Raw genomic sequence first — 70,275 nt, 5'->3', positions numbered from 1 at the left:
ATATACTTTGTATACTATATATACTTTGGACCAATCTCCCTTGCCCATGCTCATTACGGCTGACTGGCAAGAGGCCCAGCTGCAAGATATTGACATTCGTGATACACTACTTGCCAAAAGAGAGGGGCGAGGCCCAGCTGAGGTTGTCCCACCTATCCCAGAGGGCAAACTACTATTGAGAGAATGGACCAAACTAAAACTGATTCAGGGAGTGCTACACTGCACGACCACAGACCCTCTACAAAAGCAATGGAATCAACTAGTGCTGCCAAAAGATTACAGAGCCCTAGCCATGAGGGCCCTGCATGATGACTTTGGAAATTTAGGGATGGAGAGGACCTGGAACTTATCCGCAGTAGATTCTATTGGCCACGGATGGCTGAAGATGTTCGCAGGAAATGTGAGACCTGCGCACGATGTGTTCAAAGGAAAACTCTGCCCACGAGGGCTGCATATCTGAAGAACATCACCAGCAACAAATCTCTGGAGCTGGTTTGCATTGATTTCTTGTCTTTAGAAGTGGACAAGAGGAATATTGGGAACATCCTAGTAGTGACCGACCATTACACGCGATATGCGCAGGCATATCCCACACGTGATCAGAGGGCCACCACTGTCGCTCGAGTACTGTGGGAAAAATATTTCTCAGTTTATGGATTCCCAGCCCGGATACACTCGGATCAGGGATGAGATTTTGAGAGTCACCTTCTGAAGGAGGTGCTGAGGATAGCAGGTATTAAAAAGTCGAGGACAACGCCTTACCACCCACAAGGTGACCCTCAGCCAGAGAGGTTCAACCGAACCCTATTGGATATGTTAGGGACTTTGCGGCCAGAGCAGAAGGCAACCTGGAGCCAACATGTTGCATTTCTGGTGCATGCCTACAATGCCACAAAGAACGATGCTACGGGGGTCACCCCATATCTCTTGATGTTTGGGCGAGAACCAAGACTACCCATAGATTTGTGCTTTGGTGTATCAGAGGATGGCAATAGCTATGAAATCCATCAGCAATATGTATCCTGACTACGAGAAAAGCTACGGGATGCTTATCACTTAGCTACGTCTGCAGCTCGGAAGAACGCAGACCGCAACAAACAGCGATATGATGCTAGGGTGCGTCTGCAAGATCTCCAGCCAGGGGACAGAGTCCTGCTGCGAAATTTGGGTATTGCTGGCAAACACAAGATAGCTGACAGATGGAAGGCAATACCTTACTTAGTGATGGAAAAGCTAGGAGACCTGCCGGTCTACAAGATCAAACCTGAAGAGGGTCCAGGGCAGACCAAAACCGTGCATAGAAACCTTTTGTTCCCTGTGGGAGAATTGGTAGGCAGCCCTTATGAGATGGGCCACAACAGGGCAACTGGGCAGAACGAAGGTGCTGTACCAAAGCCGCCTTCCAACATGGACAGCCGGCCTCCTGCAGCTAACCTACCCCTACTCAGCACATCTGACAGTGAGTCTGAGGAGGAAGACACAACCATGGTGTATCCTGGGATGAAGACAAGATTTCAGTCTCGATCCGCTGAATCAGAAGAGAGCACATCCTCTTCCGCCCTAAACCCTATGGCAGAAGTATTTAGGCCCATTCCTGACATCCCTGAGCCACTGGTGGGACCCCCGTGTAATGACTTACACAGGCTATTGGACAGTGGTGACATACAGATGGCGGATGTCCAGAGCACCTGCGACCCTCCACTGTTAGAACTAGAAATGCAGGCGCCTATGCCAGTATCTGAGGGGAACTCACAGGAAACCTCCCCATCCGGCACTCAAGAGGATGTCCCCCCTACCATAGCAACAGAGATTCTCAATAGGCGAGACAGGGTAATAAGACCAGTGAAACGGTTAACTTACGATGCACCTGGGGTGATTAGTGAGGAGCCTATACATTTAGCACACAGGTTTGTGAAAGCTAAAGTAGGCTATCTAATGCCTTTTGGAGGGGACCAATAAGTTGGTATAGTAGGGAATGTGATTTGTCGGGACAACAAATTCTTGGCTGGCGGGAGGATGTAAGCAAAGTCAGGCTAAGCTCTACCCTGACATCTGGTGAAAAGAATGTCAGAGAGTGTATCTGCATAGGCACGCCTACCCTATCCCAGACTGCTGAGCTGTGGGACTGCTTGGTGACAAATGACTCACCCTCAGTTGGGTGGTACTTGCTAGACAAGGGACATGGGTTCCAAAAGCCAGTGAATTGAGAGAGAGAGAGAGAGGCTGGGGACAGGTATCTGTGCCTGGTGGTGCAGTCTCCTTGTGGAGCCAGAAGCACCAGTTCCACCTCCTCCTCTCTCCACTGTGGAATGTCAGAGTTGATTTTTTTTATTCCCTCAAGAATCTAAATACAGGTTACTGAGCTGAACTCACTTTGGGCTAATGGTGCACTAGCACAGGGGCTCCCCTACTATAAGCTGAGATCACTAAGAGTTGAAATCACTAAAGAGCTGGAATTACTGAGCTGAGAGCACTGAGTACTGTGCTAACTAGTGGGGGAGCCTGAAGTTATACTGTGGAACAGAACAGCTGGTGGAGTGGAGCAGTTGCGGGGATGGCTGGAGTGGAACACGGGACAGCTGGTGGCAGCAGAGTGGAGTAGCTGTGGGACGGGTGGAGTGGCCCACAGAGCGAGCGGAGCCGAGCAGTTTGCAGAGCAGCTTATGGAGCAGAGCAGCTGGTGGAGCGGAGCAGTTTCTGAGGACGGCTGGAGGAGCAGAGTGGAGCAGCTGGTAAAGTGGAGCAGTTCGTGGAGAAGGCAGAAGCAGAACCCACGGAGAGGCAGGGCAGTTGGCCCTGGACCACGTAAGGTGCCCCTTTCTACCCAGGCTGGGGGGAGGGACCTCTACAGATAAACTCTCGAACTCTGGGGTGGCATTGACCAGAGACTTTTGGGTTGTTGGACTTTGGGGTGATTGGACTTAAAACCCTAAGGGGAAAAAGGACAGTGCCAAACGTACTTGGAGGTGGGTTTTTGTTTATGGTTTGCGTTATAACCCTGTTTGTGGTGTTTCTCCAATGGGATGAAGCATTGATTCCTTCCTTTATTAAAAAGATTTTGCTACACTCAGACTCCGTGCTTGCGAGAGGGGAAGTATTGCCTCCTAGAGGCACCCAGGGGGGTGTGGTATGTGAGTGTCCCAGGTCACTGGGTGGGGGCTTGAGCCGGTTATGCATTGTGTTACTGAAACGGAACCCCTGGATACTGAACCCGGCCCTTGTTGCTGCCAACTCAGAGGGGCAGAAAGGTTACAACTGTATAACAGAGCAATGGGAGTGTTGTGGTTAAGACACTGGACTGGATTTTGGGAGATCTGGGTTCAATTCTCAGTTCTGCTACAGACTTGCTGTCTGGTCATGGGCAAGGCATTGAATCTCCTTGTGTCTCAGTTCCCCACCTGTAAAAAGTGGGGATAATAATAGTTGCTCTCTCCTATCCTAGATCTTTCTTGTCTATTTAGATTGTAGAGATTGTCTCATTGTATGTGTATATACATACATCACCCAGCACAATGGGGTCTGGATCTTGGTTACAATGCAATACAAAACTATTGTATCATTTGTAGTTTCACACTTCACTATCAGCTTGAATAGAGAAGTTTATGTCTGGTCAACAGGACTGTACTGAAGAGCTAATCTAAAATCCCCATAACAAATGGATGTTAGTCCTGGGGCCAGGGAGCACATATAGCCACACCGGAAAAGATAACTAAATCTGTTCAGCACTGGCAATGAAATTTTCAGCTTAGTCAGAGAAATGCAGACAATAAACAGCCACCTACACCTTGATCTAGCTGCTAAGGCTGTTATCAGCCTTTCACTGAACTGACTGATTTATTTCAATGTACACGTTTCCTTTATCTGAACTCTAAGCACATTGCAAATTTTTACAACTTTTGGGCCATCAAGAGAAAACTTCCAACTTCACTCAGTGTGGTCAGAATAAATGTACTCACTGTGAAGAGGAAATGCTGGACTGCTTTAAGAACATAGCTGTCTCTATGTGGAATCTCCGCTATTCCCCAGATATATATTACAGGATCAGGCTGAAGCTGTAAAATATGTCACCAATTCAGGGCCTAATCCTGCAGCCGTTACTCCCACAAGTGATGATTTATGTGAACAGCTGATTTCCAACTGCCACTGAATGTCACTGTGTGTTTATAAGACTTCAGAAGGACTCCTCACATGTGTCCAGCAATCCCAGAGTCAGAGGCTTACATCTTCAGTGGTATTTAAACTCCTAACTTCCACTGAAATCAAATACTTGAGAATAAGTAAACTATAGCCATAGTCACTCTGACCATACAGTTAATGCATGAAATGGAAACCTGACTCTCCAAATCCCCTTTCAGCTTCCTGATAGTGATTCTATTTCTCCTTCCTACTTCTATGGGACAGTTTATTTTTTCTCTGACAGATTTAAGACAATGATTCTTTGCCTTTACATCCTATTAGCAGGGTTAGGAGCCCAGGCGTAGTATTGCTCTTCTTTCTTAAATTTGTTTTTAAATGTATGGAGAGTTGAGGGTGGTGGTGGAAAGAGCCATTTTCCTACAGCGAGGATGACAACATAAGTACCTGGAAAGAAAGATACAATAACCAAGTCAGTAGCAATCACCTTGCTTAGAAATGTTTACACTCCAATTTAAATTCAAGGGCCGGGCACTCTGGCTCAGTACTTTGCATGCTCAACCTGATATGATTTAATAGCATATTAAATACTGACAATTTGCTCAACAGTGACCAAAACACAAATTAAAGATAAACTCCTCTAGGCAGGGACTATCAGCATCACTATGTTTGTGGTGGGAAGGAGTTTCCCCCCAGGCCAGTTTTCACCTTCCTCTGCAGCATGGGGCATGGGTCACTTGAACGTTGGCAAGTGCAGGGATTGGCAACCTTCGGCACGTGGGCCAATGGGGAGCCTCAGGACCAAGCCCTTACATATTAGATAAGAGCTTGTAAAACTTTGAACAAAATGGGTTGAATTGAGACAATATATGGTACACAACATCCAAATCTTTTACAAGGGCATCGTGTGTGATCCAGTGAATTGTCTTTAGTCTGGTAGGAGTTGTCAAAATTTTTGTCAGTTGTTCAGAATGACAGCCTCAGGAGATGCACATGTTTTCATAGATTTCATTCTGATCTGTTAAACATGCTCTTGATAGAACCAGCTAGGAGCTATTAGAGCTCTTAGTGCTGCTGTGAGTCGTCTTTGTAGTTGCTGCACGGTTCGTCTCTAAGTCTATAATAAACTCAGCTAGCCTGTTGAAACATGCACTGTCATATTCTGATCTCAGCCTTACAGATATTCTCACAGATGCTCTTTTCTCTCTCCACATTCAGCACAATCTGCCCAGCCCAAATATTTCACAGTGCACTCAGCGTGCTTCCTGCTTTGTGGCCACGAGAAGAGTAAAAGAGAGGTCTCAATTAAAAAGAACATATTTCGACCAGCACAACACTCATTTGAAAAATACACTTAGCTATTTCCTGTTGGTGGCACCATTAGTATTACCAAACCACTGGGATGAGGAGGTTTCATGCTGCTCTTCCCAAAGTAAACAATCCAAGAAATAAGAAGCAACATACAGAGAACTGCATGGACTTTTTCAAATATGCAAGGAAAAGAAAAAGTAGAATGATTTTGAAACCACCCTGTAGAATTCTATATATATATATATATATATAGCTGCAGTATAATCCTCTCAAACTGTATAGGTGGATTTTAAAATTCTAAGAAAAGGATATGATTGCTACTAGAGCTCAGTATTGCTGCCCTCAAGCATGCAAAAGTCATGAGTCAGACCCCATAAGACTGACTTAAAAATGAAGAGATTTTCAAAAGTAATAGATTTAGGGTTCTTTTATTTCCCTGCTGGTTTTTGAGCTTTTAAGGTGTCCATTTTCCAACCTTTCTGTATAACCATTAGGGCTAGAAACTTTGTTTTAAAATGAAAGCAGAGAAGCTTATGGAATCATAGAAACGTAGGGCCGGAAGGTTCACATGAGCTCGGGCTTTCAGAACAACACCAGATATTGTGAGATTTGCAATAAAATCATAGTCAGCAAACTGCAAATTCTAGCTGTGGTAGAGATATTCCTTAAACATATAATAGGAAACTGGAACTGATAGACCCAACAGAAACTGTCAAAATGGAAGAAACTTTTAAAGGATACTTACGATAAGGATCAAATCTGTTATATTTGTAGTGGTGTCATGAACCAATTTTGCATTGTGGAATAATTTGCTATAAGAAAAATAAACAGGATTAAATTTCAGTTTATATAGCATAAGAAAATTGCATATACTGTTGCATCTGTAAACTGGACAAGGAAGTTATAAAGCCAGCAAATTTGCCTTACTTTTGCTATTATCATGGTGGATAATCATCTGTTGTTATGAATAATACCTGGCAAGATATTCCTGTCTTTTCTTTTCCTATCAAGTATTCACTGAAGAGGCTGGCAGAACATGTTAACTAGATGCAGTTGCCCAAACATAGAGACACCCAGCAATAGTTTAATTTTGCCAACAACATTGTACACATTTTTAGTTAAAACACAAGCCTTTAAAATGCATTCACTAAATTTGCAATTGTATCAATTCTTTGTGTCTCAGGTGCCAACTTTCCAAAGTGCAGGTGGGGTGCTCCACCCCCAGCTCTGTCCCAGACCCTGCCCCCACTCCACCTGTTCCCCCAAGACCCCACCCCTGCCCCACCTCTTCTCACCCCTGCTCCACTCCTCCTCTTCCTGCCCCCGCTCAGTTCTGCCCCCTCATTGAAGCTCACTGCATCCTTGCTTCTCCCTCCAGCCTCCTGCGTGCCATGAAACAGCTGTTTGCAGTGAGCGGGAGGCTTAGGGAGGGAGGAGAAGGAGGGGCTGATCAGTGGGGCCTGCCAGTGGGAGACATTGGGTGGTGGGGAGCTTATAGGGGGGCTGCCGGTGGGTGCTCAGCACCCACACCCCTGGAGTCAGCACCTATGCTCTGTGTGTGTGTGTGTGTGTGTGAGAAAGAGAGAGAGAGAGAGAGAGAGAATCTGTACTTTGTGCAAAAATGTCATGGTGGCAATTACTGGTTTTGCATGTACAAATGTGCATTTTCACATGTACTATGATGAATACACACATTTTGCAGTTACATTTGTGCGGGCATATTGGAAATACATTCAGCTAAAAAAATCAAATCTTTATCTTTAATAATACATCATTATCTTTGCTGCCCGCGTCAGCCTACAACTGAGCAAGATCTCTCCATGAATGTGTGCAATGTCCTGTCCAGAATGGGAGAGTCAGTTAGGATTTTTTTTTTCAAAATAAAGGATATTTTGCTCAAAATAATGTGATCCTGTGACTTTCTGTATTTTTGTCTATATATTTGAGGCTCTCAATTTTTTCATAATTTCAGATGCCCTAATAATGATTAGCCCCATGCACCCCAGCCACCTTTTTGACAGCTTTCAGGCTCTACTACATGGATTTTTAGAGCATTGTATTTACTATTAATCACAGCCTTAACTGTTTCTCACTTTTAAATTCTCCATTGACCGTGAGTGAGCTCTTAAGCCTACAAGCCCTTTCCCACTAATGGTACTTGCCTCCATAGTGGAGTTTCCCAATGTCTCAGACTGTCATTTTTAATCTTTAATAAATATTAGATGACATTTTAAATATGCCTATTGCGACTTGCTCACCCATACACCCTCTTGATTAGATTTATTTTAGAAGTTCTTTGGTTTCAGAGCAGTCTTGAATAACTTCACCAGGTCTCTCACACTGTCTAAAACGAAATCTTTCATTCTGTAGATCTCATTGGTGGGGAGATGGGGGAAGCCCTAGATAAAATATTTGCAGGTTTTCAAATGTGGATCATTTTTATCCTCTAATCCTGGTCAGAAGTAAATCTGAGCCTTAGTGACTCTCATATGTGTGAGATATCTTCAGTTTCTTCAGTCTCAGTTGGTTCATACACTCATTATTTTAATCCTGCTCTACCCAGTACCATTTTCTTTCCTAAGTAATTGTTTAGGGAAAGGATTTAGTGAAAAGATTAGAGAAATGAAAAGGCACTGCAGACTGTGCCACAATAAATTATACGTTTTAGCCTGCATAACTGGCTAATAATATCGCCAGAGAGGTATAGAGCAGATAAGTTAAGCTTCAATGCACCCTAGATTCCCATGTCACCTCACAAAGAGTCACGGGGTGACAGTCCTGCAGCATGAAGTGTTAAACTGTTCAACTTGTTATAACAGTTCTTATTACATGCCAGAGATCCTCCACAAGCCAAACGCACAGGCATGAGAAATATGTTGACATTGCAGAGTAATTACTGAACAGACCACCCACCCGCAGCTCCCCAGTTACAAAATTAACACAAATTCCTAGAGCTCAGAGATGCCAGACCAAATTTGTCCTTGCTGTAACTCCACCAAACTCAAGATGTTACAGCAGGGTTGGCCTGATGTGGTCTATGTGTTAGAGTGAAACGTCAAGGTAATTCCCAAGAAAATAGCACTGTAACAACAGCCTCAGTTGTTATAAACAACCCTGCAGATTCAATATAGCATATAGGGAATGATAGAGCTTCAATGGTAGCAGAGAGCAAGGATGAATAAACAGCCTGATAGCAATAAAAAAAAAACAACCCTTCTGGATGTCTTTAGCATTCTACCCCTAGTCTGGAATGACCCCTTGAAAACATGGTTATCAATGTCAAACTTTAGGATGCAGCCATTCTAGCCCAGTGGTGTACTGTTACCACTGTGGCTGTCTCCGCTTTCCACACTGGCGTTGGTTAGATGTGTAGTACATCGGAGGTTGAGGGGTAGAGTTTCAGGTACTCTGATATTATATATTGCGTCAGCGGCCCTAGAGAGAGAGAAAACGGACTGAAGAGTCGCATGTGTCATGTGATGATGGTAAAGAATCACTGAGTCACTTTTTCCTAATGGTGAGCAATAATTTAGGCTAAAGAAAATAAAACAAAGGGTAGTGTAGGTAGCTGTATCTGGCAAATTTAATTTCCCTTCAGTCTGTTTTCATGAATCTCACTCACAAACCTGCTTCACTCGCCTACTCAGCAGCCAGACGAAAGGGTGAAGTTAAGAAGCATTGTGACTTGGTGTTCTCCAGCCAATCACTGCACTCTAACTGCTTGCCAATCCCATTGTACCACTGCCATGACTAAAGGCTCGTTGACAGTTGTCAGTGCCAACTGCCAGCTGCAGATGGAGGTGAGCCAGCACTCTCGCACCTACTGGTCAGTGGAGTTGTAGGCAGTTTCCCTGTGTCTTGCCCCTTGGATGCCTGCAGGGAAAGAGAAGCAGGCTCAGAACCCTATATCAAAACACATTAGCAAAAGGTAGGTCCTGCTGTGTTATTTTTTTTAAGCTTATTTTAAATATTTCAACCCTCAGCAGCAGCCTCTCCAGGAACTGTGCAAAGCTGTCTCTCAGACTGGCCTCTACTGGAATAAAAGGCCCATGGCATGGCTGACTTGAGCCCATGGGGTCCAGGCTGCAGGGCTAAAAATTACTGTGGACCCAATGTGAGGGTCACAAAGCTTGGACTCCAGACCAAGCCCAAATGTCTACACAGCAGTTTTATAGTCTCACAGCTCAAGCCTTGCAAGCCTGAGTCAACTGACCCAGACCAGCTGTGGGTATTTAAATACTATCTAGACATACCCTCAGACTCCTCATTCATTGTCACCCATGGTGGGTCCATATCCTTCCCCTCTTATGTTCTGCCAGTGATCCACAGCACTGTGACCTCCTTCCTCTTCCCTATCTACAGCATATCCATGAATTACCTCATCTGTTTTGGGGCCTTCAGGCTCAGATCCTTAAAGGATTTCAGGATCAATATCAATGGGAGTTAGGTATCTAAATAGCTTTGATTATGTGGGCCTCAGCTACCATCTCTACCACTCTCTTTCCTCTCCTCAGAGCTTTGATCCTCTGTTCACTCTCATCTGCCACTGTCTTTAAGACATTTCTTCCTGAATGTCATCAGCATGAAGTCAGTATTTCAAAAACATAACTTCTCCTTTCTACTCCTGCCCTTCTCCTCTGCATCACACCTCAAACTTTAAGACCTGATATACCACATCTAAACTCACAAATACATGGCACACCAGCATCACCTCCACTGTCCCTTCACTAAGGCCTTCTTATATTTTCCCCCTTTCCAGGGTCCTTTCCTCAAGGTCTCTCTTAATCCCCTCATTTCCCTGGGCCACCCAGGTCACTGATCCAGCCAGTGTAAATTAAAACAGTCCTGAGTCTACTCTAAATTACATTCAGCCCTATGACCTGAGGAGCACTTACCTCTGCTGAGAATCCAGCCCAATATATCCAACTCCCCAAAAGCAAATCACAATTAACCAATAAGACCAGACAAATGTGTGTTTCACTGTGAGATTTAATGCCCTTTGGAGTGAAGTGAGGAAGCAGATCCATTCCTGCTGCAGAATCTTTACTCCCTTTTGTTTTTGCAGCTGTGCTTCATTAGTGCTCAGGCAGGCTGCTTTTCCCTATTGCATTTGAAAAGTTCATTATATGATGATGATTGTCTTCACATGGAAATTCTGGGATAAATGTGAAGGGGTAGTAATGGGGATTTCTGAAGACACTGTTCTGCCCTAGTTAGCACATATTCAGGGCATATTAAAAACAAGATATTATTCCCTGTGCATTACACACCACATGCTTAGGGGCTAATCCAAAGCCCATTGAAGCTATTGTAAAGACTCCCATTGACTTCACTGGGCTTTGGATCAGGCCATTTTAAAACAGTTGGGTTTTTTTCCCCTTCAGACAGAGCAGACAAATCGGACAAAATGGTTGATCATCTCCTGGGAACCTGGAAATCAACCTCATGTGAAAACTTTGATGCATACATGAAAGAATTAGGTGAGAAATATTACAGGGTTTTTATGCTTTTTCTTTTAATTTTAAGTGTTCTTTCTCTCTTTAATATACACTGTTTTTAAGTAGAAATAATCCGGGGATCTATTGCTTTCTTGTCACTTGCAAGCACAAAGGGGTGACCTCTATGAGTCAGTAGAAGAGGCTATGGGCAGTGGTGGCACTCTTTTTTGCTTAAGATTTCACTGCTATAGTGGTCTCGAAATGACACTGCAGGTACTGATCCTCCTTTGCCTGGGAATTGCCCAGATAATCTGCTACACCTGAAAAAAGCCTATGATATGTATAAAGTAACTTAATTAGTAATTCATTTGTAAATATTCTAGCTAGAGGTGGTTGTGTTAAAGATGATGTCCACTCCCTGATACTTTTCTTGAGATAACATAAAAAGATGTGGGGGTTTTGCATTGATTTTGTTTCAATGACTAAATTTTTGCTTTTCTCCTGGAAAACTGAATTCAGGATACTGAGCAATGGAACCAAATGCTATACTTGTAAAATGTGGACATGATAGTACCATCAAAACCCCAAATCCTGTTAAAATACCAAGACCTCCTTCAACTAAGCCAAGAGTTGGAAGAAGCCACCACAAATAAGAGGCAAAGTGATGGTACATGTTGTTCGGTTGCCAAATAGAACCACTCAATTAAAATTAACATCATTTTTGCAATAACATAATCTTGGGTTCTCCTTAATAGTACAACCAAACACTTTTCATACCTCTAATATGACAGTATCGTGACAGTGACATCACTGATTCCCTAGTACCAATTGACAATTGCTGGCTTGCTTCTACAGTCTGCCTCCAAGGCTGCTGACACCATTCTGAGACATGGCTGTTAGCTCTAAATAAAACTTTATTAAAGGACTTGCAATTATAAGCCAAGCCCTCCCCAAAATGTGGTGATTTAGGCACAGTGTAACCCAGATTTGAACAAACCTGTACACTCCACCTCTGATTACCCTTTATATTTTTTCTAGGGATGTCTCAAAAGCTCACCAGATCGCTAATAAATTGTTTCAGCTTGTTTTGGTGCTGCAGTCTTTCTCAAACACAGGCTTTTTGAGGCTTTGAAGGGATCAGTTTAGCTCAGTTCTTTGTGGGAACAAAGGGCTTAACTAATAATGGTTCCCCCAAAAACACAAAGCCTCATTTGTGTTCAGTTTTCCATTAATTGATCAGTCACTGGCAGAGCTTTATCCAACATAGGTAAGACTGCATGCAATGAATAAATGAGCTCTTACCATGATCAGGTCACACAAAGGAGACTGTCTAAGCCATACTTTTAATCTTGCCTCATAAAGTGCATTCTGAAGTGCCAGGTGCCCATGTCCATTTAAAACTTTTTCTGGGCACCTTGTAGTAAACTTTATGAGGCAGGTATTAAAAGTAGTTTGTGGGGAATGAGGAAGATGTTTGTATTATTTCATATGAATATATGTGCCTGCGTTTACCAGCTGGGTATTATTCTGGCTCACTACACAGAGTTAAATCACAGATTCATAGAACCATAGATTCTAAGGCCAGAAGGAACCATTGTGATCATCTTATATGAGCTCCTATGTAACACAGGCCATAGCATGTCCTGAAAATAATTCCTTAGGCAAATCTTTTAGAAGAACATCCAATCTGGATTTTAAAATTGTCAGCGATGGAGAATCCACCTTGGTAAATTTTCTCTAATGGTTAATTACTTTCACTGTTAAAAATTTACACCTTATTTCCAGTCTGAATTTGTTAGCTTCAATTTGCAGCCATTGGACTAGGCTATACTTTGCTCTGCTAAATCAAATAGTCCATTATCAAATATTTATTCCCCATGGTGGTACTGGTAGACTGTAATCAAGTCACCCCTTAACCTTCTGTTTGTTAAGCTAAATAGTATCAGAGGAGTAGCCATGTTAGTCTGGATCTGTAAAAGCAGCGAAGAGTCCTGCGGCACCTTATAGACTAACACGTATTGGAGCATGAGCTTTCGTGGTGAACGACGAAGTGGGTATTCACCCACGAAAGCTCATGCTCCAATATGTCTGTTAGTTTATAAGGTGCCACAAGACTCTTTAATGCTTAAGCTAAATAGTTTGAGTTCCTTGAGTCTATCACTAGAAGGCAGGCTTTCTAATCCTTTAATCCAAGGGTGGGGAACCTATGGCATATGGGCTGGAGCCGTCCCATTGCTTCATTTAATCTGGCCATGACAAGTTTCTGCATCGCCAGCCAGAGGCCTCGAGCCTTGGTTCCCACCCCCCCATTGGGCTGGAGCCGTGAACGCTGCCTCACCCCGCTGTGGGGGGACATTAGAGTTGGCTCCAGCTCTCGGAAATGACTGGCATGTCCCTGTGGCCCCTAGAAGCAGGGGTAATTGGGAAGCTGTGTGTGCTTCCCATAGCACCAGCTCTGCAGCTCCTATTGGCAAAGACCTGTGTCCAGTGGGAGCTGCTGGCACGGACAGTATGCACCGCACAGAGACCCCTGGCCCTTTTACCTAGGAGTTGGACATGGCAGCTGCTTCCAGGATCAGCACGGAGCCAGGGCAGGTAGTGAGCCTGTTTTAGCCCTGCTGCACTGCTGACCGGGAGCCGCCTGAGATAGGCACCACCCAGCCGGAGCCCACACCCCTCATAGCCCCATGCCCCAGGTCGGAACCCCCTCCCGCACCCAACCCCCTGCTCCTTCTTTGAGCCTGCTCCTGCACTCCAAACCTCTTGGCCCTGCCTGGAGCCCACTCCTACACCCCAAACACTGGATTTCTGTCCCCACACCAGAACCTAGGAGAAGCCTGAGCCTCCCCTTCCTACACTCCCCCACAGGGCTGTCTGTGGCCTGTGACTGATTTTTTCTGTGGGTCAGTGGCCCCTGATGGAAAAAAGGTTCCTCACTCCTCCTTTAATCATTCTCATGGCTCTTCTCTGAACCCACTCCAATTGATCAACATCCTTCCTGAACTGTGGACACCAGCACTAGAAACAGTATTCCAGCAGCAGTTGCATCAGTGCCAAATTCAGAAGTAAAATAATTTCTCTGTTCCTACTTGAGGTGTCCTTGTTTATGCACTCCAAAGATTGCATTAGCCTTTTGGCCACATCATTACACTCGGAGCTTCTGATCAGCTGATTAACCACCATGACCCACAAATCTTTTTCAGAGTCACTGCTTCCAGACCTAAGTACTCTATCAGGTAGTATGGCCTTACATTCTTTGCTCCTAGATGTATAACTTTACATTCAGCCATATTAAAACACATATTTTCCGAGAGATACAAATCGCTGTGTAGCAGTGACATGTTCTCTTCGTTGCTTACCATTCCCTTAATCTTTGTGTCATTTGCAAGTTTTATCAGTGAGAATTTTATGTTTTTTTCTGAGTTCATTAATAAACAGGCCTGCCGATGGTGGGCGGCCAAGGGGCAATTGCCCCGGGGCTGGGCAATTTAAAAGGACCTGGGTGGCCCAGGCCCTTTTAAATTCGCTGGGCAGGCCTCAGGGCTCCTAGACATGCGTGACTCCTCCAAGACCCAAGCTTTTGGGCCCTGCGGGCCCACGCAGTTGGCCAGCACGGTCAGTCCTGGAAGTGACAGGACAATCCCGGAAGTCACTTTCACCCCGGGCCCTACACCCATGGGGCCCAGAATTGCTGTCTGCAGGCCTGTTGATAAAAATGTTAAACAGTGAAAGGCCAAGAACCAGTTTCTGTGGGACCCCCACTAGACAACATACCTGATGATTCCCTGTTTACAATTACATTTTGAGACCTATCAGTTAGCCAGGTTTTTAGTCCATTTAATGTGTGTCATGTTAATTTTTATATCATTCTGGCTTTTTAATCAACAGGTTGTGTGAAACCAAGTCAAATGCTTTACATAAGTCTAAATATATTATGCTAACACTATTACCTTATTAACCAAACTCGTAATCTCATAAAAAAGAAATAAGTCAGTCTGATGGGTTCTGTTGTCCATACCCATCTTGATTGACATTAATTATATTACCCTCCTTTAATTCTTCATTAATTGAGTCCTGTATCAGCCCCTCCATTATCTTACCCAGGATCAATGTCAGACTGGCAGTCCTGTAATTACGCAGATCATCCTGTTCACCCTTTTTAAATACTGGCACAACATTAGCTTTTCTTCAGTCTCCTGGAACTTTCCCAATTTTTTTTAAGTTGCTTTCACCTCCCCTCTAAGCCAGGGAATAAATCAAAGAAGGTTGATGGTGGGTGCAAGCAGGAAACAACACAATGACAGAGATAAGGTCTCTCCAGGGAGTATAACAGGGGTCCTTAAGAGAAACAATGGTTGAGCTAGTTGTTGGAAAACTCTTGCCTGCCAGATGCCAGAAGGCACGGATGCCAGAACAGGAGGGGTCAGAGGGCCATGGCCACTCACTTTTTATCAGTCGTAAGGATGAGTGATAGAGGGGAGGGGGCAGATAGGAGTGAGCAGCGGGCTAGGCTTTGAGGGAAGAGACAGCACAAGGACTGGGCCTCAGGGAGAAGGGGTGGTGTGAGGGCGGGCCCCCCAGTGGTAAGGGGGAGTGTGAACCTGGGGGTTTGGGAGGAAGGGGTGGTGTGGGGGAGCAGGGCCATGGTTCGGCCGCCAGTGGCCTCCCCACTTTTAGGGCACTTCCCTCACTCCTACCAGAAGAATGATGTCCTATTTTTCCAAGGCCAGAGAGTTAGATTAAAGGAACGTCATCATCAAACACGCATAGTCTACTGAGGACCGTTCTGCTAGCTAGGGTGGCCATAGTTGATGGCATTACACCAGGCATCATGTAGTGAAGTCCCCAGATCTGGTTAGGCAGAACATGCAGCAGACTAGGGACTTCCAGAAGCAGGGGCTCTGCAGGAAGTGCCTGAGATAGCTGAGCTCACCTAAGCATTGAAAGAAGTGATGGGCTGCAGGCAAGCCCCAGGTGTGTGGGCCTTTTGTGGGTTTAACCTTTACCTCTGCTTGCTGTGTACCTTTGGGTGAATGGGCAGTACATCTGTTTACAAGTAGCTGATTTGAGTTTCTTTAGTCAGGCACCTGAGAAAGAGCGAACCAATTGCACTTGAGCCTGTTGTGTTAACACAGTTGGGGACCAGAGGTGCTGCTGCCCTAGGATCCAGTGAAAGTGTGGTAGAACCATGGAGTTTCACCCAGAGAAAGGTGTAGGTAGCACAACCTGTCCCTTGAGGGGTTCATTCAAGAGGGATTGCAAGGGGGTATAAGACACCACTTATCCTGTAACTGTGGGAGGAAGGTAGGAATAGTGGGGGTAGCCTGCAGATTTCAGTCTAAATGGGTGGTGAACTGCAGAGTTCCACTCTTTCTAGAGTGCAGGGAAGTACAGGTAAAGGCCTGGCACTGGAAAGAGTGCTTACTGGGGAGAGATCATAGGTGCCAATTGCTCCTGAGCCATCACATATGCATTAAAGTTCTTCATTGTGATCATGGCAGTTTTTCTTGCCTAATGTCTATGGCCCTGATTTAAAGCCCATTGATTTCAGTGAGCAGTACATTGAGCCCAGTCCTCACTAGGAAATTGTTAATGACTTGAAATATAAAGACCTATGTAAGCATCTGAGGATGTTTGCCGTTCCCATCAATGCCACTGTTCTCCTTCCTGAGACACTGAAATCCATAATGTTTTTTTTTTCCTGGTAGTTTAAGAGATCTGAATTCTCTTGCTTACAGGAGTGGGCTTAGCCACAAGGAAACTGGGCAAGTTGGCCAAACCCAGCGTGACCATCAGTGCTGACGGTGATGTGGTAACCATCCAAACCAAAAGTGCCTTTAAAAATAATGAGATCTCTTTTAAGCTTGGTGAGGAGTTTGATGAAACCACACCAGATGACCGAAAAACCAAGGTGAGAATTAAAGCTGTTCTTCACAGTTCTCCCAATCTGCTGCAACAGGCACGGACAGTTCTTTTCCACACGGTAGTAACACATCTGCCAATTATCAGAGTGGATAATTAGATAAACACACCTGGAAAACTCAATGCAACTTAAGTAGAGCTTTTATATCCCCAGAAAAGGACAAGAGACAGATTCCATGAAGAACACTAGGAATTTTTTCCTTAGATTTATAGAGTTTAAGGACAGAAGGGATCATTAGATCATGTAGTCTAACCCAGTTACCTCTGTAACTTTGTACCCAGCTCAATAACTTATAGGTTAAAGCGCATCTAGAAGAAAGAATTAAATGTCGATAAATGCAAAGTAATGCACAGTGGAAAATATAATCCCAATTCTACATATAAAATGAAGAAGTCTATATTAGATGTTACCACTCAAGAGAGAGATCTTGGAATCAGTGTGGATAGTTCTCTGAAAACATCCAATCAATGTGCAGCAGCAGTCAAAAAAGCGAGTCATTAAGAAAGGGATAGATAATAAGACAGAAAATATCATATTGCTGCTATATAAATCCATGGTTTGCCCACATCTTGAATACTGCATGCAGATGTGGTCACCCCATCTCAAAAAAGATATTGGAATTGGAAAAGGTTCAGAAAAGGGCAACAAAAATGAATAGGAGTGTGGACCGGGTTCTGTATAAGGAGAGATTAATAAGACTGGAAGTTTTCAGCTTGGAAAAGAGACTACTGAGGGGGGATATGATAGAGGTATATAAGATCATGACTGGTGTAGAGAAAGTAAATAAGGAAGTGTTATTTACTCCTCCTCATAACACAAGAACTAGGAGTCACCAAATGAAATGAATAGGCAGCAGGTTTAAAACAAACAAAAGGAAGTATTTTTTCACACACCACACAGTAAACCTGTGGAACTCCTTGCTAGAGGATGTTGTGAAGGCCAAGACAATAACAGGGTTCAAAAAAGAACTAGATAAATTCATGGATAGGCCCATCAGTGGCAGGGATGGTGTCCCTAGCCTCTGTTTGCCAGAAGCTGGGTATGGGCAACAGGGGATGGATCGATCACGTGATGATTACCTTCTCTGTTCATTCCCTCTGTGGCACCTGGCATTTGCCACTGTCAGAAGACAGGAAAGATGGACCTTTGGTCTGACCCAATGTGGCCATTCTTATGTAAGGTATTCAATCTGAATTGAAGACATCAATAGATGGAAATTCACCATTCCCCTGATAGTCTGTTCCAATGGTTAATCACCCTCACTGTTAATATGTTCCTAATTTTTAATTTGAATTTGTCTGGCTTCAGTTTCCATCCATTGGTTCTTGTTACACCTTCCTCTGCTAGTTTAAAGATCCATTTACTATTCGGTGCTTTCTCCCTTGAACGAGCGTATACATCGTAATCAAGTCACTACTGGTTTTTTTTATTTATTATTTTATTTTATTTTAATAAACTAAACTGATTGAGCTCTTTAAGTGTTTAAATATAGAGAGGTGAAATCACCCTCTGACTCATACTCACTAATTCTCTGTTTATACGCCTGAGGATTGCTGTTACAATCCTAGTCGTTCGCCCTTCTGGAAACTCACCAGGCTGCTGCGTTTGGGTCTCAACATGATGGTGCCATGTGCTTTAAGCTTCCTCTGGCTCTGGATTTTGGGGCACACTCTCAGGATGCAGATCCTCTGTATAATACCTTTCTTGAGATCCCATGATCCAGCTGCCTAGGTCCTGAAATTAGTACTGGCTCCCTCCATCTTCCCATTATCTTAAGCACACCCTTTCCAAGGGCTCCTAGCTTGTGAGCACTCTGGTTTACAGTGTCCAAGGACACATGATAGGTGAAGCACACAACACAAAGACTTAGCTAAAGGTTCTTAAACCAATCATTCTTTACTTTAGACAGCACAAAAATTACACAGATCTAGACAATACAATAAAATATCGGTATGTCATTCTTGCCTCAATTTCCTCATTACTCTGGAGTATTCTTCAGGATTTGAGACAGTGTCCTTTCAGCATTCCAAGTCCCATCTCTTGGACCTCTCTCTTCCATTCAGCTTCCTTTGACCTTGGCTGGTCCTGCAGTAAAAAAAAAAAAAAAGAAAAATCCCCTCTTTCCTAAAGCCTGCTCCTTTGCTTTTTAACCCCCTGTTCTGACAACTCTGCACATTTGTTCTCCTGTTTGGGGATTTTCCACTCTCTACTTTCCCCTTTCTGCAGATAAACTTGGTTAAACTAGTTTTCTTTCAGCTCAAGCATCCTCCATAATATACCTATAGCCCTGTCAGAGCACAGTCATCAAGGTTAACAAGTTCAGCCCCGCATGGTGGGGTTCAGGCTTCAGACCCAGGCCCCAAAAAGTCTAAGCCAGCTCTGACGACCCCATTAAAACAGGGTTATGACCCACTTTGGGTCCTTACCCACAGTTTGAGAACCACTGATCTAGACCATCCATGACAGGCATTTGGAGATTTTTAAGAGCAGGCTAGACAATGATGGAGAGTCTACAACCTCCCTAGGCAATTTATTCCAGTGCTTAACCACCCTGGAAGTTAGGAAGTTTTTCCTAATGTCCAACCTAAACCAGTTGCTGCAATTTAAGCCCATTGTTGTCCTTAACCTCTGAGGATAGGACAAGAGGCAATTTTTCTCCCTTCTCCTTGTAACATCCTTTTATGCACTTTAAAACTGTTGCACCCCCTCTGTCTTCTGTTCTCCAGACTAAACAAACTCAGTTTTTCAATCTTCCCTCATCAGTCATGTTTTCCAGACCTTTAAGCATTTTTGTTGCACTTCTCTGGATTTACTCCAATTTGTCCACATCTTTCCTGAAATGTGGTACCCAGAACTGGACACAATACTCCAGTTGAGGCCTAATTAGCATGGAGTAGAGCGGAAGAATTTCTTTTCATATCTTTCTTACAACACTCCTACTAATACATCCCAGAATGATGTTTGCTTTTTTTGCATCAGTGTCACACTGTTGACTCATATTTAGTTTACGGTCCACTATGACCCCCAAATCCCTTTCTGCAGTACTCCTTCCTAGACAGTCATTTCCCATTCTGTATGTGTGCAACTGATTGTTCCATCCTAAACAGAGTACTTTGCATTTGTCCTTATTGAATTTCATCTTATTTACTGCAGACTATTTCTCCATTTAGTCCAGATCATTTTGAATTTTAATCTGATCCTCCAAAGCACTTGCAACCCCTCCCAGCTTGGTATCATCCGCAAACTTTATAAGTGTACTTTCAGTGCCATTATCTAAATCATTGATGAAGATATTGAATAGAACCAGAACCAGAACTGATCCCTGCAGGACACCACTCATTATATCCTTTCAGCATGACTGTGAACCCCTGATAACTACTCTCTGGGAACAATTTTCTAACCAGTTATGCATCCACCTTATGGTAGCTCCATCTAGGTTGCATTTCCCTAGTTTGTTTATGAGACGGTCATGTGAGACAGTATCAGAAATTTTCCTAAAGTCAAGATATACCACATCTTACCCCAATCTACCAGACTTGTTACCCTGTCAAAGAAAGCTATCAGGTTGGTTTGACATAACTTGTTCTTGACAAATCCATGCTTGCTGTTACTCATCACATTATTATGTCTAGATGTTTGCAAATTGATTGCTTAGTTATTTGCTCCATTTTCTTTTGTTTTATCTTTTTGTTTGTTCTGTAGCTTATTCCAAAAGGGGAGGGAAGGCATTGATGTGACAGGGACCTTGCCAGCCTCTAGCTGACTCATTACACATTGAGGCATTCAGTCACATGCAGTAATTTCACAAAATTTAAGCAGAATTCATAAACTGTACTTAGATTTCCACAATCACTTTAACTCTTTTTGCCATAGCATTGTACTGGGAGCTAATGCTGAGTTGCTTGCCCACTATGAGCCCTAAAATCCTTTTCAGAGTCACTGCTTTCCAGATGCAGTCCCCTATTCTGTAGTTAAGGCCTACATTTCTTCTTCTAGGTATATCATTTTGTATTTGGCTGTAATAAAATGCATTTCGTTTTAATAGGCCCAGTTGACTAATCAATCCAGATTGCTCTGCCCTCATTAATTACTACTCTAGCAGTCTGTTTCATCCATAAATGTTATCAGTAGTGATTTTATATGTATTGCCAAAATATGAATAAAAATGTTGAATTGGGGCTAGTACCTATCATTGCTCATCTATTTTACATGAAAGATCCCCAGATACCCAACATGATGAGCTGCAGGGATGGGTGACAGGGGATGGATCACTTGATGATTATCTATTCTGTTCATTCCCCCTGAAGCACTTGGCACTGGCCACTATTGGAAGACAGGGTATTCAGGTAGATGGACCTTTGGTCTCACCCAGTGTGGCGGTTCTTATGTTCAGTGTAAAACCCCAAGATAGAAAGTGGGACTTTCTGAGTGTTGAGTGAATCACTTCTTTAACCAGCATGACAATCAGCTCTTCTGGACCGGGGATATCTTTTAATATATGTTTGTACAGAAACTAGCATAACTGAGCCCCCTGCACACTAGGGTATTGTGTGTACCTCTGCTCTATAAATAATAATAATCTGGGCAGGATACTCATGTTTTGCTTCTTTGTTTCTTCAGAGCATTGTGACCTTAGAAAATGGGTCATTAAATCAGGTCCAGAACTGGGATGGCAAAGAGACCACAATAAAGAGACAAGTGGTAGATGGGAAAATGGTGGTGGTGAGTGAATTCATTCTAGTTATCTGATCACTGAGTAATGCAAAGCTGTAGAAACCATCTAAACCGTTATAGTTTAATTATACATTCCATTTTCTCCTTAAATAAATGTGGCTTATGTTAGAAATGTGATTGGTTGAATACGGCAGGAAGAGAACATTAGAAAATAGGTTGAATCAAGTTATTTATTGTAGAATATGGGAGAAGAGGAAAGATGGCCTGGTAGTTAGCATAGAACCCAGAAGACGTGTTCAAGTCCCTACTCCACCACACATTTCCTCTACAACTTTGGGCAAGTTACTTAGACCCAGACCCTCAAAGGTATTTAGGCACCTAACTCCTGTTGATTTCAATGCGATTTAGGCACCTAAATACTTTTAAGGCTGTGGGCCTTAGATTCTCTGTGCTTCAGTTCCCTCAGCTGTAAAGTGGGGATAAAAGTACTTCCATATCTTAGAGGGAGGTTGTAAGGATAAATTCATTCAAGATTGTGAGGTGTTCACATACTGTAGTTGTGAGGGCCATATAAGTAAGACAGAAATGAAGAAGCTCAAAAGATGGCTGAATTCATATTAATATTAGTCTTTAACACAGGGATTGGCAAGCGTTGGCACGCAGCCCACCAAGGTAAGCCCTCTGGTGGGCCAAGCCAGTTTGTTTACCTGCTGCGTCCGCAGGTTCAGCCGATCGCAGCTCCCACTGGCTGCGGTTTGCTGTCCCAGGCCATTGGGGGCTGCTGGAAGTGGTGCGGGCCGAGGGATGTGCTTGGAGTGGTGATCCGTGGCCAGTGGGAGCCGAGATTGGCCAAACCTGCAGACGCGGCAGGTAAACAAACCGACCCAGCCCACCAGGGTGCTTACCGTGGTAGGCCGCATGCCAAAGGTTGCTGATCCCTGCTTTAACATATATTTTGAATTTTTTTGTAAGTTGGAAGAAAATGTGAAAAGGGGAAATACTAATACCAATAACCTTATAATATAGTTCAGTGCACATTTTTCTTTGCACAAACAAAATGGGTGAGAGGATTTTTCTTCTCCCTCTTCGTATTTAAAGTGGGATTGTCTTTACAGTTTTGCTGTGAGAAAGTACAACTGTTTCAGTGAACTCCTCTTTTGTCTTCTAGGAATGCACCATGAATGACATCACCTGCACTAGGATCTATGAGAAAGCCTGAAGAAACTCTGTTAGTACCCTGCTTTACTGAAAATTGGAGAACTAAAAACTTAACTGTTGTAGGTATTTAATAAAAAGCTTACACATGCAGTAAATACTTATTGCCTATATACTGGCATTTATAGGCTATTGAGTGGTTGGGTTTTCTTAAAAAAGGTTGACAGTTCCTGATGCTAAATTTGCCTCACTAGAAGAATCTGCCCCATGACACCACTGATCCTAACAGCATTATGTACTTGTCACCAGCCACTTTTTTTAAAAATTCCATTTTGAAGAGAATTGTATGTAAGCCCTAAAAAAGTTTTCTAATTACTGGATAATGCACACTCATTTCAGTATTTATAGAAGATGCATAGTACCTTAGACACTACCATTACAACTGGACCAGCTGAGGGAACAACATAAGAACGGCCATACTGGGTCAGACCAATAGACCATCTAGCCCAATAGCCTGTCTTCCGACAGAGGTTGGGGTCAGATTCTTCAGGTAAAATGAACAGAAGAGGGCAATTTATCCAGTGATCCATTCTGTCATTCAGTCCCAGTTTCTGGCAGTCACAGTTTGGGGATACCCAGAGTATGTGGTTACATCACTGACCATCTTGGCTAATAGATGAACTTATCTAATACTTTTTGAACCCATTTATACTTTTGGCCTTCATAACATCCCCTGGCAGCAAGTTCCACATGTTGACTGTACATTTTGTGAAGAAGTACTTCCTTATGTTTGTTTTAAATCTCCTGCCTATTAATTTCAGTGAGTGATCTCTGTTTCTTATGTTATGTGAAGGGGTAAATAACATTTCCTTATTCACTTTCTCCACACCATTCCTGATTTTATAGACCTCTGTCAGAACCCCCTCTTAATCATCTCTTTTCTAAGCTGAACAGTCAAACTCTTTTTAATTTCTCTTCCTATGGAACCTGTTCCATACCCCTAATATTTTTTACTTTTCTCTGCACTTTTTCCAATTCTAATGTCTTTTTTGAGATGGGGAAACCAGAACTGCATACAGTATTCAAGATGTGGGCATACCATGAACTTATGTACTGGCATTGTGATATTTTCTGTCTTATCTCCACCTCTTCTAATGGTTCCTAACATTCTATTACCTTTTTTGACTGCTGCTGCACACTGAGCATATGTTTTTAAAGAACTGTTTATAATGACTACAAGATCTTTCTTGAGCAGTAACAGCTAATTTAGACCTCATTGTGTATGTATAGTTGGGATTATGTTTTCTAATGTGCATTACTTTGCATTTATCAACACTGAATTTCATCAGCAATTTTGTTGCCCAGTCACCCAGTTTTGTGAGATTCCTTTTTAATTCTTTGCAGACAGCTTTGGACTTAACTATCTTGAGTAATTTTGTATCCTGTTCACCTGTGGCTCTGATAACTCTATTCTTTGCTGTAGTTTCAAGCAATTTACCCACTACTGAAGTTAGGCTTACTGGCCTGTAATTGTCAGAATCACCTCTGGAGCCTTTTTAAAAAATCTGCATCACATTAGCTATCCTCCAGTCATCTAGTACAGAGGCTGATTTAAGTGATAGGTTACATACCACAGCAAGTAGTTCTGCAGTTTCATATTTGAGTTTGTAGAACTGGTGACAGCAGCCTCCCATGTTGTGTCAACACCCAAGGCAAAGCTGGAGTACCTCTCCAGGGCGCAAGCCTGGGCAGATGATATGGAGGCCCTGAGTTGCCCATGAACCAGGATACCCCCTTCTCGGCATCACCAGTAAAATCCAGAGGAGAGGAAAAAACTATACGTCTGGTACCTGATCCGCTGCAGCAGTTGCTAGAAAGATACTAAAATATTCATACCTGACCACCTTCGGTACTCCACTCCAGATTTTCTGTCTGAGTTTACTCTCATAGCCTTACATTCTCCTGAATTCACCCACAAGGCAGTGGGGCTTTTCTGTAATAGTTTGCTCCCTTAGCCTTACAGCTTCCTGGACTACCCAGAAGGCAGTGGGTTTGATGAGCTGAGGGTAGTAATGTCTACTCTCATTAGGGTACCAGGCATAGCCTGACTTGAGTAGGGTTACCATGTTTCACGTTCCCAAAAAGAGACACTGCCGGAGAAGGGGAAGTTGTGGGGGAGCATTTGGGAAGTGGTGGAAAGGTGTGTGTTTGTGTATACTGTGAGGAAATATTTGAGGGGTGAGTGTACTGGGAGGGGGTATTTGGGGTGCTAGAGGTGCATGTGAACTGGGAGGGGTATTCAGGGAGTTTTGTGGGGGTACTGTAGGAGTGTTCATACTGGGATAGGGTTTTGGCCAGCACCTCCCTGCAGGCTCCCTCCCCAGGGCTGGGAACTGGGGCCTGGGTTGGCAAGGTCTTGCAGGAAGGGACCAATTGAGGTACGAAGACAGCTCTTTCTGAGCTGCAACATTTGCTCACAAAAATCCCAGCCATTGCCTCTTATTTGCAAAATCCATCCATCCAGAGGATCAAAAATGAGGTCATGTCTGGGGAAACCTGGACATATGGTCACCCTATATTTGAGTTTTAGAACTTGTGTGAATGCCATCTGGTCCTGGTGATTTTGATTAATGTATCAATCTGTTCCAAAAGCTCTTCTGCCAACATCTCAATCTGGGGCAGTTCCTCAGATTTGTCACCTACAAAGAATGGTTCAAGTGTGGGAATCTCCCTCACACAATTTGACTTCCACTTATAAGTCATTTTGTCTTTTAATCTACTAAGAAGAAAGATTTTCAATGGCGGGTAGCCTTATAGCAACACCCAGTCATTGCTTTGTAATATTCTACAGTTCAAGTAGAAAGAATTTTAATAGGTTACTGCAGACCTTAAATACACTTCAGTCTACTTGACTTGTTTACACAGTTCACTATTAAGTACAGTAGGGCTAAGAGGTTTGGCTTGCTTAAACATTATATATTAGATCCCTCATGTATTCTAACCCCCTCTTGAAGTCTGTGGGCACAGTAGTCTCCCCACAACAATCACAGAAATGAGAGATTTGATAATTGTTCAAAGATGCCCTCTTTTCTCATGATCCAGAGTTATACTGAGTTAATGGCTAAGCAGAACTGAGAGATTAGTTACTAGTTGAGATCACTAGCTCAAAGTTCATAGAATCAGAGTTAAGGCCAGAAGGAAACATCTAATCATTTGACCTATATACCACCCCCTCCAACACCAATTAGACAAAAAGTATTATAGCCCACAGCAGGCTAAAGATCTGTTTAGAGCAGCATTTTTCAGAGTGGGAGGTTAAGGTGGACAGTTATGATACAATGACAAATATTTCCAAAAACCGGCAGCTTCTAGGCTCTCAGAAACATGAAACTCTGTTCACTCCTTTCATGATTGTACTTTGGCCTTTCCTTCCTGACTACACTGCTACAGGGTAACACAGCATAAGAGGAGGGGAGGAACCAGATACTATAACCCCTTGGCTCCCTACTACAGCATGCACTCAATTGCCTCCTCACCATCTTTATTCTTTGGTTTAAAGAAAGTTCCAGTTCATCGATGCCTTGGGGATTAGAAATAGGCCTTACATCATGCATAAAAGGTGGACTCTGCCAAAAACTGGAGGATTGAAGAGATGAGTCAAGCTTGCTTTGACTAAGAGACCTTCACAGAGAAAGGACCTACTCCAAAGCCCTCATGTAAAGGAGGAGAAGCTCCAGTTTAGTGCCTCTACTGACCACAGCTGTGACAGTATAGTCTAAAGAGCTAGTCCTTTCTCTTATGACCTAAATTCCAAACCATTCTGGGATTGGATAAGTTGGAGCCCAGTAGTAAGAGAGAAGGTGGAAATCTAGTCTCTCCTCCCACTTTTCCCGAAAAACTGACAAACTTTTTTGCAGTAACACTGATCTCACTGCAAAGGATTGGGAACATAAGAAACAACAGCTGGTTTTGGAAGTCCTCTTTGGAGAAAGTTTGAAGGCTTTCTGGGTTAGAGCTCCAGTACTGAATACTGGTTCAGGTTTCGGAAGGAGATCTTATCCTCACACTCTGAATATATAAGACTAGCACACCTCAATTAAGGCAGAAATAAAAACATCAAAGTTTTTTTTATAAGATTATGTCCCTTCTGTGAGCTATCTAGCTTTCCAGTAGATCCCCTATGAAGTGATTGACTCCATAAACAGACAAGGAGTCTTATGAAACTTGGAAGTTAATGCACCCCAGCTACTCCTGTTGACAGACTAAGTCCTTTCAGCATTGAGTTTTTATGTTGGCCTGGTCTACACTACGCGTTTAAGCCGAATGTATCAGCGTTAAACTGATTTAATGCTGCACCTGTCCACACAATGAGGCCCTTTAACCGGTTTTGTACTCCTCCTCGATGAGAGGAGTAGCGCTGAAATTGGTATTACCATATCAGATTAGGGTTAGTGTGGCCACAAATCGATGGTATTGGCCTCCAGGCGGTATCCCACAGTGCACCATTGTGACCACTCTGAAAAGCAATCTGAACTCGGATGCACTGGCCAGGTAGACAGGAAAAGCCCTGGGAAATTTTGAATTTCACTTCCTGTTTGCCCATTGTGGAGCTCTGATCAGCATGGGTGGCGAGCAGTCCCAAATCCAAGAAGAGCTCCAGCATGGACCATATGGGAGATACTGGATCAGATCGCTGTATGGGGAGACAAATCTGTTCTATCAGAGCTCCATTCCAGAAGACAAAATGCCAAAACATTTGAAAAAAATTTCCAGACAGAGGCCACAGCAGGGACTCAGCCCAGTGCTGTGCGACAAGCGTAACAGAAAGCCAAAGAATCAAATGGGCACTCATGGAGGGAGGGGGTACTGAGGACTCCAGCTATCCCACAGTCCCCAAAAAGCATTTGCAGTCTTGGCTGAGCTCCCAATGCCTGTAGGATCAAACACATTGTCCAGAGTGATTCAGGGTATAGCTCGTCAATTTACCACCACCACCGCCCCCCCCCCCCGTGAAAGAAATGGGAAAAAAATTGTTTCTTGACTTTTTTCAATGTCACCGTATGTCTACTGGATGCTGCTGGTAAACACGATGCTGCGGCACTGAACAGCAGCATCCTCTCCTCTCCCCGGTGGCAGATGATACAATATGATTGCTATCCATTGTCATCATCAGCCCGTGAGTGCTCCTGGCTGGCCTCAGGTGAGGTCGGCCGGGGGCGCCTGAGTAAAAATAGGAATGACTCTCTGTCATTCCCAGTAGATGGTACAGAATGGCTGGTAACCATCTTCATCATAGCAACCAGGGGCTGAGCTCCATCAGCCCCCATCCTTTCATGTCTAAAGAGAAGATTCTGTACTGGCTAGACTATCATAGCAGCAGAATGCCGGGCTTCTCTTTCCCCCCTCCCCACCGTTTAATGTCCTGCCTGGGCTATCATAGCAGCTGGAGGCTGGCTCCCCCTCATTTTATCTCACTAACAAGTCAGCGTTTCTTTATTCCTGCATTCTTTATTACTTATCACACAAATGGGGGAAGGGGACACTGCAACGGTAGCCTAGGAGGGTTGGGGAAGCAGGGAAGCAACGGGTGGGGTTGTTGCAGGGGCCAACACCTAGAATGGCATGCAGCTCATCATTTCTGCAGGATCTGACATGGAGTGGCTGTGCTCTCTGGTACACTGGTTCTCTAGCACACTTGCCCCATATTCTAGGGGGGGACTGACTATTTTTAGATATAACATAAGGAGGGAATGACCCAGGGAGTCATTCCCATTTTTGTCTTTGCGCCCCTGGCTGACCTCAGCAAAGGTCAGCCAGGAGCACCCATGACAGCAGCAGATGGTACAGAACGACTGATAACTGTCATCTCATCGCCAATTTACAATAGCACGGCAGACGGTACAGAACTGATAACCATTTCTGGTATCTTGCAAAGGCAAATGAATGCTGCAGTACTGCCTCTGCCAGCAGCGTCCAGCACACATACAGTCACAGTGACAAAAGGCAAAATGGGCTCCCCGGTTGCCATGCTATGGCATCTGCCAGGGCAATCCAGGGGAAAAGGGCATGAAATGATTATGTGTGTTGCTTTCATGGAGGAAGGAATGAGTGACGACATTTACCCAGAATCACTCGCGACACTGTTTTTGCACCATCATGCATTGGGATCTCAACCCAGAATTCCAATGGGCGGGGGAGAGTGCAGGAACTATGGGATAGCTACCCACAGTGCAATGTGCCAGAAATCGCCGCTAGCCTCAGTACATGGATGGACACCACCAAATTAATGTGCTAAGTGTGGCCGCGTGCACTCGACTTTATACAATCTGTTTTACAAAACTGGTTTATGTAAAATTGGAATAATCCCATAGTGTAGACATACCCATAGAATGGTATTGCTATATCTGTTACACCTCCAAGAAAATAAACCACATCGTTTATAGTTTAAGTGCAGATTGGCTGTGCCCAAAAGTGACCGTGCATATGTAGAATTATATTACCATTGTAATCTACAACACATTAACATTTGGTCAGAGAATTATTTTGGAAGATTTTATTGAGCAACCACATTAACACTTCTGCTTACATTACTGTTTGGAATTAGAATTTTGCACCCATTAGGCTTTTTCTTCAGGAAACAAAACTAAGAAGCAGGAGAAGTGTAATAGTTTCCTTGACCTGAACTCATTCTCAGACCAAGTTAGATGCACTTCTGGACATGGAGTTCACTCATGCTCTCTCATAGACTCTAGTGCAAGTGATATTGTTCATAGTGTATTCCTGTAATATAAAGGAGTTTATTGAAACTCATGAACTATCAGTGAGATTCAGACTGCTGTTGATATAAGAGCCAATCTTTTCTCCCTCCTCAGAACTATAGTAATAGTACTTAAGTAATTCCCCTAGATACATATTGGGGTTTTGCCTCTCTTCCCCACCCCAATTTATGCAGAAGAGGGAAGGACAGTTTGTCCATTATTGCAATAAGACAATGGAGCTCACCACTTCCTCTCAGCCTTGGCCATCCCAAAAAGCATGTCATGTTTAAGTAGTTCTCATTTGCTTCCATTTTGTTTATTTTACCCCACTTCCATTGGAGCATAGGTGCTTTTGACTATGCAATTCAAACAGGTTTTTTTTTCTGGTTACAACAGCAGTGTGGACAGTGCTGCCACCCATTCACCAGCTAATTCTTCCACACATGGGACTGAGCTTTGCTTCCCACCCGAGCTGGTATAGAGATTTGAAGCAGGTGGGAAATAGTTCCACACTAAGTCAGTCTAGGCAGTGAGAAGGAATGCAATTAAGTGGCTTTTTAGAAAGCCCTGGCTTTACTTGAATCAGCCCTGATGCAATTCCATTAAGATCTAGATAATACCACTAGCCAGTAGTCAAGTGATCTCACTCACCACATCATCTTCCCGTCTGCTAGTTTTCCTCTTTATTGTGGTCTCTTTACCATCCCACTTCTGCACCTGAGTTAATGAGCCTTCTTCCAAGGTGACAATGCTCTGCAAAGAGAGTAATTGACCAGAATCTGAGAGTTGGGGGAAGGGGACAGTCTGAAGTTTAGAACTAGAGAAATCCCCCAGATGTTTCCAACTCAGCTATTTGTTTATGTTAATACAAGAACACATGCTAGCAAAGTTGACTGCTCCCATTCTTGTTATCCAACATCAGGGACTGATGGTTAAAAATGTGTTTAAGAGATTTTAATGGTATTTAACCCAGAACCAAGTTTCACATTTCCTGAACCCTTTGTTTAAGTAGGGCACTTTCTCCCCCAGTGGAGTAATGGGAAAGAAGAATGAATGCTGCTTTAGTACTCACCTTGGTTTTCCGGTCATCTGCTGTGGTTTCCTCAAACTCCTCCCCCAACTTGAAGGAGACCTCAGTATTTTTGAAAGTACTCTTTGTTTTGATGGTTATCACATCACCATCCATGCTGATGATCACAGTGGGTTTGGCAAGGCTACCCAGTGTCCTGGTGGCTAAACCCACACCTGCAGAGGCACAAGACACTTATGTTCACCATCAAGAACCAAGACATTTCTTGAAGTGTCCTATCCTCTCTGTGTGGACATTCAAGACACACGTTGGGAGTTGAGGTTCAGTGCCTCAACTCATCTGAATGTTTCTAGCCACCTGACAACCAGGCTACATAGACCTCTTATTTAATACAGATGACAGGCCTGGAAAAAATTTTACACTTACACACACACAATTAGCACAGTTCCATCAGCAGCCAACAACCCCTGTCCCACATGGAATCTAGAATGAGCTGGTGTAGGGAGGTCAGCTTTATGAGCTTTGCATTTTCAGTTTAAAAGCTGCTACTTTTTAAAAAACTGCTGCTACTACAGTTCTCTCAGCAAAGCAATAATCATAGGATAGACATCTTTAACCCAATAAGTGAACCCCAAAGTTATACAGGTTTCAGACTGGAATCCTAAAAGAGGGTAAAGTATAGCTCAGCTGTTACCCATCCACTGCTTCTCCTAAGCAGTGCACTCTGGTGCCAGGAATAGTAAGTTATTGGTGATATTTCTGTCTCCTATACCAACATCCACATTTTGGTCTGTTACAAGAGAGAATCTGAGACAATCCCATTGACTCCCTCCAGATGTACACTAGCATAGATCAAAACAAGATTTAGCCTTCAGTTTTTTAGTTTACATTGCTTTAAAGTGGTAGAGGCTAGGAGCCTGAGTCTGCCCTTTTATGTCCCCATTATCAAGACGGAAAGTGGCCATCCATATAATTAAGACTTTCTCTACACATACTACTGAACAATAAATAACACCTACAGGTCATAGCAGCAGCTTCTTCCTTTCAATCCTAATCCCCTGCCTAAAATGATGCAAGGTACAGAATCTCAAAAGTCTAGGAAAACAGTACGTATTTCTAGTTAACTGAAGCAACATTTCCTTTTTTTAAAGGATTTAAACTCTGATACAGCTTCATTTTTCCTTATTGAGTACTATAATGAAAGAATCCCAAGACATAGTATGTAGCTAGTTATGCTTTCCTTGCTGAACAGTGGGACATCCCTCAATATCACAGTATCAGTTTTCTCACCCAGTTCTTTCATATAATCTTCAAATTTTTCACATTGAAACAAACTCCAGATTCCCATAAACAGGTCACACATGCTGTAGAGCTTGTTAAGTAATACTCCACAGGGAAAGTCAGCAACTCTCATGAAAGAGCAAAAGAAAATGGAAAAAAACACCTTAGATAGCTTCCTTATAAAGCTGACCTGACATGTGATTATCTGCAGCTGACCAATGGGAACTGAGCATTTTTGGAGACTCCATTCCAGGACCAGATTACACTGGAGGCTCCATTTCTTTTAGCACAAAACCCCAATCAAAACTGTAGCAACACCCTAAAGTTGAATGAATTATCCTAACAGGATCCTGACATTTCGATACATCTAAGTCCAAACACAGCATGTTTCAAAGCTTCAAAAAAAAGTTTCCCAACAGAAGACGTATACCTGCGTTGCTAAATGAAGCACAGTAGTTTAAGGAAGCCAAAATAACAAAGAAGGCTACGTATGCCAATAACAGAAAAATGGGTGTTAGCGGGTCTTTCCTGTATCAACATAATACAAAGAGAACATGAGTATTTGAAAAAACACCACAGATATTAATTTTAAAACTACATTGTCTGAGATTATTTTACCTACTACAAAGACAATTACTCCTAAGATTCTTATAATGAAGAGGTTAAACTAATATTTTCTCTGTTTATTGTTTGATTGTTTTGTTCATTGGACAATACTTTATGCATAGTCTGTTCCATTTGTTTGTTTGTGTGCATCTCTCACAAAGCACCAGGGGAGAGCAAGATATTTAAAAAACTAGGGACATGTGGCTTTAAAAGTACAAACGTGGCTGGGTGACCTGGGAATACATTATAGCTGTGACAAATTTAATTTATTGTCAAGTAGACATTGTCCTTCCAACAGGTGACAAAGTCTACAGCAGGAGGCATATAAGGCAAGGCAGAGCGATGGGATCAGACAAACCCATTGACTGCTTCAAATGGAGACTGAGGTCCCAGGGTGCCCAAAAAGAATACAGGTATTCATGTCTTTGGGACTGGAGACAGGGACCATAAAGATGCTACTTGCTCTTGCAGCCATATTAAGGGAGCTAGTGACTTCAGAGTTCGGCCCCCAAAAGCCCTATGGAGGAGGCAGATAGTACTTGGGGCTGAATTATGGTGTTACTTCTGAGATATGGAGCAACATCACTGGCAAAACTCCCATTGACTTCAATGAGGCTAGGATTTCATGCTTGGTGTCAACGAGCTGCCTGTATTTCTGGCCCTGGTGGAGGGAGTTGGTGGGCATGAAGATGTTTGATTCTACTATATTTTAAAAACAGTTTTCATTTTTATGGGTGTCTTAGTGCAGGATTGATGGCTTTCTTGTGATATACACATGAGGAATAGCAGATGAGATGCTGTAAAAAGTAAAAGGAGTAAGCAGTGGGATTGGCACACATCTTGCTAGATCTGTGCTTTCTTTCCTTATCTCTAAATCTTTTTTCATTAAAATATATTCTATCACCAGTTTTGTGATCACTTTCCCAAGAAATGGAGTGATCTTTGCAGTTGCAGATGGACAATTTTTCAAATCACATCTAGGTGTTGTATGTCTCATGGCCACTCCTCTACAGATTCACATATGAGGAGATTCTTGCTGTGTCATCTCCTGGTAAAATCCAGCATCAGGGTGAGCTGAGATAAACACTATTTGGTTGCTTTTGGTGTTGGAAGCACCTTTCCTACCTTGTACAAAAGGCAGAAAAATCATAAGAGGAAAAGGCGAGGGAGGCCACTTGCTATCAAACAGCTACTAGATGAGTGCGTATTTTCTTAAAACAAAATAAAAGCATTAATGTGTAAGGGTGGAAGTAGAATCCAAGAAGTGGACTATAAAGGGAACAAGGAAACTAGAGAAGCAGGGAACTGAAGCCTAGAGTTTGTGTTCTGCATTACCTCAGGAAGTTTACTTCTGGCCACTCTTTTATAAGACAGCTAGGAAAGTAAGTCATAGCCTACAAGTTATCCTATTACCATAGTGGAATGCTCTGCTGGTAAGGGGTGGGGGGATGAACACCAAGAAACACCCCTAAACAAACTTCTCCTATGATCCAAGTATTTTACATTTAGTTGAAGTGTGATAGCTAAGAATCTTACAGTCCCTTGACCTTTTCAGGGTATTGAGTAACTCAAGATGTAAGAACAAGAGAAAGAATCACACCTGATTCAGATATAAATGCCAGTATTCAAAGAATGGGAGGTATGGAATTAGTCAATGTACATTTCACTTTCTACAGCATTTTGGAAACTGATTTTGTTAGCTTTAGGGGATCTTGCTGCTCTAGTTCAGTTTTGGTTTGATCTAAGCTGAGCTGCAAACTGTTGGAATTTTTACATAGAATCATAGAAGATTAGGGTTGGAAGAGACCTCAGGAGGTCATCTAGTCCAACCCCCTGCTCAAAGCAGGAACAACCCCAACTAAATCATCCTAGCCAGGGCTTTGTCAAGCTGGGCCTTAACAAGCTCTAAGGAAGGAGATTCTACCACCTACCTAGGTAACATTCCAGTGCTTCACCACCTTCCTAGTGAAAAAGTTGTTCCTAATATCCAACCGAGACCTCCCCCACTGCAACTTGAGACCATTGCTCCTTGTTCTGTCATCTGCCACCACTGGGAACAGCTTAGCTCCATCCTCTTTGGAACCCCCCTTCAGGTAGTTGAAGGCTGTTATCAAATCCCCTCTCACCCTTCTCTTCTGCAGAACAAATAAGCCCAGTTCCCTCAACCTCTCCTCAGAAGTAATGTGCCCCAGTTCCCTAATAATTTCTGTTGCCCTCCACTGGACTCTTTTCAATTTGTCCACATCCTTTTTGTAGTGAGGGGCCCAAAACTGGACACAATACTCCATCTGTGGCCTCACCATTGCCAAAAGGAGGGGAATACACTTTCCTCGATCTGCTGGCAATGCTCCTACTAATGCAGCCTAATATGCTATAAGAAGGGCTTTGGGATGTTGATCACCATAATTTTGTCACACCTTTGTTGCCCTTCTCTAGAAACAGGCAGAATCCCACTGAAGATCACCTGAACCTCTATTTCCTTAAGCATCTTCCCCAGTCTGGCATAGTCTCCCTTGATACGTTCCAGCGAGAATCTAGCCGTATCATTCGTTCCCACATGAAAGACATCAACGGATTCTTTCCTGCTCCTGTTAGGATCCTTTTCAGCCTCAGGTCCACATCCCGTATCTTAGCACCCAGCAGACCCTTCTGTTCTCCGGATCAGCTCTAGTTACAGGCCTGTCTATTCTTCTCAGTAGAGATTCCCCAATCACGTAGACCTGCCTTTCCCTGGTGACAGTGCAATTATCCAGTCTATCCCCTGTTCCCTCTGGCTTCAAGTCCTCTCGATTTGTATTGTCCCTTGCAATCCTCCGCAACCCATCCTGTATCCTCTTGGGACTCATATTTGGTGTTATCTCCATTGACTCTTCACCTCTTCCTATAGGACTAGCTGCTCTTCTCTTCTTCTTTGCCCTCTCACCTTCAGCGACCACCTGCTGTGCCCGGTCTTCATTTTCCAACTCTGCAAACCTGTTCCTGAGTTCTATTTCTCCTTCATTGACCCGTCTTGTCCTCTGCCTGGTTCTCTTAATTACATGCTTCCACCGTCCACTTTCCTCACCCAGCAGTCTCCCCTCAGAATTCTCTGGTTCTGCTTCCATCTGCAAGTCTGAGTTTTTCCCTTCAGCCTCCTCATGTCTTTGCTCCATAGACAGGAGTTGTAGACCAAGCTGGATGAGCAAGCATCTCAGAGAGGTGATTAAGAAAAAGGAGAAAGCCTACAAGGAGTAGAAGATGGGAGGGATTAGCAAGGAAAGATACCTTATTGAGGTCAGAACACGTAGGGATAAAGTGAGAAAGGCCAAAAGCCATGTAGAGTTGGACCTTGCAAAGGGAATTAAAACCAATAATAAAAGGTTCTATAGTCATATAAATAAGAAGAAAACAAAAAAGAAGAAGTGGGACTGCTAAACACTGCGGATGGAGTGGAAGTTAAGGATAATCTAGGCATGGCTCAATATCTAAACAAATACTTTGCCTCGGTCTTTAATGAGGAGCTTAGGGATAATGGTAGGATAAAAAATAGGAATGAGGATATGGAGGTAGATATTACCACATCTGAGGTAGATGCTAAACTTGAACAGCTTAAAGGGATGAAATCGGAGGGCCCAGATAATCTTCATCCAAGAATATTAAAGGAACTGGCACATGAAATTGCAAGCCCATTAACAAGAATGAATCAGTAAACTCAGGGGTTGCACCGTACGACTGGAGAATTGCTCACATAGTTCCTATTTTTAAGAAAGGGAAAAAAAAGTGATCTGAGCAACTGTTAGTTTAACATCTGCAGTATGCAAGGTCTTGGAAAAATTTTTGAAGGAGAAAGTAGTTAAGGACATTGAGGTCAATGGTAATTGGGACAAAGTACAACATGGTTTTAAAAAGGTAGATCATGCCAAACCAACCTGATCTCCTTCTTTGAGAAGGTAACAGATTTTTTAGGCAAAGGAAAAGCAGTGGATCTAATTCATCTTGATTTCAGTAAGGCATTTGATATGCTTCCACATGGGGAATTATCAGTTACTTTGGAAAAGACGGGGATCAATATGAAAATTGAAAGGTGGATAAGGAACTTGTTAAAGGGGAGACCACAATGGGTCATACTGAAAGGTGAACTGTCAGACTGGAAGGAGGTTACTAGTGGAGTTCCTCAGGAATCGGTTTTGGGACCAATCTTATTTAATTTTTTTATTACTGACCTTGGCACAAAATATGGGAATGTGCTAATAAAGTTTGTGGATGACACAAAGCTGGGAGGTATTGCTAACACAGAGGAGGACCAGAATATCATACAGGAAGATCTGGATGACCTTGTAAACTGGAGTAATAGTAATAGGATGAAATTTAATAGTGAAAAGTGCAAGGTCATCCATTTAGGGATTAATAACAAGAATTTTGTTATTTGGTTATAAATTGGGGACACATCAGCTGAAAGTAACAGAGGAGGAGAAGGACCTTGGAGTATTGGTTGATCACAGGATGGCTATGAGCCGCCAATGTGATATGGCCCTTAAAAAAGCTAATGCGGTTTTACGATGCATTAGGCGAGGTATTTCCAGTAAAGATAAGGAGGTGTTAGTACCGTTATACAAGGCACTGGTGAGACTTCATCTGGAATACTGTGTGCAGTTTTGGTCTCCCATATACAAGGAGGATGAATTCAAACTGGAACAGGTACAGAGAAGGGCTACTAGGATGATCTGAGGAATGGAAAACCTGTCTTATGAAAGGAAACTGAAAGAGCTTGGCTTGTTTAACCTAACCAAAAGAAGGCTGAGGGGAGATATGATTGCTCTTTATAAATATATCAGAGGGATAAATATCAGGGAGGGAGAGGAATTATTTAAGCTTAGTACCAATGTGGACACAAGAACAAATGGATATAAACTGGACACTAGGAAGTTTAGACTTGAAATTAGACAAAGGTTTCTAACCATTAGAGGAGTGAAGTTCTGGAACAGCCTTCCAAGGCGAGTAGTGGGGGGTAAAAGACATATCTGGCTTCAAGACCAAGCTTGATAAGTTTATGGAGGGGATGGTATAATGGGAAAGCCTGGCAATTAATTGATCTTTGATTATTAGCAGGTAAATAGGCCCAGTGGTCTGTGATGGGATGTTAGATGGAGTAGGATCTGAGTTACTACAGAGAATTCTTTCCTGTGTGCTGGCTGGTGAGTCTTGCCCACATGCTCAGGGTTTAACTGATTGCCATATTTGGGGTCAGGAAGGAATTTTCCTCCAGGGAAGATTGGCAGAGGCCCTGGAGGTTTTTCACCTTCCTCTGCAGCATGGGGCACAGGTCACTTGCTGGAGGATTCTCTGCACCTTGAGGTCTTTAAACCACTATTTGAGGACTTCAAATACTCAGACATAGGTTAGGGGTTTGTTACAGGAGTGGGAGGTCAGACAAGATGATGATAACGGTCCCTTCTGACCTTAAGTCTATGAATATGCCATTAGCCTTTTTGGCAACAAGGGCATAGTGTTGACTCATATACAACTTCTTGTCCACTGTAATCCCCACATCCTTTTCTGCAGAACTGCTGCTTAGCCTGTTCGTCTCCAGCCTGCAGCAGTGCATGGGATTCTTCTATCCTAAGTGCAGGACTCTGCACTTGTCCTTGTTGAACCTCATCAGATTTCTTTTGGCCCAATCCTTCAGTTTGTCTAGGTCCCTCTCTCTACCATCCAGCGTATCTACCTCTCCCCCAAGCTTAGCATCATCTACAAACTTGATGAGGGTACAATCCATATCACCACCCAGATCATTAATGAACAAAACTGGCCCCAAGCCTGACCCCTGGGGCACTCTGCTTGATACCAGCTGCCAACTAGAAAAATCAAGCTGTTGATCACTATCTGTTGAGCCCGATGATCTAGCCAGTTTTCTATCCACTGTATAGTCCATTCATCCAATCCATACTTCTTTAACTTGCTGGCCAGAATATGGTAGGAGACTGTATCAAAGGATACATCATGTCCACCACTTTCCCCATATCCACAGAAGGCAATCAGGTTGGTCAGGCATAACTTGCCCTTGTGAATCCATGTTAACTGTTCCTTATCACCTTCCTCTCCAAGTTCTTCAAAATGTATTTGCTTATTGCAGCAGAGTTATACTTGCTTTCCAGTTAGCACCTTACATGTGTAACTGTGCTGGACTATTTGCATGATTACACTATTAAACTTCTGTGACTAGATACTGTTTGGAGTAAAACAGATGTCTGATCCCACAGCTCAGATACTATGGAACTTAACTTGGAGGAGCTTCCCCACTTGTAGTTTGGGGAAATGATCTATTTGACAACTGCCATCAGATAGCTCTTTGATAAAGAAGACAGTTGCTGAAGAAGCAAGTGTTATTGCTTTAGCTAGAACAGCAGTGTCAGTCATTGCAATATTGTCTGCCATTACTAGAATCACAGGGTTTAAGGCTAGAGGATCCAACAAATCATCTGGTCTGAGCTCTGCTCTATCACAGAGCACCACTCAGCACCTGCATACTTAACCCCAAAACTGAATAGTTTGGTCTGGTTTACAGCCCTGGGGAGACTAGATTTATGTGCCACAGGCAGAGAACAGGAGGGACAGAGGCACACCAATGCCCAACCCAGGAAAATGATTAAGTGAGATATACCCAAATAATCCTGGCAAGTGACCTGCTGCAGAGGAAGGCAACCTTCTCCTGCCTGCCCCCCAGGTCCGTGCCATTCTAACCTCACAGTTATCAGCTAGACCCTGTGAATGTGAGCAAGAACCAGCCAGCCAAGCAGAGAGGCTGCTCATCAGTGCTTCCTCAGAGCCCTGGCCCTCCCCATCAAGCATCCCATCCCTAGTGTCCCCTGGCCATCCCTGAGGCTTCAGAGAAAGTCAATTAAAACAAAACCCTCTCCAGAATACTTTGGGGGAGTTGTGGGGGTGGGGAAGAAATCCCCTTGGACTCCTGCAGGCAGCCAGCCAGCTAAAACCCTGCAGCATGAGTTTAGGAACATAAAACAAACTGGAAGTGAGCCTGGACTGATTATTCCCCACCTCTCTGCCATCACTAGCAATAACTGTGATGGGTTTCTGGTCTGTATATACAATAAAGAATCCCCCCACACAGCTAAAAAACCACCCCTACACCAAACCTAAATCTCTCCTACTGCTGGATAACGGTGGTTTGTATTTCAGTGCTATTTTAGGCTGGCAGGGAATCAGCTAAGAGTAGATGATTCCACCATGTGTTTGAAAGTGATTTATTTAGTAGCCATAGTCACCAATAGCTCAAGTTAGTTACAGAACTGCTTTGAATGCTTTTGTTTCTCAAGGTGAAGCAAGAGGCTTGCACAAGCAGACAGAGTAGTGCAGCTACAGTCCTTGAACTGATTCTCAGCAGCAAGTTCTGACCCAGTATGGAGATGGGAATGCCTCAGGCCCTCTCATAGACTCTAGTGCAGGTGACATTGTTCATGGTGCATTCCTAGAGGGGGGAAATAAAATTGATTGAAACTTCTGAAATATCACACCAGAATTTTATGAGTCTAAGTAGGGCAAGGATGTTTGTCATTTCTCAGAGTCAAAGGTGTTTATTTAGTGCCCATCACTATGATATTCATGTCATCAGAAAAGAAACCAGACATTTCTTGCCTCCAAGACCTCTTTAGTGTTAGCTGATCCCTAAATATACTCTACTTCTCTGCCTAGTGCAATTGAATGGCAGGGCTCTCATCTTCCCCTATCTTTCTGTTCATCACTTAGCACAGAGGTGGGCAAACTACAGGACCCACAGGACCCTCCTGCCCAGCCCCTGAGCTCCTGTTGTGGGAGGCTAGCCCCCCAACCCCTTCCCCGCTGTCGTCCCCCCCCCCCACACACACACACAGCCTCAGCTTGCTCTGCTGTCAGTGCAATGCTCTGGGCAGTGGGGCTGCAAGCTCCTGGGGCAGTGCAGCTGCAGAGCCAGGGCCTGACCCGGTCTCTGTGCTGTGGCATGGCTGGCTCCAGCCAGCAGTGTGGCTATAGTGCTGCAAGCCATTGGTGCTCCAGGCAGTGCAGAAAGGGAACAGGGGAGAGGTTGGATAGAGGGCAGGGGAATTTGGGGTGGTGGTCAGCAAACAGGGGAGTTGAATGGGACTGAGTCCCTGGGGGGAGGCAGCAGTCAGGGCCAGGGGCTCCATGAAGGCAGCCAGGAATGAGACCAGGGGTTGGATGAGGTGGCGGGGCAGTCAGAGGCAGGGGTTCCGGGGGCTGTCAGGGACAGGGAATGGGGAGGGGTGTTTGGATGAGATTGGAGTCCCAGGAGGCCATCAGGGGGTGAGAAGCAGGAGGGGGTCGGATGGGGGCAGGGGCTGGGCCACACCTGACTGTTTGGGGAGGCCCCTAACCAGCCCCCCCTACAAATTTTGGAAACCCAATGCAGCCCTCAGTCAAAAAAAAAAAAAAAAAAAAAAAAAAAAGTTTGCCTTCCCCTGACTTAGCAGCTAATACAATGACAGGTGCTGGAAGTAGGGGTACTGCTGCATCCCCTGGCTTTAAGTGGTTTCCATTATATTTGGGGTTACAGTTTGGTTCAATGGTCTCAGCACCCGCACTACACAAATTGTTCCAGAACCCTGATATAGACCTTGATTTTTGGTCTCTTTAGGGCTTCTCCACCAGTTTTAATTTCAAGTGAAACTTCCCTACATTGTATATTTTATATTCCTTACTTGTTCACCATCATGTGTCAAGCATCATTTAGGTCTTTGCTTCTCTATTTCAAAAGCATTTAGTGCTCAGATGAGGGGGTTAAAGAAAAAAAATTGAACCAACCACAACCATCTTCCCATCCACCAGCGCTCTCTTTATTGTGGTCTGTTTGCCATCCCACTTCTGCACCTGAGTCAGAGAGCCATCATCCAAGGTTACAGTGCTCTGCCAAGAGAAGAGAAGCAAATGGATCCTGGGATATTCTGATGGGACACTCTCTCATTACAGCTATTCCACTTCAAACAAATATTAATTGGACCAAATGAGACTCACTCTGTTTGCCTTAAGTACTTAGGGCACTCACCTGAGTGGTGGGAGACACCTGTACAAAGCCCTTCTTCTCAGGCCAGGTGGGGAGGGGATTTAAACTCAAGTCTCCCGCATCCATAACTCCTGGGCTACAGAAGGCTGTCACTTCCTCCCCCACCCCCAAAACCATTCTGGCAATAGATGGCTTAGGCACCTAAGCTCCCTGACTTTGGGAGAGGGGTTCCAGCTGTGGGCTGCAAGCAGGAGATAAGCACCTCCCTAACCCAGACATAGGCACCCAATTCGGTGAGAGGGAGGGACCTTACAACACACTCCTCTCCATCATCATCTCCCATTGACTAGCTTAGGAGTTCGCTGCCTAGCATGCCAGTTTCTGTAGATCCCATTCTGAGGTGCCTGTCTCTGCTCATGCATTGTATAGGGAGCCTGGGTACTTAACTCAGGTTCTGTGAATCCCAGGAATTTTCTGCTTGCCTAGACATTAGACCGGGCTCCTCAGAGACTTAGATGTTGCAATGCCTTAGAAGAGGGGTGGGATTTAGTTTGTGGGTTCACAGTGGGCACATGATTGCCCTAGAGTCAGCCAAAAGAGCCAGCCATGGGATCCTCCATACTTATGGGGATTGGGGAAAAGGAAGAAAACTGTATCAAGATAAAAATAAATCATGAGGCAAGAAAGGGCACAAACCCAGGTGTCCTTTGCAGGACATCCAGAAGGATTAGCCCTCACCATGGTTTTCCTGTTGTCTGCTGTGGTTTCCTCAAACTCTTCCCCCAGCTTGAAGGAGATCTCTGTGTTTTTAAAGGTGCTCTCTGTCTTGATGGTTATTATATCCCCATTGATGCTGATGACCACACTGGGCTTGGCCAGGCTGCCAAGTTTCCTAGTAGCAAAACCCACCCCTTGAAAAGAAAAGCAAAGGAGTTAACAATTTGGATTTTACATGCACATCTAGAAGGGAGACATAGCTTCTAGTACATCCACAGACCTCTTTAGCAAGTTCCAGGGAGCTCTCACTAACACCTGAATGGGATCTAACTGAAGTACAAAGATGATCACGGAGATTAGCAGAAATACAGAAAGAGGGGAAACCTGTGTGGTAAAAAACTGCCATTGTTATGGTCAGTTTGGAAATTAACCCAGTCACTAGATTAAAGTGTGCTCGTCACTGCTAGAGCCAAACCCCAGCTATTGAATTTAAATTCTTACCCTCAAACTTTCTAAGTCATCAGGGATGACTATTTAGGGCAACATACCTGGGTATCAGCCATTCACATAGTTACATTAGGGCCCTCATAACTTTTATTGAGTATTAATGAGCATTAGCCCACAGGTTCCACCAGCAACTCATTCAAAACACTGATAGTCAAGAAGGCATTATCAGTAGATAACAGCCCCAGGCAGATCCAAACAGTATCTTCCCCTTATTAGGGAAAGGGAGAGAACATCAGCACCTGAATCATTAGTTAGAAAGAAATATTTGTAAAATATAAAGAAAAGCAAGGAACTATATTCTGTTATCCCAAATCCAAATAAGTATCAGCAATCTAAAGTGAAGCTACCATAAGTAGAAAACTAAGTTGAGTAAATAAATGGAATTAAATACATTCTCAGAATCATCTTTTAGGAGAGAGATTTCCTACTTGAATTATAGTATATTCCTTACCCAGTTCTTCCATATAGCTGTCAAAGTTTTCACTAGAAATGAGTTTCCAGGTTCCTAAAAATAACTCACACATGATATAGACTGTATTTGATACTATTACTAGCCAAAGAAGAAATTATTCTCACTAGAAGACCTGAAACTATTATGAGCTACATAAGTGCAGTAGCTTCCTTTTAAAGATGCCCTGAACATGTGATACTCAACAACATCCAATCAGGAGAGGCAATGCAAAGACACCAATCATTTCCCTTTTATTTATTTGAGCATAAACTAAAATCTTACAGCTGGCAGAGTACACAAGGGAAGTTGTTCAGTAAAGGATGTTAGTCCCAAAGGTAGCTTCTAAATCAAATTGAGTTTTTTCAATAGTGGGATGAAGTTGAAAAAGAAGAATCAGCTTTCCCCAATTAGAGAGGGTTCAGCCGTAAAGAGACCTGTCAGTTTGTGTAGATTTAGGAAGCTTGATTACTGCTGTGGTGATGCTTCCTGACGTACTTCCCTCTAAACTGATTAAGTTCTGATTGCTCTCAAACCTGGCTTCACTGATATCTTATATTCTCCCCGCTATGAGTACAGTGCTCAAACGAAGATGGGGAGTGGTGACTGACTTCAACTTTTTGTCCACTTTTCCCCCACCTAGCTGCAGTGAAGAGGACTGCTCTGCCATTACCACATATGACCCTCAATACCCGCATCTATTAAGAATTCTCCCAATCTCTCTAATTCATTCAAGAATTCTCTCCAATCCATCCCATCTGCAAGTCCTAGCCACTACTAATGTCCTCCATAGCCCCTGGCAGTCCTGATTCGTCTTTAGCTGGTGTGTCACAGGAGAAGTGGGGGTGGTTGCTCATTATTCAAAGATTGTTTGGGTTCCTTAAAACTCAGATGATGAAGACTGAGGTAGGAGGTATACTAGGTAAGGTAGAGAGGTCAGAGCAGAGTGAAATTTTTAGGACAAATAATTTATTTGTCAAAAATGCACTTTTGGTCAACCCAAAACTCTTGGTATTTGCCATGATTTCACTGAACAGTTCTGACCAAAATAAAGTTTTGTGAGGAAGTGAGTTGCCATTCACAAAGCAGTGAAGGCAAGGAGGGAGGTGGAAGCAACAGCAGCAGGAAACACCCAAGTTGGAGCTTTTAGGCCAGTGATTAGAGCCCCCACCTGAGATGTAGGAGACCCAGCTTCAGTTCCCTGCTCTGCCTGATATGGAGCAGCGATTTGTACGTGGGTCTCTTCCATTGCAGGAAAGTGCCCTAACCTTTAGGTTATAGCATAGTCTGGGATAGGTCTCTCTCAGTACCTCCTGTTGAAGCTGTTCCACTTTACAGAAAATACTTGACTAACCAGTGGACCAGAGAGAGAGAGAATCTCTCTTTACCTAGCAGCTGGGGCACTGGGGGCGGGGGATTTTTTGGTTCACCAATTTTTTTGGAATTTACAGTTTAGGTTGAACCAGATTGGTTTTTTGGAGGTGGGGAGGGGAAATGGACAAATCCTTTGGCTGTTGCAAATGGTGACTGGAGTCCTAGTGCATCCAGAAAGATGACAGGTACTGACGTCTGTGAGGGTGGAGACAGAAACCATGAAAAGACTGGTGCTACTGTGGTCACATTAGGGGAGGTAGTGACAGATAGTACTGGGAGCTTAATTATGAGTGTTTGCTCCTGAAACTTGGAGCAACATCAGTGGCAAAAGTCCCATTGACTTCAACAGGGACAGGATTTCATCCCTGCTGTCTTGTCAGTGGGTTGGTAGCCTCTCTGGCCAGGATGGAGAGAGAATGTGTGTGTGTGTGTGTGAGAGAGAGACAGAAGAGGCTCTTGGTTCTATTATCTTTTAAAAACAGTTGTAATGTTTATGGGTGTCCTAGTGAGGGATCAAAGGCTGTTCTGGCAACATACAAATGAAAGATGAAGAATGAGAAGCAACAAAAAGCAAAGGGAATGAGGAGTGGGGTTGGGAACACAACTTGCTAGTTCTGGTGTTCTTTCCTTTTTTCTTAGTCTTTTAGCAATATTCTGTCATCAGGTCTGTGAACTCTTTCCCAAGAGCTGGGCAGATTTTTTGCAGCAGCTGATTAAAATCACTTCCAGGTATTTTATGACTCCTGGATATCCCTGTCTAGATTCGTATGTAGGAAGATACATATGGTCATCTGGTAAATTTCAGCATCAGAATGATCTAAGTTGAGCTAACTGGGCTGCTTTGAGAGGATCTGCAGCAATGGGCTTCTCTGTAGCAAGGCTTATCCCCAAGGGTCCTGAGACCCCCAGACACACTGCTCCAGAGCATCCAGCCCACGAGGCTCTTCTCCCACTGCATACCCTAAATAACCTGCAGTTTGTAGACAAGAAATACCGGCACTTTCACATAAGGAACCTGCATGGTGGTGCAGCTTCACTAGTCTGGGACCTGAGCTAACTGTCACGATTGCAGTTTAAGTAATGTACCTGGGATTTCAGTACAGACAGGCCCCGAATTTCACCCTAATTAAATTTTGCTTCTAGATTGATCAACATAGGAATGACCCAGAGCTTATTATCCATTAATTTTTGGAGTGTTGATTTGAGGTGTGTGATAGGGCCTCACTCCTACCAATTTCATAGCCATGAAAAATGTGTCACAGACCATGAAATAAGCCCCTCCTTATTAAATCTGATCTCCCCAGTGCTGATAGGAGTGCCCCAGCTGGAGGTGGGTCTGAGCTGCTCTTGGGGAGAGGGATATGCAGGGGAAAGAGCAAGTCCTGTCCCTCCCTAGCCTGGCCAGGACTAGCAGCTAGGAGGCCCAGACTAGGTGCTCCTAGCAGCATGGGGAGATCAGATCCACCTCCAGGATCCTAGTAGATGCAGCTGTTCTCAGGGGGATCAGCACAGAAGTGAGGGTGGTAATCCTGTAACACCCCCTCCCCTCCACAGCTCCTTTTTAGGTCAGGACTCTCATGGTTACAATACCCTGAAATTTCAGATTTAAACATCTGAAAATGGTAAATTTACCAATTTTCAAATCATATGGCTGTGAAAATTACCAGAATAGGTCACAAATTTGGTAGGGCCCTAATAATAAGCTTCCACTCACATACCATTTCAAATCCTGTGTTAGTAGGAAACTGAAGATCTAAACAAGAGGCAATGATATACAGTAACTCCTAACTTAATGTTGTAGTTATGTTTGTAAAAAATGTGACTTTAAGCAAAATGGTGTTAGGCAAATCCAATTTCCCCATAACAATTAATGTAAATGAGGGGGTTAGGTTCCAGGGAATTGATTTTTCCTCTGGACAAAATACTATATTGTATGCATACTAAGTTTTAAACCAATAATTTAATACTGGTACACAGTGCCGACAATTGTGAAGCTTGGTTGCAGTGGAGGAGTCAGAGGGTGGGATCTTTCCCAGGGAATGCCTTACTGCTAAATGATGAATTAGCACTTAGCTGAGCCCTCAAGGGTTAACTCTCAATCTACAAGGCAGTAGGAATGGAGGGAGGGGAGACAGCATGGCAGACAGAGACACACCGTGTGTGAAAGAGACAGAGATGCACATTTCCCCTTTAAGTATACTGCCTTGTCAGTTAGATCAGCTTGCTGAGACTGCAGCTACTGCTAGCAAGCTCCCTCCAGCCTGAGCCCCCTGTGTGTGTCCCCACTGCTCTATGAAAGATGAGGTGAGCAGGAGGACACCCTGACATTAGCTCCCTGTCTTTCTCCCCCACCACAGCAAGTAGGAGTCTCAGGGAGCAGCTCCAAGGCAGAGGGCAGGAGCAGCACATGGTAGTGGGGCAGGGGGGAAGGGACAGCTGCAATTGCTAGCCTGCTGGGTAGCTGTTGCACAGGGAACTGACAGGGGGGCTGCCTTGCCATGCTGGTTCCAAGCCCCCACCAGCTAGCTGCAACAGGCTGCTCTTCCTGTAAGCAGTAGACAAAACAGGCAGCTGCCAAAGGACATTAGAAGGGAGCATTGCACCACTTTAAATGAGCATGTTCCTTCATTGATCAACAATGTTAATGGGGATGACTTTAAGCAAGGAGTTACTGTACCTGAATCAGGTGTATATATGCCACTGTTCAAAGAATGGGAGGTATGGAAGTGGGGGTTAGTGTGCAATGCTATTTACACTGATGTGTAAAAAACCAGTTGTGTTAGCTTTAGAGGGTCTTGCTGCTTTAGTTGAGTTTTGTTCTGATCAAAGTTAAGCTGCAAGCTGTTGGAATTTTTACATGTACTTGCATAAGCCAGCAGCATGGCAATACTTGCTGCCTAGTAAAACTAGAACATGGACTATGGTCAGTTATTTTCACAAGGCTCTATTAGATTTCAGGGACTAGATACAGTATTAAGCAGGGTTCTGGGAACATCTAGCTCTTAAGTACTGTGGAACTTAATAGAGAGACTTCCCTACTTGAGTTTAAAACTTGATCCATATCCTCAAACAATCACTCTGTAAAAGCAGCTGTAGTCAGACAATTGCTCTCAAAGCCTATGTTATTCCACCACCACAGAGGTAAGTATTAGAAAGTTGCCCTTCCTTTGGCAAAGAATAAACCAAGATTAGACAATCCCACTATGTGCTCAGAAATGTTTTATTTAATAGCCACAGTTAGTGACTGCAGATTAGTTACAGCTTTACTAGAAATATGCCTGTATCTCAAAATGATTGAGGAAGCTTGCAGAATTGGACAGTAGTGTTGTGCAGCAATGGTCATTGAACGGATTCTTAACAGCAAGTTCTGATCCAACATGGAGATGGGCATTCCTCAGACTCTCTCATAGACTCGAGTGCTTGTGACCTTGTTCATGGTGCATTCCTAGAAGGCAAGATGATTAATTCAATTTCCAAACTATTACAGCAGAGTTCTAGGAGCCTAACTGAACAAGCTGTCATATTAGAGTCCAAAGTGTTTAACATTAAATATCAGAGTGACAAATACTAAATAGAGTAAGAGAGTCAAGCATTTCTTGCCTCCTGGAACACATTACAGAGTGATTATGATATCAGCTTATCAGCCAGCACTAGTACACTGCAACAGCAGGCTGTGTGTCTGCCTCTAACTTTCTGTCCAGCACTCAGATTGGTCATTAGTACAAGAATACAAACTCTTGGGTTTTGGTCTCTTTAGTGGTTCTCCACCATTTTGTTTCAAGTGGAACTTTCCTATTTTGTATGTTATGGGTTGGGCTGAACCTTGTTTAAAATGGTGGGTGTAACAGTCCCCCTTCATTTGTGATAAAGAAATAATTAAGTGCCTTTTGGGAACCAGATAGCTGAAATACTAAGAGCCTCCACCCAAACACAGCTTTATCACCACTTAGGAACAGAGGTACATGTTGCACAGTCCAGGCTCTTGTTTGGTGGAGGTTTGCATCTCTGTGCATGGGGAGATGCAGAAGTGGCAGAGAAGCAGAGAGCTAAGGATACAGCTGGAACCTCAGAACCTAGCCTTGAGAACCTCAAGAGACTGCATACTTTTGGGCAAAGTACTGGCAGGAGAGGGGCTTGGAACTGTGAGCAAAGGTGCTGCCTGTTCAGGGAAACAGGACTTTGTGCACTGTAAATACTGGATGTCAAATCAACTCTTCCTCCTAAGAAGAGGCAAAACTAGACCAAGTTTTGCCTATCTGCCCAGGCAAGAGAAGGGTAACCATATTTCTGTACTTCACTTTCTTCTTACATGCACCCGCAGCTTTCTTAATGAGCATTTCTGTTTCAGCTAGAGCCTTTAGTGCTCAGATGAGGATTTGGAAAAAAAAATTGAACTCACCACCACAAGCTTACTATCCACCAGTTCTCTCTTTATTGTGGTCTCTTTGCCATCCCACTTCTGCACATGAATCAAAGCACCATTGTCCAAGGTGATAATGCTCTGCCAAGACAAAAGAAGCAGAAGGCTCTGGGTCAGACAGTCACAGCACACAGTCTCTTCATTCATTTAAGAAATCCCATGTTCACAGCAGATATTCAAGCTGGCTTTCAGGAAGCTTCCTGGGAAGACCCAGGTTTCAGATGCTTCTTTACACTGCTTGCATAGCTCCTGAGAAGGCCCAGATCCCAGTGTACTGTGGCTGTGAGCCTTGACTAGCATGGGATACATGTGCCACCACAATACATCCATTTTGTCAGCCCTCCTTCCCCCACTGCTGGAAGAAAAGGGGTCAGGAGACACAGGTGGGGCTTGGAGTTGGGCAGGGGTGAAAGTAACTTAAAGGACTTACCAGTACACCTGAGTCCTGAGCAGGGGGCAGGGTCTCAGCCTGAAGGAGTATGGCCTTTAGAGCCCCAGGCCCTTTAAATAAAGATTTAAAGGGCCCAGGGCTCCCAGCCACCACTGCCAGAGCCCCAGGCCCTTTAATCACCACCAGAGCTACCAGCTGCTGAGGTGGCTGGGAGCCCTGGGGGCCATTTAAAGGTCCCAGGGCTCCTGCCACTGCTACCACAGTGGAGCCCCAGGCCCTTTAAATTGCTGCCTGAGCTCCGCTGTCAGAGCCCTGGGGTAGCAGTAGTGGCCAAGGGCTCCAGCAGCAATTTAAAGGGTCTGGAGCTTCCAGCCACTGCTACCACAGTAGAGCCCTGACCCTTTAAATTGGGCAGAGCCCCAGGGGCTCCTGGCTGCTGCTGCTGCTATCTCAGGGCTCTGGTGGAGATTTAAAGGGCCCGCAACTCCACTGCAGTAGCTGGGAGCCCCTGACCCTTTAAATCACTGCCAGAGCCCTGCTACTACTACCCCAGGGCTCTGGCAGTGGGGCTCAGACAGCCATTTAAAGGGCCAGGGGCTGCCAGCTACTGCTACTGCAGCAGAGCCCCAGGGGTCCCAGCCACTTGTGCTACCTGGGGGCTCTGGCAGCAGGGCTGGGGCAGCAATTTAAAGGGCCCGGGGCTCCAGCCACTGCTGGGAGCCCTAGGCCTTTTAAATTGACACCTGGGGAAGCAGATCCAGTATGGTGTACCAGCTCACTTTCACCCCTGGAGTTGGGGCTAGTCCCCACTACCTTGTGTTATCACTTGTGATAAGATGTAGTGCCCCATCAGAGATACATCCCTGTAATGCATTAGGGGCACCATCTGCTCTGGCCCACCATATGAGCACCTCTAGTAGGCGCAGCTGCATAAGAAAGCATAACAAAGAAGGGGAGTAGAAATTCTAGTCTTATCAAGAGAGAGAAAAGCCCTGTTCCAGCCTGACCAATGAGAGGGTGATTAGACAGACATAGTCTAAGATGCCACTGCCAGAACTACTACATAGCCCTCACCTCACCCCAGAGGCACTTGGCTTCCCAAGTAATTCTGTGCCTCAGGAACCTTGAATTCAGTGAAAACATCCAGCTATTGACATTTTGCAGTTAGTCCCTTTGAGAGAAACTCCTATTTGACACCATGCAGCAGGTAAGGAGCATTTGCCGGTCAGCCTTTAGAGGGAAGAGCTGGGCTTGTGCCCATTTTCTGTTTTATACTGTATGAAGGAGGACTGGATGTGGCCAGTTTATGTTTTTAGTTAAGACTGTTCACAATTCCCATCTCTCTTACCCCAAAAGGCTATGGCAACTAGAGTAGTCAAATTACTACTTTAACAAAGCATTGAAATCCAAGCCATATATAGGAGGGCTTTTTTAGGAGTAAGCATTTTATTTACCATCTGTTAGTTCCAGTGACTAGTGAACACTTCAGAGAAAGGAAGTTGTTAGACCCTGTTGTAAGAGCACAATGGGCGTGAGGATTGCCCCAAAGCCAACCAGAAGTGCCAAGCATGACATCCCCAGTTCTTATGAGGCAGGGACAGAAGGTAACCAAGTTAAAGAAAATCATGAAGCAAGAAAGGGCACAAACCCAAAAGTCCTTTGCAGGTCACCTTTAAAGATTAGCCCTCACCTTGGTTTTCCTGTCATCTGCTGTGGTTTCCTCAAACTCTTCCCCCAGCTTGAAGGAGATCTCTGTGTTTTTAAAAGTGCTCTCTGTCTTGATGGTTATTATGTCATCATTGGTGCTGATCACCACACTAGGCTTGGCCAGGCTTCCAAGCTTCCTGGTAGCAAAACCCACTCCTTGAAAAGAAAGGTACAAGATAGTAACTTGGATTTTACATATACCTCCACGAGAGAGAACTTGGTAAATAGGTCTGTGGATGTACTAGAGGTCATAGCACTCTCAACTATGTAGGCTCTGCAGTTCTAACAGGAGTACAAAGAGACCATCAGATATTATACAGACCTCTTCCTTCTATATGTTGGAAGAAGGTGCCATTTTAGGTCACCTTAGAAGCTGAAACAGTAAATTGAGTTATACTAGTATGCTCTAGGAGACAGCTAGATACAAGCAATAGATGTGGCGTTAAATCTTAATCCATGCTTTTCTAAATAGTGGTGACATTTGGCTACATACCTAGTATCAGCCATTCGAGCCCTCATAACATTTCCTGCTTATAAGTGATAATTAGTTTGCAGATGCACAAACTATCCATAGCTAAGAATACAGATCAGTAAAAGCTCCCTGCAGATATAAAATAGCTCTTCCTTCCTAGAGAAAGGAAGATTAGCAAACCTGATTATTAGTTAGGAAAGATTTGTAATATATAATGAAAATGTTCCAAATTCAAACATATCACTATGACAGAGTTATTCCACTCTTATCAGAGTGAATCATTCACAAACAGAAAGAAAAAAATCCCAAATGCACTCAGCATCTTCTATTTTAAAGGAAAACACACTGCTTCACTCATAATATAGTCCTTACCCAATTCTTTCATATAGCTCTCAAAGTTTTCACTAGAAATAAGTTTCCAGCTTCCTAAAAATAGCTCACACATGATGTAAAATATAACTGGAAGAATTACTAAGCAAAGAAGAAATTAGTCTTCTTCTAAGACTAGAAACTGCTATGAAATATAGGTGCTCAGTCACTTCATTTTAAAGATGCCCTAAACATGTGATACTCAGGGACAACCAATCAAGAGAGGCAATGTAAGGACTCCAATCACTTTCACTGTTATTTCATTTAGCACAAAAGGGCAATTAATAAAGGTCACTAATCTCAAATTAATCTACTATTTAAAACTGAGTGTTTTCAATGGAGAGACATAGTAACTCTGAAGAATCAGCCTTCCCCAAACAGAGAGGGATCAGCTGTAAAGAGACCTGTCAGTTTGTGTAGCTTCAAAGAGTCCCTTCCTGATTTGCCTGTCAGGCCCTACACAAGGCTTGATTACTGCCTGTGGTGATGTTTCCTAGCTCCTAGCAAGTACTGACCTTTCCCCTAAACTGAGCAAGTTCTGACTGCTCTCAAACCTGGCTCCCCTAACATCTTATCTCGTCTCTCCGCCCCCCCCCTCCACCCCAAGTACAGTGCTCAAATTGGGGGACAGGGAGTGGTGATGTACTTCAACTTTTTGTCAACTTCCTTCTCCCTGTCCCCCCCAGCTGCAGTGCGGAGGGCTGCTCTGCCATGACCACAAAAGTCCCTCAATACCCACATCAGTTAAGAATCCTCCTAATTCATCATTCCACCTGCAATTCCTAATCCCCAATAATCATTTTGTGCCCCAGAGCTCCTGAAGTCCTGATTCGGCTTCTAGGTCTGTTGGCTCAGCTGTTGCTGGGAGGGTAGGGAGGCAGTTCAACTCAGAACTCAAGGATTGTTGGTTTCTTTAAAATGCAATATTATATGCAAGGTATCATAGAGACTTTAGGAATATAATCCACTGTTTTTTAAATTCCACTTACTTTATGGGGGCTTAAATAGTTGACCCTGTCCCTTTAAGATAGATGCAACTCTTCTTTTGGGTAGCTAATTTCTTTCCAAATGATCCCCTATAGTGTCAGGTGAAAGCTAAGATCATTATCCTGCAAATATGTACTTAACTTTAGAAACACTGAAGCAAAAGGGAATACTTAGCACATGCATAAGTACTTGCAGAACCAGGGCCTGAGTTTGTGGATTCTTTCTTCTCTTATGGTTTTTACTGTAAGCACCTTGAGTTTTACTTTGTTACAAGAAAAAATACAAATGAAATACTGTAATTAGAGGGCCTGACATAATTTTCTCCCATTGGTCATCCCCCAGTATCACATGTCCAGGAAATCTTTAAAAATAAGCCCAGGGGAGGGTTACGGTATACTGCTGGTTGGTTTCTTGGTGTAAATTTGGTTTTTTTCCCCTCTGAGGATCATTGTCTAGTAAATCCTTATATAATGTGTGATCAGTTCTTAGGAACCTGGAAACTTGTCTCCAGTGAAAAATTTGAAGATTATATGAAAGAATTAGGTGAGAAATACTGTTTTCTTAATGAATAATTTTGTGATGCTTTTTCTCTTCAGATAAACTGTAGTGGGTCTGGAGTTTACCCAAGTAACTTAAAAACAAACAAACAAAAACTTATACAGATTTTTCAGGGGCTGCCAGTTAATTGTACTCAAGGGTGTTCTTATTTCTTGATACTGCATTGCCTAGAGTATGTAGTTTGTGTAGGGATCAGATACATACAGGTGCTATCTTGTAGAGTGCCAAGGTATACAACATAGTTACTTAATTAGCTCTCATCAATATCACTGTTCAGTCTGAAAATGACAATATGCTACTTATAGTCTTAAATTGCCACACTGGATGGGGTGGGGAAGAGTTAAAAAGGCATTATAGAGATCCCTCATTGTATTTCAATAACTCCATATCTAATGTTCTTAGCTTACAAGTAAAAACAAAATTCCTTGGTACCAAACTCAAGTTAGGTTCTGAGAGTTAAGGTGGATTTTTTGTGTGTGTTTTGTACACGATCAGCAGTGATTAGGGTCAGACTAGGCTTTCTGTGGCTGCTGTACAACTCTGCTGCATTCAGTGGGTTCATAGAGGTGTAAATGACTGGAACTTGCGAACCCATCTTGTGTAAACAGGACTGCATGAAGTCTAGCTCCCTGATTCATGTTTGTTCTGCTTCTGTTGGGTAAACAGAGTCAAAAGAAGTAACAACTTCTTTTTGTCACTAATATAAGCAGCAATGACTAAATCTACAAGCCATATATCTACTGAGTAAAAATATTCTTTCCTGGGGGTGCTCTTCAGACTATAAAGACTCCTTGAAGGATATGACTTACTAGTTAACTAACATGCTCTACAGTAAATTCCATGCTCCATTGGTGAATCTGTATTCAAATCAGTTGCACAAGTGTCACTGAGACAACCTATCCAGTGGCTTATATAGGGAGTTGTAAATGAAGTCTAACACATGTAAATAGGTGAGATGGAAAGGGGCAAGACTGCAGACTGGCTTGCATAATAATCCTGCTATTTAGTTAGACTTGTAGACACAAAACAAAAAAGCATGTATGGCCTACAACTAAAGGTAAAATGGCAGCTGCCATGATGTAGTAACACACAATAATAATGAATCATGGGCTCTTGTATAGTAACTTTCATTGGTAGATCTTAAAGTGCTTCACAAAGGACATCAATATCATTATTCCCATTTTATAGATGAGAAAACTGAGGCACGAGCAGTTAAGTGACTTGCCCAAGGTCACCCGGCAGCCCCGTAGAAGAGCTGGGAAAAGAACCCAGGTCTCCTGACTCCTGATCTAGTGCTAAATCCACTAGAGAACACTGCCTCCCATAACTGTGCCCCTCTGATTCTTTCCTCTACCTGCTCCTTCAGTGTTTGGTTTGACATGGAAGATGGGGAAACCTCCTGACTCCCCAAAATGCGTGGATTCCTCACATCTTTAATAAAGATATTTGGAAATATTTTATCAAAAGGAAACTTTCTCTCTGAAGTAAGAGATGGTCAGCTAAGGATCCTTAAAGCCTGCTGACTATCTGGTGGGTGGGGGGAAATGCACATCTATACTTATGATGCCTTTTTGAGGGGACAGGGTGTTTATCTGTGCATGTCCTCCTAATTGTCCCACTCCCTATTTCCAGGCCACCCTTCGTTGCCAGACAGCTCCTTCGTTGCCAGACAGAACTCCTGTCTTTCCTTTGTTTTCAGATCAGAGTGAAATCTTAGATGGTATCCTGTGTGTCTTCTTCAGGAGTGGGCTTTGCCATGAGGAAACTAGACAGCCTGGCAAAGCCTACTGTGATCATCAGTGCTGATGAGGATAAGCTAACAATCAAAACAGAGAGCCCTGTTAAAAATACAGCGATCTCCTTCAAGCTGGGCCAAGAATTTGAGGAAACCACAACAGATAACAGGAAAACTAAAGTAAGGAGTTGGGGTGGGGGGAGTGCTTAGTGTTACTGATCAGCTTGTGATATGTGGATTTTCTTACTCTCTTTTGGGTGGAGGGAGGTGTTGTGTATTTGGTTGTCACGGTTTTTGTTCCTATGGCAACTGAGTTAGATTATTAGGGGATAGCCCAGCCAGCTTCCGCTGGTTAGGTGAGCTCCGTGTCTGTACATAAATGGTAGCTTTGTTAGCTGTCTGCTCACTGGCTTCAAGTGATTTCTTCTTAAACTGGCTGCCCCCAAGGATGTAACAGGAGGGGATAGGATAATCTATTTGAAAGCTCTACAGTCTGAAAACCATCAGATACAGCTATACCATGGATCTGGAATTTTGGTTAGGACACAGAGCTGAGAACATGGTATGGTACACAGGGGGTAAACAGCCCCTTTAATTTGCAAGGTGCTGGCAAAATTGCTCACCTTGCTGCTATGTCTTTCCAGAGTGTTGTTACCTTGGACAATGGCTCAATGATTCATGTGCAGAAATGGGATGACAAAGAGACCACAATAAAGAGAGAGGTGGTGGATGGGAAGATGGTTGTGGTAAGTGAGACAGTTCCTGCTATCTGATCAATGAACACTGCTCTTGTTAATCTCTGTATTTTGGATAATGTGGATCAGTGTTTTTATTAACAAGTGAAAACCCTTCATGTTGTATCTTCTACGTACTGCTTAAAAACCATTGCTGTGCAATAACTTCTTCTAAACTAAAATTGAGACCGGTGGATTACTAATGTAATTCAATGCTAAGTGTGGTGCTCTCTACCTTTAGATGCATGCTAGACTTGCAGAACAGCTTTGTTGAGACATTTCTATTTTTGTCTTGCTATTGTAATTTCACTGAACTCCTCTTTATTCTTCTAGGAATGTACCATGAAGTATGCCATCTGCACTAGAGTCTATGAGAGAGCATGAAGTAACTATCTGCAGTTAACTGCAACTTGCTGCTGGGAACTGGCTCAGTTCCACGAGATAAAGGCTACTGTTTTCCTTCCATTTGTAAAAGTTTTGAATAGTCACGTGCCCGCAATGTACCATACTTCAGCTTAGTTGCTATTTGTTTGAACTGGGGCTAGTGAATAAAATATTTCCAGACTAATGACCTAGAGTATTTGTGTGGTGGTCACGGCTGATCCCTTGGAAAGATATGCTTATACTGCAATCACGCCACAGTCTGGGCCCCTCCCATCAAAGTGTCCTAGAGCCCAGGGCAGCCTGAGCCCAAATGTCTATACTGCAATTACACAGTGCCTTAGCCCTAACCCACATCAGCTGGCACACGCCACCCTCAAGTGTCTAATTGGGGAAAAGATATACCTGAAGTGGCCTACTTGACTTGATTAGGGCAGGAGTGCCCAAAAAGCAAAACCATAGGCACAAGATTGGCTTCTCCCCATTCTGGGGTGTTAACAAAAAGAAATGGGGGTAATCTAATTGAGGGACAGACCCAAAAATGTATGAATGTTAGGGTCAGAGGAATATGGCAGAGGGAACACCAAGTGGGAAAACCCCATGCCTTCAAGAAGAATGCTAGAAGTGAGAGCTCTAGAATGCCCTGGAACTCTGTCCAGGTGGGAGAAGGAAGGGGTAGGCAACCTATGGCACAGGTGCCGAAGGCGGCATGTGAGCTGATTTTCAGTGGCACTCACACTGCCCAGGTCCTGGCCACCAGTCTGGAGGGCTCTGCATTTTAATTTTAAATGAAGCTTCTTAATGTTTTAGAAGTCTTATTTACTTGCATACAACAATAGTTCAGCTATATATTATAGACTTATAGAAAGACCTTCTAAAACATTAAAATGTATTACTGGCACACAAACCTTAAATTAGAGTGAATAAATGAAGACTCGGCACATCACTTATGAAAGGTTGCTGACCCCTAGAATATAGTCACAGAACTTCCTGGGGAGGTCTTAGAAATGAACAAATTTCCTAAACCATTATTAAAAAATCATCTTTTCTGGATCTTTGTTACTGATGTCTCCCTCTCCTGAGATGGACACTCAGAGATGAGCACAATGCTCAAGATGAAGGTGCTAACTATTTATATAGTGGCATAAGAAGTCTTTCTGCCTTCAGTCCCATCCCAATACATTCTGGTTTCTAACTGCTGCACCCTTTCAGTGACACTTGTCTTTGAGTAATTGTTATTGACTGAGAATTCTGCAGTGTGTGGAAGTAGCTCAAATTGATTGGTACAGTAGTAGTTACCTTTCACTCATCACCAATGATTTTTACCTGTATTTGTGCTGCTCATTAGCCTGCTCTCCAATTCCTCAAAAAACAATCTTCCTTAGTCACACCTAATCAATTTTTAAATTACTGGCAAATTGCCACATCTCTAAAACCCCCTGTTCAGGATAGTTAACAAACATATATAAGACTGGTCTTATGACCAGTGGAGCACCCCAGGGATGTGTACTACTTTACAACATTAAAAATTGCATAACCTTTCTCCTTTACCGGTTGCCAATTATTGGCTTTCCCCTGAGACTAATTATATTCCACCATAGTCTCTTGAGAGAGACTTACAAAAAAGCTTTTTTCAAAAGACAACTGTCCGTCTTCATCTATTTTAGCTGGCACGCAATGCTACTGGGAAGATAATTTACCATTTCAAAACAGGTTCTGGCTTGTTCCTTTTACTTTCACCTCTGACTTTTAGAACTCTGCCTTTAGTTATTATTCCGGTGCTCACCTTGCCAGATGCTGAAGTAAGGGTTGTTGGCCTGTAACTTCCTAGATGGCCCCAGTGCCTCTCAATTTAGGTACAACACTGGTTTCCTACTATAGGAATGAACTGTGTGTCATCTTTTATTAGAGACAAGGTGGGTGAGGTAATTTTTACTAGACTAACTTCTGCTGGTGAAAGAGAGAACGCTTTTGAGTTTCCAGTATGTAAGAGTTCCAGTGGTGCATTCTAGACCTCTAACAGGGATGGAGCAATAGCACAAGAGTTGGAGAAAATCTCATTCTGCACCCCTTTCTGATACAGAGAAAGTGCATGATATGGGAGTATCACTTAGCCATCAGTAGTGGCTTGAGTATTAAACAGATAATTATGATATTGCCTTTGGTGTTGTCTGGCCCATCTTCACCCCTAACTTTTTCCAGAAAGTTCTGCTCTGTCATTGAAGAGCACTCTATTTGCTTTCTATTTCTGAGTGACAGAAACTTAGATTTCCCTTTCCTCTTAATACAGGATGTTGACTTTAGCAGAGCTTGATAAGATCCAGTGGTGCAAGCAGAATTAATTTCTTACCAGTACACTGCACCAGCTAAAGCTTGGGGTGTGGGGGGCATGACTCCTCATGTGACCCCAGTCTAGGGCTCTGTCCTGTCCTCTTCCCTCCTCATGATCCATCCGATGTTATTTGCAAGGAAGAGCACTCCCAGTGGGTGGACATGGCACAGCTGCTGTGTGGGCTGCTAAGAGAAGAGGGCTTGCTCTCTGGAACAATAGCCAGTTCAGTCACATCTGCTTTGGGAACTGCCAGCAGAAGAGCTCCAAACTAGCTCCCTCTGACAGCAAAGAATATTTTTTTCAAACCTGCTGGCAACCAAGCCCCATGCCGGTAGCTCCTCTGGTGCGGCTGTACAGCCCGCAGCCTTGCCCCCAGCTCTTCCATGCAGCCGCGTCTCCTGAGTCCTGTCCAGGGTCGGTAGAACAGCCCCACCAGAGGACAGAGCTGAGTGGGGGAGGCTGGGACAGTACAGCCATGCAGGAGGAGCTGCCGGCGTGGGGTTCTGCTCCTTTCACCGCTGCAGTTCCTGGGAGAGCCTTGAACCACAAGGCTCTCCCAGGAACCGTTGCGGTGACAGCAGCACTGGCTGCCCCACACCAGCAGCTCCTCCAGGGCAGTTGTACCATCCCAGCCCTGTCCTCTGGCAGGGCCGCTGTACAAACCCTGGATAGGAGACAAAGGTGTGCAGCTGGGTGGAAGGGCTGAAGGCAATACAGCCACGCTGGAGGAGCTGCTGGCATGGGGCCACCTGGTGGCCTGATGTTCTGCTACTCCTGTCCCTTTCCATATGCCATACTAGCTATAAATAGCTTACTTGTATGGTGGACTGGACTAGACCGCCCTACTTACACCACTGATAAAATCCAAAATAACTCCCCCTTTTACTTTGTCCTTGAAATATACCATGGTGATTATAGCTAAAGAGTCCCTACAGCTGGCCTCATCATCAGGTGCCATACCTATGGGAGTTATTTACAACAAGTGCAAGATACAGCAGCCAGTAGGCTGCTCAAACCTGTGCTAGGGACCAGGCCAGTGCCTGGTGGCCCCAGGATCAGCACAATGTGAAGGTGAGTTAGTCACCTTTCCTTCCAGCCCTTCTCTGGATGTACACCAAGTACAGCTTTGCCACTTCAGAGAAGCAGAGGAGCAAAGGACAGACCCAGCACCTTTTCTCTGAAGGCAGACACTTTTCCAGTCCCCTGTCAAAATAATAATGTCTCACCCAGTTCTTTCATGTATTCCTCAAAGTTTTCACTGGAGACGAGTTTCCACGTTCCCAGGAAGAGCTCAGGAGTTGTGGGAGTTTGCTGGGCATTGACAAGAACAGCTGCTGCTACCATGGAGAAAAAAGAAGGCGTGAGACATGTAAACCCTGACAGCTTCTATTTAAAAATGGCTTGAATATATAATACTCAAGGCCGACTAGTGACAGATAGTGTAGAGATAAAACAGTGCTAGGAATCAGATTCCAGTCACCAGTACTTTTGTTTCCTTAGCCACAATACTGAAAGCAGAGCTAATCACAGTAAATGCCCCACAATTTTGTAGTCTCAAACTCTATCACCCATCAAAAATATAAATCTTGTGCTCGAGAGCCATATTTAAAAGTAGGGACCAAAATGAGCAAGATAAAAAATTACCTAATCTAAGTAGCAATGACATTGGCAGCTACAGATCCTCCCAAGCAATCAGCCAATTGTTTTTTTTAACCATGACTTACTTTGGAAATAAAGCTCAACAGCTGTCTGTCCTTTCAACAACACAGAAAGCAAACATGCTAAAATTCAGTCAGGAATCCCATTTCTCTGCAGCCTTGTCAGCAACTTGCACGGCGGCAGTGCTGCAACCTGACAGACATCTACCAGTCCCATAATTATTGTATCCAGGGGCGGTTCCAGGCACCAATGCAGCAAGCATGTGCCTGGGGCAGCAAGCCAGGGGTGAGTGGCGGGGCGGCATGCCAGTCGCTGTGCCGGTCGCCATGTGGGCACCAGTCAGGCAGACTTCGGCGGTGTTTCTGAGGGAGGTCTGCCAGTCCCGCGGCTTCAGCAGTAATTCGGTGGCGGGTACACCGAAGGTGCGGGACTGGCAGATCACCTGCACAGCCATCACCGAAGGCTGCCTGACTGCCATGCTTAGGGCGGCAAAAAACATAGAGCCGCCCCTGATTGTATCCATGGAATACTGTGCGGCAGCTTGAATCTTCAGTCGTCATTGTGGCAAGCTGGACTCAAGTAACAAATATGGCCTTCGTATCAACTAGTGCAACCCAGACAACTCACATCTCCATCCTTCCACTCCTAGATCCCATTGCTGCCCCAGCAATTCGGTGTGAGGGCAGAGCCAGGGCTGCATTGTTGCACAGAGTCAACCACCAAGACAGCTTACGTCACAATTTCATCTCAGAGACACATCCAAAATGCCAGATAATGTGACCACTTTTTTGAAGCCATTGAGCTTCCCAGACAGTACCTTGGGAAAAACTTCCTAAGCATGGCAGCAACAGGAGGCTCAGGACTATACTTTGCATTGATGTAGCATTTCTTGAGACAGACAGACAACTCACATCTGCAGCCTCTAGTGTCTCTGCACATGCTCTTGCATGCCCTCTAGGCAACCATATGAGCCAAAAGATCCTTCTTTGTGACAACAGGATATGTTGGGGTCATGGGCGGTTTAACTTATATCTTTACTGTTAAGCTACTTGAGCTCCCCATCCTGCCCCCGTGGAGCTCCAGAACAAATAGCGTGCCATCTGATAATGCACTGCTCTCTTTATCATCTTGATAGTAGATGGATGTGTTTGACGTCTCTAGATAATGCTGCTGTGATAGAGTGGCTACATCACTTAACCAGCCTCCAGTTCATTGTTTGTGCAGCCAGAAGCCATATGCCAGATGTAAGAGTGGATCCAGTTTCTACCATCCCATCCAATTTACAAAGTTTAAAATGTTTTTGAATTAAATCAATTCCTTTGCTCCTGCCTCACCCGAACTTGGTGTGTGTCTGAGAGAGAGGAGCACTAATGGGCCTATGCAAAGCTTCTGGTAGTGTCTGGTTTAAATCTTCATTTTCTGACTTTCATTTCAGACCTATGTTTTTAATCAAACAATTATTTCAAGAGCCTCGTTTCTGTACGTGTAATATTATTGACATACAGATGCTCCAGAGACGCTTCTAGACTTTGCAAAAGTGGACATACATTTTCCCCTCTTACATATCTTTTGTCATGAGTAGTTTGTTGCAATAAACCATGTTCATTTCTTAAATGCAGATAAATTAATACCTGTGGGAAATTCTCACTGAGTTTTAAAGCCTGCTTGCTGAACTACACGCTCATTAGAGCTGTGAAGTGAGAGGTAGGGCCATGTCTGATCCCCATTAAAGATTTCACACCTTAAGAAGGGAAGGGTTTTTAGTCAATTATACTTTGGCTTCTCGTTATGGGCCTGACCCCAAACCCACTGAAGACAAAGAAAGACTCACATTGACTTCAGTGGGCTCTATATAAATTAGGCTAGAGAATGCCTCTGTCTGTGAAACATTCCTTTCCAGCAAGGTAGTACAGGAAAACTGGATTGCCTGGAGAGACCCACTGTGACCATCAGCAAGGACTGGCTCATTGAGGAGAATAGTGTTTCAAAGATGTTCTCAGTCTGGACAATCTGTCCTTCAAACTGGCATAAGAGTTTGAAGAAACCACACTAGAAAACTAGAAAAACAACCTGGAGGCTAAAGTTTTCCTGATCAGCCGGAAAGGGGGATGGGAGCATTTTTAAAAGCAGCGGTAATAAATCTTCAATTCAGCAGAACAGTCTGTTCTGCTGAAATCCAAAAGTAGCTGTGGGGTGAGGGATGAATCACCTCTAATCTGCAAGGCCCTGTGCCACGCTATCACATACATAACCGTGGGGGACAATTCAGCAAGATAGTTAAGGGAGAAAAGATTACTTCAGCTGGGAAGAAATTGGGACTTGCTGGGGCAGGAGTCTGGATATACTGCGGAGTCAATGAAAGAGGTGAACTAAACTGGGGAGAGGAAACAGGAGTCATAGATTAGTCAGTGGCTCTCAAACTTTTGTACTGGTGACCTCGTTCACATCACAAGCCTCTGAGTGTGACCCACCCCCTTATAAATTAAGGACACTTTTTTATATATTTAACATCATTATAAATACTGGAGGAAAAGCAGGGTTTGGGTGGAGGTTGACAGCTCACGACCCCTCATGTAATAACCTTGTGACCCCCTGAGGGGTCCTGATCCCCCATTTGAGAACCCCGGATTAGATCATACTATGGAAGTGAGTCTGAAGAAGAGCTGCACTGGTGCTAGAAACCAGATTACCACAATGCCAGGGAAAGAGAATTGGGCCAGAGAACTGGAGGTTGGCAAGGAATTGGCTCATTTGACTGTGTACTATGATAGTAATTTAGGAACAAAAATAATTAGGAAACATACCATCAATATAATATCTCATTAATGTCCACACTACAGTTAATAGAGTCAAATCTCTTGTCAGTTACACCCATGCTAACTTAAAGTCAGTTGGGCTGCACTGGTGTAATTGATAGAATTTGCCCCAATAACTTTAATTACATATTACATTTATTGAGTCTTCTATCTGATGATACAACAGTTCAACTGCCAGGAACACTGGAAATAGAAGAGAGTTGATACAGGCTTCCAGAATTAACATGTACATGGAAATATAGCATGCTTGAGTCCAGCAGAAGCAATTGGAAAACCAGCTATCACTGATGGGGTAATTAGTTGGTAATTAGTGACCTTTTAATAACAATTAATGAAAATGGACCATGGTATTAAAATAAAAAGTCTCCATTTTCACAATTAGGAGAAAAAAATGATATGCAAACTGATTGCAGTTTCATTGGTATCATAGATGCAGGGCCACTGCAACCATTTAGGCGACCTAGGCGGTTGCCTAGGGCACTAGCATTTGGGGGGCAGCATTTTTTTTGGCAGCGACTGCAGTGGGATGGTGCCTCAGAGCGGAGGGGGAGAGCTGCCGCGGGAGAGGGGTGCCTCAGGGTGGGGCTTGGGGACAGGGGAGGGTGCAAGGTGGAAGTTTCGCCTAGGGCACGAAACATCCTTGCACCGGCCCTGCATAGATGCTTTTATTCACAGCATAGACTCATAGACTCATAGGTCAGAAGAAACCAATATGATCATCTAGTCTGACCACCTTCTGCACAAGGCAGGCCACAGAACCCCACCCATCCAATTTTATAACAACCCCTAACCCAGGACCGAGTTATTGAAATCCTCAAAATTGGTTTGAAGACCTCAAGCTGCAGAGAATCCACCAGCAAGCGACCCGTGCCCCATGCTGCAGGGGAAGGCGAAAAACCTCCAGGGCCCCTGCCAATCCGCCCTGGAGGAAAATTCCTTCCCGACCCCAAATATGGCGGTCAGCTAAACCCTGAGCATGTGGTCAAGACTCACCAGCCAGCACCCAAGAAGGAATTCTCTGCAGTAACTCAGTTCCCATCCCATCCAACATCTCCCCGCAGACCATTGAGCAGACCTATCTGGTGGTAATCCAAGATCAATTGCCCAAATTAACGATCCTATCAACTAGCTGAAGTGTTCCTTGGAATACCATACCAGCACTCCACAGAGGATGAAACAGGTTCATGGTGGAACAGGTATCAGAGGTCAGGCTTCTGCTCAGGACCAGAGTTCACCTAGGCATAAGCAGGGATCTTTACTGCCACATCATCTGTTGAGAAATAAAACCAAGATATCAAACACACAACATGCTGTATTTCCAAATGCATAGTCTTAAAAGGCGCAACCAACAGCTCGTGATAGCGTTGCTGAGACTGCAGCTGCATGACTTTTCCCCCAGCCATGCTGCACAAAACATTTAGCTTCTTTAAAGCAAAATAACTAGAAAAGCTGAAATGCACACATTTTGCTTTGGCCCTGATCCTGTTTTCCAAAGCCCTTGGAGTCATGAGACCCGCGTTCTATCACAGCAGTATCCTGGAGGCCCTGTGTTAATCTCTTTATCCCACATTTTCAGAAGTGGTGGCTATTTCTGGGTGCCTTGGTTTTTCAAAGATGCTAGGCACTTACAATTCAGTCTGAAACCCGTCAGACTGTGACTGCTCAGCATCTCAGAAAATCAGGGCTCATGTGTCTGAAGTTGGGGAATCACCCCAAATTAGGGCCATATTAGCCCCATTAATTTCTCAGGACCCCACTGTGAGTCCCTTACTCACATTGCTGTGTGATTACTTACACGAAGTGTCTCACTGACATCAATAGAAGCATTTGCATGCGTGGTGCCTGCTCCCACCAGAAGGCATTCCAAAGTGGCCCTCTGTAGCTCTGGTCCTTCTCTAAAATGGGGACAATACATACCTTCCTCACAGTGACTGCATACCTAAATTCACTCCACTCGGTAATGTGCTTTCAGAGCCGAAGATGGATGCCCCGATCTAGAATTCTTATGTTCCAGCAAACCAGTTCTAAACACACCTTACTTGAAAATGCTGCTGCTCAGCTCTCCAGACATGCATCTGAGGAAGTGGGTATTCACCCACGAAAGCTCATGCTCCAAAACGTCTGTTAGTCTATAAGGTGCCACAGGATTCTTTGCTGCTTCTCCAGAATCACACTTCTTACCTACACAGGGGTCCGCACAAAGTGAGTTACGCTCCCTGAGCAGGGTTTAAACACCTTTGAGACATAGAAACCAAATATTAGTAGCACAGAGTTTTATATTCACAGCTGTCCAGTGGGCTAAATGGTACACCATGTGTATTCAGTCTCAGCTCACAAACAAAAAACATTTGACATTTAAAACAAGAGTCTCAGCCTTTTCCCACCCCTGCAGCTTGCTGACATTTGCTACATTCCTCTGACCTATTAAGTGCTGATTCTCCAGCTCCAGCAGTAGGTGGCACTAGAGAACACTGACCCCAATGCACTGGAGCAGAAAAGATACAGCAGAACATTCACACTGTAGACATGCCTGTTCCACTGATTCCGGGGTGAAGTTCACACCACTGAATAAGCATCAAACTTTACAAATCAGGTGCCTCAACTGATTCTTAAATTTGCTGTTGTTATGGATGCGGCTGCTCAGCTACTCCTCTAACCAGCTGCCCTGTTCCAGTGAGGTACCCTGGGAACTCTAATTAATGAACATCCTGAAGTTTACTAAAGCACAGAAGTCTCATCAATTGCAGTTCCATGCTAAGTAGTACATTGAAAGCCTATAGTTAAACAATCGCACAGAACCTACATACCGTCATATAGGTGGATTATATAGAATGGGCTGAGTTTATTCTGATAAGGGTGGTACTGCAATTCTGCTGTAGGAGCTGATGTTGGTTTGGACCCTTGTAATTCAAATATTAAATGAACTGATTAAGCGTCTTGCTTCGCCCCCCCCCCAAAGCCCCCAGGACAGTTCCAGTTTTTCAGTGGTCTTGACTCTGTTCTGGAAATTTGCATCTTAAAGGGGACAACTGAGAGTGTCCCATTTTATGCACAACATCTCTCCTCACTCCTTTACGTAGCAGAGGGCACTGCTTCAAGCTGTGGGAAGCCATACTCCCTATCCCCTGCCTATTGGGAAAGCAGCAGCAGCAGGCAGAGGACCATGGCAGTGGCACCAGATCACCCCCACAACTTGACCATCACCAAACCCCAGCCAGTGGCACCACCACCAGGCCAGCATTAGCAGAACCACCACCGAGGCCGCAGCAGTGGAACCCAGCCGGTGGCAGCACCAACCCTTAAGGTGAGGGAAGACGATGAGTGTGAGAAACTGGCTTCTCAAAAGGGTGGGGAGTAGGGTTGCCACCTCTGAGATACAAAAAAATGGGACATCAAGGATTGTTCTGAGCCCATAAAACTGGCAGTGTGACTGAGCACCTTTACAGATTTCCCAGGCAACTACCACAAAAAAGGGAAGATCCTGGGAAACCTGGATTGGTGACAACCCTCATGGAGAGTAATGACAGTTTTATTTTTTCTGTGTTGGGTTTTTCCCCCGAATTTTGTGAATGTGGTCACTTTAATAACAAATAATAATAATAAAACTGGCATAGGCACTATCTATAGTGCTGCCACCTAGTGGTGACTTTAGTTCACATGTTAGCAGCCTGTGCTCTTTGAACAGAAGGGAAGGAGTTCAGCCCTAACCCCAGGTTTCATCCTGAATGTCATATCTTGTTGACTGTGGTATCAACGGCAAGGTTTCTCTGAAGTTATTATCCATCATTTGGGCTCCCCAAGGAACAAACTGCTTCGGGAGAAGCTAATTTGTAGGGTGACTCCTTAAGAACCTTCTGTCTGAGGTGAGATCCAGTGGGGGTGGATTACAACTGATAGAACTGCCAGCTCTGTTTATGTAGTGTTTCTGCAAAAGACCTGATGTTCAAGGGTAAAATCAGGACTGCTTTGTTCCTGGAAAACTCCTCCTTACTGGGGAGATGTAGAGAAAACTGAGTCACGCTTGTTGGCCTGTGGGCTGAGGGTCTTGATTCAGGGATGACAAACAAGTAGTGACCTGCTGGGAAAACATGGTGTGTTCCTGTGGCACAGACACTAAAAATCTGATCTTTCAAATTCCTATGCATGTGGGTAATTTTACTGGTAGGATTGGGGCTTAAATCAGGAGAGGAGCCACAATCCCCTCCAGCACAAACACATTGGCTTTACTCTTTTGGAATCATTCAAAGAATTTAAAGAACTATTCCACATATAAAAATGTATGCAACTCAGTTCATTTCAGTGATGCTGTATTATTGAGGTCTGTTCGAGCCTAATTTTAAAGAATCCTAGATCTGAACCCAAACTGGACAGAGCCGACCTGAATTCGATCCAAGGGGGCATTGAGCCTTTTCAAATCCAGCCCAATTTGGACCCAACACTTTCCCCTAGACCCATATCAGAGCTGCCACCTCATCCTTGGGGCTTGACCTGCTCTGGGCTTCCTCCCCCATGCCCTGTGCCCACAATCCATCTCTAGCCACCTCTTGTCCATGAGGTGGGCAAGGAAGCAGTTGCATGCTCCAATCCTGTCACTGCCTCCCTGCACTGTGAGGATCCAGGGGGGAGACTGGCAATGGCTGGGAAAGGCCAAGAATCAGTGGAGTAGGAACAGGTAGCGCTGGTAGCTCAAGGGTATGAATAATCCACCCCAATGAGCGATCACTGGTCTAAAGACAGCACTATGTTGGCAGGAAAAGCTACCACCTCTCAGGGAGGTGGATTAACTGCACCAACAGGACGGTTCTCACCTGTTCGCTTAGAGCGTCTTCATTAAAGTGCAGCTGTGCCAACACAGCGGTTTAAGTGTAGACCTGTCCATAGATAGGGAGCTCCATAGGGCAGACCCATTTTCAGGGATGACTGATAAGCACATTGAGCACTATCATAAATGAGTGATAGTGACCCACTTTCCGAAAGCCTTACTTCCACCAAGGAGTGGCCTTCTCCATGGCCTATGTCAGGAGAGAAGGTGTAGGGAAGTGGGCCACTTTGAGTACAGAAATAGAGAAAGGAACTATTATCTCCTTACTTTGTACATAACCTCAAAATGTCTTTCTATTCCCTCACCCTTACCTCTTCATGAGGCCTAATTCCCCTTGGATTTAATTAAACACAGAAGCCACTGCTTTGACAGTTCATTTAGTTTGTCTTTTTGAAGAAAGATCTTTTGGAAGCATCATCGCTACCACGGCTTTTGTCAACCCTTACTGGCTATTGGGGTAGAGGTTTAGAGTGGTACTTTTCTCAAACAGTGTAGAATTCATATGAATCTGAATGTGAGTTACCAGTGCCTTTACCCTCAAATTATGGAAGATAGAGGAGTATACTGGTGAGTTGAGTTCTTGTTACCTCATGCCTTACCAGCAGCGATTCAGTAACTATTAAAGAACTAGGACTAAACACAATCTTACTCAAGGGGAACTGGGCCTTAAACTTGTGATCTGGTTCCTGTACTCAGCAAATTAACTGAAGATTTAGATAAGAAGCACCAGTGTGCAGAAGATTTAAAGTTCACATTTGTTTAGGTAGTTCAAGAATTGGCCTCTGGGGTGTAATGCAATGGGATGGTTCCTTCTGCCTAGCTCGGAGGAACATACTCTACTGCTGCCTCACTAGCTTTTCCTGGTGTTTAATTAAATAGGTGAGGAAATGAGGCTTTGTTGCAGGTTTCCTTTTCAAGAATAACTATGGAAAGTCTGACACGGGCCGGGTAGCTAGACCTTCATTCCAAACAAACCGCCCTCTTAGTGCTCACTGTACACTACACATGATTTGTAGCAAGTTGCTACAGATCTGCCTTTTTGTTTCTCCAGAATTGAAACTTGGGAAAGACTTTACCATATAGCTCAGAAAGGAAATTATCAGAAGACTGTTCCTTCCTGATTTTGTGCAATCCCTCAGGTACTACAATGATGGATAGTGGTGCAGAACCCTGGAGGTAAAGAGTGTCCTACAGGAAAGTTAAAAACTGACCTGATGAATAGCAGCAGATGAAATGTTAAAGACTCTGTATTTCTACTTTCCAACTTGATTACAGAATATTGACTAAATAGAGATATCTAGTGCTTGCCAGTCCTCAACATTAGCATTCACTCAACAGGACTGCTTTCCTTCCCACATAGCTATTTGAGGTTGTTCATTCAGACCAATAGCTGTGATGAAGCCCCTGTGACTGCCGCTATCTGCAAGCTGTTCCTCCTACACACTGAGCTATCCCACAGGAGCAGAAAGCCACAGGCAACGATGCTAACTTACAATGTGTTAAACCAGTTCCTTGCTTTAGTGTTTTCCTACAAGCCACAGAAGAAGTTTCCCATCTAGCCCATCTTTGAACTATTTAGGAAAGCTCCTACCTGCTCCCTCCCTTAGATTTTGGTGGTTTAGAGAAGATGGGGACTGACTAGTCACCACACATTTTGCAAAACCAAACCATGGCCAGTGAAGTTTTGCAGATTTAAAGCCAAGCCAAACCAAGGTTAGCTTCTCTCTTACTGAACCCCCTCATCCTCCTTCCCCTTTCTTTCCAGCAATGGCCCCACACCATCTCCCACCTCAAGCCATACATTGCCAACTCATCAGTCCTAGTAACAATGCCAGAGAGATCATTTGAGCCCCATAAGGCCAAGATAAATTACCAGAAGGTTTTAGTGTTACCAGTTTCTGGAATTTAGGTCTTCAAATTTTTAGCTTTTTCATAATTAAGAAAAACAGGTTTTAGTAAGCATTTGTGCATCCATTTTTCATGCTCAGATGAAGTCTTTTCTGAAGCACCAACTCTCCCCCTCCACATATGAGAATGAATTCCCACCAGCCACTTCCACAGATAGTTGTAGAACTAAAAGAGACAAGAAGGTTCAATTAGTCCCACTGTGACTTCTAAAATCCCACCCTCAAGTATTTGCTTCCAAAAATGTTTTAACCAGTTATCCTAAAACCCCTATTTCTAGTCAACAGGAATAAAGCTTCATTCCCCCTCACTAATGAGCTGCAGAGCAGAGAGTCCCAGAGGCAGCAAGAGGTTGTTAATTTTCGTTACAGCCAAGAGCAGACCTTAAAACCAACATTAACTTTTAAAAAGAAAGTGAGAGACCTTGAACTCACACACATTTCTTACCCAGTGCTTTCATATAACCCTCAAAGTTTTCAGTGGAGACAAGTTACCAGTTCCCTAGAAATATGTCACATATTTTGAGAGCACATAGCAAGAAACAAACAGTTGGAGTGAATTATGTTTTCACTAGTTTTGCTTTGATCAGAAAACCAAAATCTAAGGCACTGGCAGTAAACAGCTCTAAGACTGGCT

General features: G+C 43.9%; 5 protein-coding genes across 7 annotated transcripts; 2 read left to right on the top strand and 3 right to left on the bottom strand.

Annotated features, from left to right (window-relative positions):
- The first annotated feature begins 10,837 nt into the window (after window positions 1-10,837).
- On the top strand, window positions 10,838-22,699 carry LOC115645211 (myelin P2 protein-like). Its single transcript, XM_030549584.1, has 4 exons — window positions 10,838-10,925; window positions 16,622-16,794; window positions 21,427-21,528; window positions 22,649-22,699. Exons 1-4 carry the CDS (start codon window positions 10,853-10,855, stop codon window positions 22,697-22,699), a joined length of 399 nt encoding a protein of 132 aa, XP_030405444.1. The 5' UTR covers window positions 10,838-10,852.
- A 6,665-nt stretch (window positions 22,700-29,364) lies between these two features.
- Window positions 29,365-31,786, bottom strand: LOC115645209 (myelin P2 protein-like). 2 transcript variants are annotated; one of them, XM_030549583.1, is made up of 4 exons: window positions 31,714-31,786; window positions 30,466-30,638; window positions 30,045-30,146; window positions 29,365-29,415 (listed from the first exon to the last, which is right to left on the bottom strand). In XM_030549583.1, the coding sequence occupies exons 1-4, from the start codon at window positions 31,784-31,786 to the stop codon at window positions 29,365-29,367; spliced, it is 399 nt and encodes a 132-aa protein (XP_030405443.1). The 2 variants fall into 2 exon arrangements, with proteins under 2 accessions (XP_030405443.1, XP_030405442.1); XM_030549582.1 differs by having other exon boundaries at window positions 29,365-29,441; window positions 30,065-30,146.
- A 7,903-nt stretch (window positions 31,787-39,689) lies between these two features.
- On the bottom strand, window positions 39,690-43,053 carry LOC115645208 (myelin P2 protein-like). The gene is made up of 4 exons (XM_030549581.1): window positions 42,981-43,053; window positions 42,044-42,216; window positions 41,107-41,208; window positions 39,690-39,775 (listed from the first exon to the last, which is right to left on the bottom strand). Exons 1-4 carry the CDS (start codon window positions 43,051-43,053, stop codon window positions 39,725-39,727), a joined length of 399 nt encoding a protein of 132 aa, XP_030405441.1. The 3' UTR covers window positions 39,690-39,724.
- A 4,567-nt stretch (window positions 43,054-47,620) lies between these two features.
- LOC115646910 (fatty acid-binding protein, adipocyte-like) lies at window positions 47,621-64,122 on the bottom strand. 2 transcript variants are annotated; one of them, XM_030553347.1, is made up of 5 exons: window positions 64,068-64,122; window positions 59,664-59,774; window positions 50,853-51,025; window positions 48,751-48,852; window positions 47,621-47,796 (listed from the first exon to the last, which is right to left on the bottom strand). In XM_030553347.1, the coding sequence occupies exons 1-5, from the start codon at window positions 64,096-64,098 to the stop codon at window positions 47,746-47,748; spliced, it is 468 nt and encodes a 155-aa protein (XP_030409207.1). In that variant the 5' UTR covers window positions 64,099-64,122; the 3' UTR covers window positions 47,621-47,745. The 2 variants fall into 2 exon arrangements, with proteins under 2 accessions (XP_030409207.1, XP_030409208.1); XM_030553348.1 differs by lacking the exons at window positions 59,664-59,774; window positions 64,068-64,122 and adding an exon at window positions 51,714-51,786.
- LOC115646911 (myelin P2 protein-like) lies at window positions 53,168-56,108 on the top strand. The gene is made up of 4 exons (XM_030553349.1): window positions 53,168-53,240; window positions 54,998-55,170; window positions 55,635-55,736; window positions 56,058-56,108. The coding sequence occupies exons 1-4, from the start codon at window positions 53,168-53,170 to the stop codon at window positions 56,106-56,108; spliced, it is 399 nt and encodes a 132-aa protein (XP_030409209.1).
- Window positions 64,123-70,275: the final 6,153 nt, after the last annotated feature.

Source organism: Gopherus evgoodei, chromosome 2 (assembly GCF_007399415.2).
Source record: "Gopherus evgoodei ecotype Sinaloan lineage chromosome 2, rGopEvg1_v1.p, whole genome shotgun sequence".
Classification (NCBI taxonomy): domain Eukaryota; kingdom Metazoa; phylum Chordata; order Testudines; family Testudinidae; genus Gopherus; species Gopherus evgoodei.
Note: the sequence above shows the minus strand (reverse complement) of the source record. Positions and strands in the feature narration are given on the sequence as shown.

Bases quoted from the DNA above. Each gene is read 5' to 3' on its own strand.
- LOC115646910 (XM_030553347.1), bottom strand. From the start codon at position 64,098: ATGAACCTGTTTCATCCTCTGTGGAGTGCTG. The intron at 51,026-59,663 runs GTGAGACATTAT...TTTCTTTTCAAG, and splicing joins GGAATACATGAAAGAACTGG to GAGTGGGTTTTGCTACCAGG. The intron at 48,853-50,852 runs GTGAGGGCTAAT...TTGTCTTGGCAG, and splicing joins CAGATGACAGGAAAACCAAG to AGCATTATCACCTTGGACAA.
- LOC115646911 (XM_030553349.1), top strand. From the start codon at position 53,168: ATGTGTGATCAGTTCTTAGGAACCTGGAAACTTGTCTCCAGTGAAAAA. The intron at 53,241-54,997 runs GTGAGAAATACT...TGTCTTCTTCAG, and splicing joins AGATTATATGAAAGAATTAG to GAGTGGGCTTTGCCATGAGG. The intron at 55,737-56,057 runs GTAAGTGAGACA...TTATTCTTCTAG, and splicing joins TGGATGGGAAGATGGTTGTG to GAATGTACCATGAAGTATGC.
- LOC115645208 (XM_030549581.1), bottom strand. From the start codon at position 43,053: ATGTGTGAGTTATTTTTAGGAACCTGGAAACTCATTTCTAGTGAAAAC. The intron at 42,217-42,980 runs GTAAGGAATATA...TTTCTTTTCAAG, and splicing joins CAGCTATATGGAAGAACTGG to GGGTGGGTTTTGCTACTAGG. The intron at 41,209-42,043 runs GTGAGGGCTAAT...TTCTCTTGGCAG, and splicing joins CAGACAACAGGAAAACCATG to AGCACTGTAACCTTGGATGA.
- LOC115645209 (XM_030549582.1), bottom strand. From the start codon at position 31,786: ATGTGTGACCTGTTTATGGGAATCTGGAGTTTGTTTCAATGTGAAAAA. The intron at 30,639-31,713 runs GTGAGAAAACTG...GTGCCTCTGCAG, and splicing joins AGATTATATGAAAGAACTGG to GTGTGGGTTTAGCCACCAGG. The intron at 29,442-30,064 runs GCAGACGGGAAG...ATAGTTCATGAG, and splicing joins CACAATAAAGAGGAAAACTA to TTTCAATAAACTCCTTTATA.
- LOC115645211 (XM_030549584.1), top strand. From the start codon at position 10,853: ATGGTTGATCATCTCCTGGGAACCTGGAAATCAACCTCATGTGAAAAC. The intron at 16,795-21,426 runs GTGAGAATTAAA...TTGTTTCTTCAG, and splicing joins CAGATGACCGAAAAACCAAG to AGCATTGTGACCTTAGAAAA. The intron at 21,529-22,648 runs GTGAGTGAATTC...TTTGTCTTCTAG, and splicing joins TAGATGGGAAAATGGTGGTG to GAATGCACCATGAATGACAT.